This window comes from Ursus arctos, unplaced genomic scaffold (genome assembly GCF_023065955.2).
Source record: "Ursus arctos isolate Adak ecotype North America unplaced genomic scaffold, UrsArc2.0 scaffold_2, whole genome shotgun sequence".
Classification (NCBI taxonomy): domain Eukaryota; kingdom Metazoa; phylum Chordata; class Mammalia; order Carnivora; family Ursidae; genus Ursus; species Ursus arctos.
This window is the reverse complement of record NW_026622874.1, coordinates 100,407,087-100,472,181: the sequence shown is the minus strand read 5'-3', so window position 1 is coordinate 100,472,181 and position 65,095 is coordinate 100,407,087. Positions and strand designations below refer to the sequence as shown.

The 65,095-nt window shown below is 57.4% G+C and overlaps 1 protein-coding gene across 1 annotated transcript; it reads right to left on the bottom strand.

The window, feature by feature from the left end:
• Positions 1–29,291: 29,291 nt before the first annotated feature.
• FBXL18 (F-box and leucine rich repeat protein 18) lies at positions 29,292–64,306 on the bottom strand. The gene is given in 6 exon segments (XM_026516333.4): positions 29,292–30,366; positions 44,774–44,992; positions 53,591–54,066; positions 54,068–55,135; positions 57,829–58,044; positions 64,176–64,306. Coding segments are annotated over 6 exon segments (2,154 nt in total). The 5' UTR covers positions 64,194–64,306; the 3' UTR covers positions 29,292–30,209.
• Positions 64,307–65,095: the final 789 nt, after the last annotated feature.

Here is a 65,095-nt window from a genome sequence, read left to right as displayed (position 1 = left end):
ACAGGGGGGACAGGGAAGGGATACAAGGAAGGTGACCAGGGAACAAATCCCACCTCTGTCCCTTTCCCCTCCATGAGCCTGCTCGGGCTCAGTCTTCCCATATGAAAAATGGGTGTTGACAGGAGTATTTAGTACAGGAGACCAACCACGCTGCCTTCCACCCATGCCCAGCTGTGTGTCGCATGCAGGGGGCCGTCTGTGAGCCCTAAAGAGGGGGGCGGAGATGCTGAAAGAAAAATGAACGCAGAAGGGTTCAGCCTCTGCTCCTCTGGGGCACTATGTGAGAACATGGCCCTAGGAGCCTTTGACACTCCTCCTACTGAAAGGTGGGGTTTCTACCACCCCTTTGAGGCAGTCAGGCCTCCACGACGGCTCGACAGAATGTGACCGAACCAAGGGTGCCATGTCCGAGACAGGCCTCCCCAAACCGGCATCTCCTGCTTCCTGTGTCTTGGGGTGACACTCCTTGAACCCAGCCGCCATGCTGAGAGGAGGCCCAAGCAGTCCCGCGGAGCAGGCCGCACGGAGGGTGACCCCTGTCGCCAGCCTGCATGCACGTTTGGGCCGGGCGCCACCTTGGGACCCGCCCCGGTGGGCGCCTCGTGGCCCGGGCGGAGCTGTCCTTCCCGAGATCCACGCCCACGAGAGTCACAAGCAAGATAAATGACTGTCGTTGGTTTTGAGCCATCGGTACTGGGGTGGTTTAAGTAAAACATGGGTTCAGGTGGAAAGAATGTCCTTTTTTTTTTTTAAAGATTTCATTTATTTATTCATGAGAGACAAAGAGAGGGAGAGAACACAAGCAGGGGGAGCAGCAGAGGCAGAGAGAGAGAGAAGCAGGCTCCCCGCGAAACACGCAACAGGGAGCCCGAGGTGGGGCTCCATCCCAGGATCACGATCTGAGCCAAAGGCAGACGCTTCACCGATGGAGCCACCCAGACGCCCGGTGAAACATTTCTTAGGCTACGTCACATATGCTCCTGTGGGGGCCCGATGCCCCCCGTGTAGCCACTGCCCAGACCTGCCCTGTCTGCCGCCCTGCGGTGGTCAACTCGCAGATGTTCAACGGGCTCTCCACGGTGGCTGGGGGGGAAGCCAGCCTCTGTGGTGTAAATACTCCTAAATCATCATCATCGGCCTCCAGCATCCTGTTCGCCAGCCTCCTCACCAGTCCGAGATCCAGGTGTCGGCAGGGCTGGTGCCTGCTGAGGTCTCTCTCCTCGGGGCATAGCTGGCCGTCTTGTCCCGGCGTCCTCACGTGGCTTTCCATCTGTGTGTGTCTGTGTTCTGATCTCTTCTCACAAAGACGCCAGTCAGACTGAACTAGGGTCCCCCCAAATGACCTCACTTTGCCTTAATTACCCCTCTAAAGGCCCTCCCCAGAGGTCCCAGACACCACCCCCCAGGCAGCTCCGTATTCTGGGGTACGGGGGTTAGGACTCCAACATATGCGTCTTGAGGGACGCTCTTCGGCCCATCACACCCCCTCCACGTGGAGGAACAGCTTGGACAGAGGTCCAGAGGCGTAACCCGCTTGGCCCCGACTGAAGAGCCCTGAAACCGAGGATGCTAGGAGGAAGTGACTTGGCAGGGAAGGAAGGCTGGGCAGGGAGCCCCGTCAGACGCTGCAGAGGTGGGGCTCCTGAAAAGCCTCCAGTCGGGAACCAGGTCAGTCGTCTTCCTGGGGCCATGGTGTGGAGAACGCCTCACCTCCCTCCTGGGTTGAGTAGCTTCTCACCAAAATTCATTTCTGCAGAACTTCAGAATGGGACCTTATTTGGAAACACGGTCTTCGTAGATGTCATTAAGATGATTACCACTGAGGGGCACCTGGGCGGCTCCGTTCGTTGGGCATCTGACTCTTGGTTTGGCTCAGGTCATGAACTCAGGGTTGTGAGATCGAGCCCCACGTCGGGGTCCACACTCATCAAGGAGTCTGCTTGAGATTCTCTCCCTCTCCCTCTGCCCCTCCCTCCCACGCTCTCTCTCTCTCAAATAAATACATACATCTTTTAAAAAAGATTATAGGGGCGCCTGGGTGGCACAGCGGTTAAGCGTCTGCCTTCGGCTCAGGGCGTGATCCTGGCGTTACGGGATCGAGTCCCACATCAGGCTCTTCCACTATGAGCCTGCTTCTTCCTCTCCCACTGCCCCTGCTTGTGTTCCCTCTCTCGCTGGCTGTCTCTCTCTGTCAAATAAATAAATAAATAAATAAATCTTTAAAATAAATAAATAAATAAAAATTAAAAAAAATAAAAAAGATTATAATTGAAATGTAGTTAAGATGCAGTCATACTGGATTTTTTTTTTTTTTTTGGTAAGATTTAGTTTATTTATTTGACACAGAAAAAGAGAGCACAAGTAGACAGAGCGGCACGCAAAGGGAGAAGGAGAAGCAGACTCCCTGCTGAGCAGGGAGCCCAACACGGCGCTGAGTCCCAGGACCCCAGGATCACGACCTGCACGGAAGGCAGGTGCCCAGCCCACTGAGCCACCCAGGTGCCCCTATTTTTATTTTTATCTTTTTATCTTATTTTATTTTATTTTATTTTATTTTATTTTATTTTATTTTACTTACTTACACACTGGACTTTTAGAGCAGGCCCTAATCCGGTGACTACTATTCTTAGAACTGGGAGCTTTGGATACAGACACCCACCCTGAGGAAGGGGGCCATGTGACCAGAGACAGACACCGGGCTGGGGGTGCACGTACCCGCCAACCACCATTGGACGCTGGGAGGGAGGCACGGGGTGGGTTCTCTCCTCGGGCCTGAGGGAGCATGTAATCTAGGACTTTTGGCTTCTGGAATTGTGGGAAAACACATCCCTCAGCCACTAACTTTGTGGTATTAGGGCAGCTCGAGGAACCCAGGCACCCAGGGTCCCCCCCAGGGCTCCAGCCGCGCAAAGAACTGGCAACCAGCGCAAACCACCATCCACACGCTGAGTAGACGTTCTTTCCGGCCATGGACGGTTCTCAAACCTGCCCTCGCCTTCTTGACACACTCCATCAAGAGCGGCACCTTGAGTCCCCGCCCTTTGAGCCGAGGCAGGCTCCTGACCACAAGAACAGGGCAGAACTGGTGCATAGGATATCAGGGCTTGGTGGGGAAAGGCCATCATCCGGTGTAACTTCACTCGGTTCTTGGCGAGCTCGGGGGCAGGCCACCAGGTGAGGGGTCCCAGCGGCCTAGGGCCACCATGCTGCAAGGACGGCACCAGGAGGCGCCCCAGCCAGCAGCCCTGGCTGAGCTCCCCACCCCTGCCAGCGTCACCGCGTCACCTGCCTGTGCCACCCGCCTCCCTGGATCCAGGCCTGCCAAGATCTCAGATGACCGCAGAGCCCGGGGTCATCTGACTGTGACCACGTGACAGACGGCAGGCGGGAACCGTGCTGAGCATCTTCCTGATTTCCTGACCCGCAAAATCCTGAGCTAAAAAAAAAGCTGGTACTAAGTGGCTGCGTGTTGTACTGATTTGTTACACAGCCGTGGTAACTAGAACAGCTACTGGGCCCAGTGTGGATAACGCTCAAAATGGGATGCAGGGCTGCGCAGACGGCCCGACAGAGCACCTCACACCCGCCCCCTGGCTGGGAGAATTCACTCCAGTCGGACCCGGAAGGGAAGGGAGGCCAGCCACAGCACCGACTGCCCTCTGGGAGGGTCTCCCGGGGCTGCCCGGGGCTGCCGTTCCTGGGAGAGAGAGCCCCCGGCAGGGCCTCGATGGGAGCCAGGGGCTGCGTGGCTCTGGGCTCCCTCCTGGCCCCCGCCGAATGCTGCCCTGCCCACAGCATCCCAGACACAGGGCGGAGGGGCTGAGACAGGCTGGCCAGGGGCCCCAGTGACAACACAGCCACCACGCCTTTATTTTGTCTGCCGTGCAGCCCTGCCCGCCTGGCTCCTCTCAGCTGGCCTTGACATTGGTATTTAAACATGGCACAGAGACCCTGGGCCCGCCCAAAAACAGCAGAGACCCATGCACACTCACAAGCGCGCTCACACGCACACACACGCATGCCAACCTGCTTCCCTGAGCAATGTCCACCTCTGAACGATGCAGCCGGCCACGCTCTGCAAGCTGTCCCCGCGAAGGACGGCCAGGGCTGCAGGAGGAGCACTGGGCACGGAGCCCAGCCCGGCCACGGCTCCCCTAGGACTTGACTTTGTCATCTGTAATGGGGCTGAAGATACCACCTCTTGGAAGCAACACCCCATGGTGGGCATGCAGGAAATGTTGCTGACATGGGGTGATTCAGGGGAGCAGGGAGAGCGACTGTCTGCCCTTCCTGCCCTCTCTGCCCCCCAGGCGGCCCCAAGGGGTCAGCTGAGGCTGGCTGCAACAGCTGGCCCCCACGTCAATGCTGCGTACTTTTTGACTACTGAGCTGGCTGGTTCCTCCTTCCCTCTCGCCTGCCCAGCCTCCTCTCTGAGAGCTTCGGGGGGGAAGGGGGGCAGTGAGCATTTAAAAGGGTAGCATGAATCGGGAAGGAAACACACACACATTGAGCACCTCCTGCATGCACGTTCCAGCAGGCTGAGGCCCCAATGAAGTTCATCAAATATCTGCCCCTCTCCCCCCGCCCCAGGCCCTGCCCAGGCCCTACAGCTGGCCAGTTCCTGGATGGGGGACCGAGGCTGGCGGGGAGGGAGGACCTTGCACGGCCAAGCCAGCCCCGGATCTGTGTGGCCTCCCCATCTCCACCGAGACCTGAACGTGCTCGTTAAAGATCCCAAATCCCATGGCTTTTAAAACACAGGCTCCCAAATAAGAAACCAGGGGATTCCAAGGCATTTCTCAGCCTGGGAGACAGGTCTGCAGCCAGAGGAGGGGACAGGGGAGGAGGAGGTGTCTCGCTGAATAAAGGGGGGCCCCAGGGGTGCTGATGACTGCCAGGGCAGGTAGAGGGGCCTGGGCTGCCTTGAGGGGCACCAGGGTCCCCTCTTCCCCCGCCCCTCTTCACCCCGCTCCTCCTTCTTCTCCTTCACCTCCTCCTCCCTCTAAAAATGCCTTTCAGCTGCCCTCTCGTTCCTGAAATTCCACTCGCCACTCCACCCTGGGGCACGGGCTGCACAGGCCTTGCGCTGATGCACGGATTCGCTGAGGCTCTGGGCCTCAGTGTCCCTCTCTGTAAGTGGAGACAAGAAAGGGGACCATCTGGGAGCAAAGAAAATTCTGGGGTCAGTCCCACACTCAGCAAGTATGTGTCAAGCTCCTATTCTGACCCCAGGGGTCGGGGGTGGGGGGAGATGCAGCGGTGGGCAGGACCCTCTTGTCCTTCCGCTCACAGGGCCATGGTCTGCAGGGAGGAGCCGCAGGACACAGGCCTGGGGGCGTGCCCCCTGCCATGCCCGGAGGGCCCACTACAATCACCCACCGCCCAGAGCGGCCTGGGCTTGATGAGAAGCTAGTGTTCTTGTCCGAACGAGGCCCAGTGGAGGGGAGGCTGCTTAAGGTCACACACAGCAGGTGGGCAGCCTTAATCCCGGACCTCACGTCCACTCAGACACCCTGAGGCTCACTGGCCGGTCTCTGGAGCTCTTTGGCCACCCAAGTCCGCCTGGCCTGCCACCTGGTTCTCTGGGGGCTCTGGGGGTCAGGGCTTGGAAGCTTGAGTTGGCTGGGTGGGCCATGGAAGCCACCGGGGGGAGGGGGGCATTGAGAGGAGTGACTACTCTGTTTGGGGACCTGACCCAGTTCATTAAGGGGGGTCCCTGGGGTACTGGCAAGGGGGCAGGGGGAGAAGCCAAGCCAGGCTGAGCCGGTCATGGCTCGGGGCTGCCCCGAGGTGGGGGGATTCTTTCCAGGGATCTGGCTCCAGCTCTGCCACACCCGCGAGGCAGCCACCATGACCCCAAGGCAGGCCTCTGAGAAAGGTGCAGGTGTCAAAAGGATCTAAGGTCAGACTCCAAGTCATAAGTAGGCTGGAGGTGACTGGGGCTAAGGGAGAGGGGTGGGAAGCCTGTGTAATGGGGCCAGAGTTTCGGGCTGGGAAGATGAAAAGAGTTCTTCTGGAGAAGGACGCCGGGGCTGGAGGTACAGCCGTGTGAACTTGCCGAACGCCCCTGGACCGGACCGTTTAGAATGGTTAAAACAGTACATTTTATCTTGTGCCTATTTTACCAGAATTTCTTTAAATGTAAAAAACAAAACCCAAAAGGTGGACTCTAAGGGGGTCGGGTGGGCACCGACGATCTGCCTGACAGCCTCAACAGCACCGCATCACCGGGACACCCCCAGCACCCACAACAGTCCACGCCAAACACCACCAGCACCCACGGCCGAGCCCATCAACATCTGCCACCGCCGCGGTCTCCAGAGACAGCCCCCATCGTCCGCCCCTGCCCGACCCGCCGTCACGGAGCTGTGGCCTGCAGGGCAGAGGAGCTCCGTGGCCGTGGCCGTGGCCATGGGCTATGGGCCGTGGGCCAGCCCCAGCTGGGTGGGGGCGGGGGCAGGCTGTGCTCCTACAGGAATCCGGCTGCCTGGAAAGGGCTCCGTGGGGAGTTTAATTTGGTTCTTCTCCTGGAACCAGGTTGTCCCTGGAGACCTAATCCCTTCTGGGGATTTAAAAGCTTCCAACTTGCCAAGGAAGAGGCCAGCTCCTGGCCCGAGGCGATGCCAGCTTCCCATTTTAATTGGAGCGTGTTAGCCCTGAACGGGAGGTTTCCAAAGTCCCGAGCCTCCCCCACTGTACCCCCGGGGACAAGAGACATGTGCCCGCTCCAGGCTCGGGCTTCCGAGACCCCACGGCCCCATCAGCGGCCCGTTCACGTGGGGTGTGGGGCGCCCACAACCGTGACTGGTGAGTGGCCACCGCTCCTTCCAGGAGGGGCTGCTGGGTGGTCAGGGGCCCAACCACCAACTGTACAAAATCCCCCATCCCAGACCCCCACTCCCTGCCAGTGTCGGCCTGAGACTGTCCCACTTTTATCGCTCAACGTCTTGCGTCCAGGCAGCCCCTCAGCCCAGCCCGCTGGTCGCCCTGCCACCACAACCAAGTGGTGTAGTGGGTTAAGCGCTGTCCCCCCACAAAAGACACGTTCACCAGGAACCTCAGGATATGCCCTTATTTGGAAATAGTCTTTGGGGATACAGTAAAGGTAAGGATTCTCACGTGAAAGATCACCCTGGATTAGGGTGGGCCTAGATTCAATGAGTGTCCTTATAAAGAACCAGAGCACGGGAGCGCGCGCACACGCACACACACAAGGGGTGTGTGCCGGTGGGGGCAGAGGTCGCAGGGAGACCTTCACAAGCCGGGGAGCGCCAACGATCCAGGAGAGCCCCAGCCGCCAGAATGTGAAAGAGGCCTGGAGTGAGTCCCACCTGAGCCTCGGGAAGGAACCTCCGGCCGACACCTGGATCGCAGATTTCTGGCCTCCACGGGGTAGGGAAGAGATTTCTGTTGTTTTCGGCCACTCTGCGCTGGGGGCCCTGGCCAGCCCTGGGGGGTGGACATGAGGAAGGGGCCTCCTCGCTGCCTGCATCCACAGGGCGGCTCCCGGCTCCCAAGGGCTAAGCTCCCGCTGCTCCCGCACTGGGCACAGGATCTGTTTTCCATAAACACTCTTTTGAACCGAATTTCATTTTTCTCACCCAAGGAAAGCGTCTGGAAGAGAATGCCCAGACTCTCAGGGTGGAAAGGAAAGGGGGAGGAGGATATTCTGTGTTTTGTTGAGGGTTTTTCCTTTTTTTTTCCTGGCATTCTCTGTCCTTCCTGATTTTTCTCTAATGAACGTGGGCAAGGGCCTCTGAGAGTGGGCTGCTGCCCCCCGGCGGCTCTGAGACCAGGGAGCCAGGGCAGGGGAGCAGAGAGGGGAGGTAGCAGGTTCCCCAGGGTGGGCAGGACGCTGTGCCCGCACTCGGCTACTGCCCCTGCTGCCCCCCTGTTGAGTGCTGGGTGCTGGGGAGGGGGGCTGCTCCAGGCAGGTAACAGCTGGGAGCCTGCGACCCCAGGCTATCAGCCCTCCGGAGAGGCTGGGGAGGGGAGGGCGTCCTCCTTCCTCCTCCAAGTCTCGGGCTTGGCATTTACAAGTTGATCTACACAGGCTGGGGCCTCCCTGCCCCAGATGGGGCCCCACACAGTCCCCAGAGGCCACAGAGACCACCAGGCCAGAGCACCCACGCTGGAGGGGTGCACGCACTCGGTGGCAGCAGCACCCCCCTCTCCCAAACTCGGCCCCTTTGCAGCATCTTTAATTTGTGCAGAAAATAAGCTAAGGGAGGCAGCGGAGACTTTGTTTAAAAAAGAGCAGGCCTCAGCATTTCCCGGCGCTGGCAGCGTGCCTGGGAGGGGGAGCGGGAGGAGGGAGCGTGTGGATTCGTCTCATTCCTGTGTGGCATCGCTCCCCGGCAGCGGCTCCCTCCATCACCCACCAGAGGCCCAGCCCGCCTCCAGCCCCCCAGCTCTGAGCCACACAGTCTTGGTCCTGTGGCCTGGCTGAGGGCAGGCCCGAGGGGCCCCCTCCAAGGAGACCTGCGCCGCCCCCCCCCACAAGCTCAGAGAGGGGGCACAGCAGGGAGCAGCAAAGCCAGGGCTGCCCCAGGCTCCTGCCTCCCTGGGCCTCAGTGACCATTCTGCACAATGGGATTACAGGGTCACGGACTGCAAAGTGAGGTGTGGACGTGGCCACAGGCGTGTGGGAAGGGGTGTGTGTGCCGAGCATGCACTTGGACTCCCGGGACAAAGTGGCTTCTGACACACAGATGCTTCCAGGTTTGAGGGTTAGGCTAGGGCAGAACCTCTTCATGGGCCGCTGCTCCAGGTCAGCCCCTGACGTCTCTCCGTGGCACAACGCTACAGAGCGGGAGCCGAAGCTCAGAGAGAGCCGGGCCTCACCCCAGAGCCCATGACAGTGGAGCCTGGGTTTTCACTGGCCTATGGAGGGGAGACACTCCTCCCAGGCCCCCCACGGCCCCGCCCCGGGGCCCCACCATCCCTGGCGGTGCACCCCACGGTCGCTGCAGGGCAGCTGCCCAAGGCTCCTGGCAGGGGTAGCTCTGAGCACCCCCCACCCCCAGGGCTGGAGGAAGCCCGGGAGAGGGGCCAAGGTGCCCCGCCTGCAACCCCCCCCCCCCTCCCGCCTGCTCCTCCAGATCCTGCAGGCTCTGCTGACACCTGCTGGCCACGCGTCCCATCACTATAGCAACCCTGGCCGTGCCTCCCGACCCCGGGCAAGGAGTGAATGGGGTGGGGGTGGCCCAGGGCCGATGGGACAGTGTGCACAGACACACAAGGGTGGGGCCCACCAGGAATGGCATGCCAATTCCAGGGGCAGCTTCCCATTATTCCCACAAAATGTTGTGCCCCCACCCTGCCTGGCCTCATCTCTCCTTCCTCCACACCCCTCCGCCCCAGAGACTCCCCAGAGCCAGGGTCTGCACCCAGCCCCCAGTCCTCACCTCAGGACTTGTCCAGGGGTGCAGGCTGCAGGGGTTCCCATGTCGGGCACCATGACCCCTCCCATCCCACTTGGACCACCAGAAGGTAGGCAGGGGGGTCTCCCACCCATCCCAACTCTTCTGGGTTTCCCTCCTCCATACTGCTGGCCTGCATTCACCTCACTCCATCTCCTCTATGCCTGGGCCCGGGCCAGCCACCCCTCACCTGGGCGGCTGTCACCTCTCACCTGGGCTGCAGTCACCCCTCACCTGGGCGGCTGTCACCCCTCACCTGGGCGGCAGTCACCCCTCACCTGGGTGGCTGTCACCCCTCACCTGGGTGCCTGTCACCCCTCACCTAGGTGGCTGTCACCCCTCACCTGGGCGGCTGTCACACCCCAGCCCCGGGCCCTTGCTCTTCCGTGGCCTCCAAAGCCACATGTGTGTGTGCCCCATAGGGAAAGTCCCAGAGCCTCCCTCAGGCCAGCCACACAGGCCTGCTTTTCCCACCTGGGGGCTCTGAGCAGCCTATCCCTCTTCCCAGAATGTTTTCCCCAGTTCCCTCTATTTCTATTCAGCAAAGCCTTCCAGGACATTCCACCAGCTGTGACCTCTCTGGGCCCTGCCGTTACCTGAGGACTGTGTCTCCCCCTCACCATGGTGCCCCAGTGGTGCTGCCATGATTGTGGGGTCCCCATGGTACCTGGGCTGAGCCCAGTGCCGGCACTGGGAAGTGTTTGCTGACTTGGGGGCCTCCTGGCCTCTCCCGCCCCTGCTGGCTATGCCATATGGGATGACACAAGCCTGACACCACATGCACAGCACATCCTACCCGGGGCTGCCTGCCCCCAGGGCCTTGCACTGGACCTCAGTACATAGAAATGGGGAGCTGCAGCGACCCTTCTGGAGGCCTTCTGAGACGGCCGCTCCGTGGTGGGGGCTGGTGATGGACAATGGGCCACCTTCTCTATTGGTCCCTTAGGATGGGGCAGTGGGCCAGAAGGACGAAGATAAAGAGCCCTGGTCTTGCCCCAAGGTGGCCTGGGGTCTTGGGTTGGTTCCCACCTCCAGGTCCTCAGTCTCCCCATCTGTATTCAACAGATTGGGCCCATCTGGTTCTGACAACTTGGTGATGCCTGGGCAGACCGTGGTGGCCGAGGGGGAAACCAGCCCTTCTCAGATGCCCACCATGCCCTGGGTACCGCTCAGACCCTGCGGGCCTGGTCCAGTGCCTGCTCCCAGTCCTGCACCCAGAAAGCTGATGGCAGCCCCTGCACCGGTGCCCAGAAGCTCCCTAAGGCTCAGCTGGGCCTAAAGGGGAGGCTGGGCCCGCCTCGCATGCCCCTCCAACGGCAGCACTGAGTGCCTCCTGGCCCTCCTGACCCAGAAAGACAGCCAGGATGTCAGGGCATCTTGGCCAAGTCTGGCCATAGCCATGGCCATGGTGACCAGAGCCACGTGTCAGGGCCGGGGAGGCCCCACGGACTGCTCAGCAGACCAACCTAGCCTCCTAACACACTGTGGGCCTCTCTTCCTCCTCTCTCCACCCCGTTCATCTGTTTGGTTTGGGTTTGTTTTAAAGATTTTAAGTTCTCTCTCCACCCAACATGGGGCTCAAACTTACAAGCCCAAGATCAAGAGTGGAATGCTCTACTGACTGAGCTGGCCAGGCGCCCTGCCCCTGCTAATCTGTTCGTCTGATTTCTCTCTGCTTCTCTGTCTCTCTCTGTCTCTGGCACCCCAGGCAGAGACAGCAACCTGTGCAAAGGCCCTGTGGTAGACCAAGCACAGCGCAACAGAGGGCTTGAAGGGAGACAGGTGTGGCAGAGGATATACAGAGGCAAGGGTGTGAGATGCGGAAGGGACAGCACTTGATGCTGAGACCTAGAACACGGTCAGCCCCTCTAAGAACACAGACTTGCGACTCAGATCAGATCAGATCAGCTCAGGTCAGATCCACAACAGTCATCATACCTGTGGGTCAGAAAAGGATCTACTGGACACCATGTGCTCCATAAAATCCAATCTGTCCCACCCGCATTCTGTAGTAGCCCCCATGGTTTGGGCGGGCCCTAACTGGTCTAAGCAAATCAGGGTGTTCTCATCTTCCTGGTCATCGTAATTGGTTCAGGGGTAGGAATAAACAAGGAATCCCACAGCCCAGTTGGCCAGTCACCATCCTAAACTGAGTCCTTGGAGACACTATTAAGCTGCTAGATCAATCCTGACCTGAAGTCTACCCATACCGTTTCTTTATTGAAATAAATTCCCTTTATTATGAAGCCATTTTGCACTAGGTTTTCTATTATTTTCTAGTATTTGCTACCAAAATACATCCTGGGAATGTGTCCTCCCAGAGACTCAATGTAGCAATGAGGCCACCTCAGAAGCCAGACAGAACAGTTTCCAGATGGCAATAAAGCAAGGAATGCCTCTCCAGTGTCAAGGAGGACCAAGCTATATTTTAAAAAGCAACAGAAGGTCTGGGAAATTTAACCCTTGGAGAGCAAAGCACTGTAATGCTCGAGTGGGCGGGTGGGAGGGGGGAGGTGGCTGGCTCGGCGATGGGGTCCAGGACCCCGTGCTCAGCGGATCTCCAAGTCATGTCCTGGTGAAATGCCACCCCAGCCACCACGCCTGGCTGGCCTGTGCCCACGGTCCGCCATCCAATTCTCCGGCGACTGTGCCGCCAGCCTCTGCACCACCCGAGCCATGCTGGAAAATTGCCCACAAGTTAAAAGAGATTTCTTTCCAGCAGACATCGCTCTGGCGGATCGGAGCCTTATCTTCCCCTTCCAGAATGAGTGCTGTTCATTTCACTTCCTAAAATAAAATAAAAAAACCCTAAACCACAAACTGAAAAACAGGTGGGTCCGTTTCAGGATTTGGCTGGAGCTTGTCTGGGAGCTGATAAGGAGCAGCCAGTTGCCGGGCAACACGGCAGCGAGCCGAAGGGGAGAAGTGCACGGCATTTCCGGGGCACCCCCACTGCCCCCCACAAAGATAGCTGGGCACGAGCAGGCCCAGGGCTCGGTAGGGCCTTTCTCATTCTAGAGGTTTCATCCCTAAGTATTCGGGAGCCCAGACGGACGAGGACCAGAAGAGAGGAGCCTGCCTGTGTGGAAATGGTGGGAAACAACGTGTTCATGGGACAGAAGGGCCAACAGCGACTGCCCCGGGGGCGGGGCGGGGCACCCTGAAAGCAGTCAGAGGCAAATGCACGTCTGACCTGGGAACCCCGACTGGCTGATGGATCTCCTGGAGGCAGGTCTGCAGAGGTAGGCTACAGGGCTCTGCCTTGACCCAGCTCTGGTCCACAAATTCATCGGTAACTGGCACAAGGTACAGAAATTGCCTGATGAAATGTACAGCCGATCCCAAAAGCCAGGAGAGACAGAAAAATTAAAACATTCGTTTTGCCACCACCCCCAACCCAACCCAACCGAGGAAACCCGCCAGGGCGCTTGGTGTCGGGTGGGGGTCCACCGTCCCTCTGTGGGTTGTGTGACCGCGCAGACTGGGGATCAGCTGGTTAGACTGGGGAATATGACACCACCCACTTCACAGGTCATGTGGTTGTGTTAAACCAGTTCATGGAGAGAGGGCTTCAAACGGCACCCGATTCACAGTGAGGAACCCACAAACACAAGCTACTACTACCAAATTTACGATACCAGCTTCATGAATGTAATAGAATCATAAGAACATTCCTAAAATAAAAAGGCGGAGAGCTGAGGACACACGCGCAATGACATCTGTCCTTTGCACGCCTCTGTCCTCCCCTCTGTCCCCGCCCACCCTCTTCTCCCCTCCCAGTGACCCTGCCGTCCTTGGCTTTAGGGCAGTTAGTGATCTCGCCTCTGTCATGAAGCCTCCCCTGATTCCTGCACGTGGAAATCACCGCCCCTCCTCTCAGATCCTATAAGGACTTCCTTGTCCGTCTCCAGTGGCCTTCATCATTGCCTCCCTGGGGATGGATATTTCCATAGACACCTGCCCGAGTTCCTTGTTAAATTCAGCAGCTCCACACAAGCAGCATCGATGATCTCACACTGTTCCGGTGGGGGGAGGCAGCCAGAAGCCCCTTAACCCAGTGGCCCTCCCACAAGATGGCAGTCGAGTTGTTGGCTGGAGCTTCGGTCATCAAAAGGCTCAACTAGACCGGAGGCTCCCCTTCCAAGAGGGGTCGCTCACATGGCACTCAGTGGAGACGATTTCGGGGAGCCGGACAGCTGGAAGCTGTGAGGAATGAGACTAAGAAAGGATCATCACCCCGACAACAAGACACCTTGATTCAAAAACTGACAAAAACCTTGCATGGACGCTTCTCCAGAGAAACATACCCATGGCCAATAAGCACGTGAAAAGAAGCTCAGCATCGCTCAGCATCAGGGAAATTCAAACTGAATGGGGTAGCACTTCACACCCAAGCGCAGCTAAGGACGCGGAGAAATCGGAACCCCGTGCACTGCTGGGGGAACGCAAATGGTGCATTCGCTGCGGGAGACACTATGGCGGGTCCTCAAAAACTCAACACGCAGGGGCGCCTGGCTGGCTGTCAGTAGAGGATGCCACTCTTGACCTCGAGGTCGTGAGTTCGAGCCCCACGTTAGGTATGGAGCGTACTAAGAAAAATGTTTTTTTTTTTGTGGTTTTTTTTAATTCTTTTTTTTTTAAGATCTTATTTATTTATTAGACAGAGATAGAGATAGCCAGCGAGAGAGGGAACACAAGCAGGGGGAGTGGGAGAGGAAGAAGCAGGCTCCCAGCGGAGGAGCCTGATGTGTGGCTCGATCCCATAACACCGGGATCACGCCCTGAGCCGAAGGCAGACGCTTAACCGCTGTGCCACCCAGGCGCCCCAAGAAAAATGTTTTTCAACATGAAATTACCCTATGATTCAGTAAAGAAGATGCCCAAAGGAATTGAAAGAAAGGACTCAAAGATTTGTACGCTTGTGTTCATAGCAGAGACACACACACACACACACACACACACACACACACACACCAATGGCTAAAACGAACGACGGACCCTACCAAGTGTTGATGAGGATGTGGACAACCTTAGTTTACCCAACATACCCCCCGAGGAGCCTGAGGACGGGCAGCCGACTTTCTGCTCAGGGGGTCAGGGGCGATAACACACCCGGGGGGAATCTGGAAATGTTTGGGGGCTTTGGTTTTCCTGGCAAGTGGTGCATCCCTGGCACTGAGCAGGGGCGGGGGGGCAGGGAAGCTAACGTCCCAAGGGCATAAGATGTCACCCCACGTGGTAAACCGTCCTTCCCAAAAGCCAGTGTGGAAAATTCACCAGGAAGCCATGAAATGAACTTAGTGGGTTCCATCCAACCAAAGTTTAGCTTTTCAGTGAAAGACAAAATAATAGGACAAGAGACGACAAGATAAAACATGAGCGTGCGTCCCTCGTGCTCAGGGTGAGTCCTGCCTCCTGACGATCTAGTTCGGGTTACTAGTCTTCTGCTCTCCGGCCCAGGTTATGGTGTCAAATACAGTCTTACCGGGGATCCGGGAGAAGAAAAGTGTGACAAACACGAGGTGCTCTCACAGGCTCCTGGGGGGGACACCCACAGTGCTGCCCCCCACAACCCCCACGGTGCCGAGTGAGGCCTGAAGGGACAGTCCAGGGGTGCCCAAGTGACCGGGAGCTTGGCTGAGGGGCGCACAAGAGTCCACACGAGGAGGCCGCAGCCCTGGGGCCAGCGAGCCCGTCGTGCCGCGGGGCGGACACATGGGGTGTGGGCTTCGGTCGGCCCAGAGAATGTGTGGTGCACACTAGGGGCCCCATAGGCCCTGCACTGGGACGGACCGTGGGACTGAGCAGGGCAAGAACTCACACACCCACCCCCAGCAAGGCCTTTCATGGGCAGCCTGGAGACCCTCCTCAGTGTGGGGGACCCAGCACTGCCCCCGTCCCCTGAGTCGTCCAGAGGTGCAGGACTGTTTTTGCTGCATGGACTCGGCTTCTGGGAAGAGGGCTCAAGACCCCAGCTGTAGGGCCTGGAGACCCTGAAGTCCACCCTGCCCAGCCCGGGGCTCAGTCATTTTACCTCCCTGAGCCTCGTCTGAAAAGTGGGGGTCACGGGGTGTCCCTGTGGGTCTGCCAGGAGCAGGAGATGAACGTGTGTGACCACACCCCAGGGGGTGTCCCCAGTCCGTCCCCCACAGTTGTCCTGCATCCCTCGGGGCCCGCAGCTGCCCGGCGGTAAAGGAGACCCTAGGCTGGGACTTGAAGGGCACACCTTCGAAGGGACGGTGCCCCTGAGCTCAGTGGAAGTAGTGTCTCCGTTAGGCTCTCCCAGAATCCCGCTGCCTGCCCAGAGGAGGGGGCTGTGGGCTGGGCCAGGCTGGTCCTCACGTGCTGAAGGGGGGCAAGCAGAGGAGCTAAGGCCTGGGCGGTATCCAGCCACTGGCTGAGGACCAAGATGGCAGAGCCCCAGTGAGGACCCAGAGGGAGTGTGCACGGCACCCGGCGGCAGGCAGGTGAACATACCTGATCAGGGGTGTGACCTCTGAGCAGACAGAGGTCAGGACTGGGACCCTCAGACGCTCTGCCTCGGGCTTGCTGAGCCCCCTGCCATCCATCAGACTCTGGGGGCCACATACGCGAATGGAAGGGACGGACACCTGGGAAGAGAGCCCAGACCTACCCGTGTCTCCTCCGGAGCTGGTCCCGTGGGGAGGGAGGGCCTCACCCTGACCCGCCATGCCCAGCCGAGTCACCAGGGGCCACTGCCAGGAACCTGGAGCAGAGAGCAGGGCACACTCAAGTCCCTGCACAGTGGTGGCTGTCCTCACATGCCAGGCACTGTGCCCAGCTTGGGGGATACGGCAGACCCCACCTGTCTTCATGGGGGCGGGGGGGGGGGGACATGTGGGACCAACAGGGCTGCAGCCTGGGGGGGAGCTGACTGGATGGTGAGTGTGGCCAGCGGGGTGCACAGGGCACGTGTGGGGCTCACAAAGGCCTGTGGCACCGTAGCCAACAGGTCAGGGAGGTGACGGGAGGCCAGGCGAGGAGGGGGGCTTTTACTCCTGTGGGTGTGTGTTAGGACGGTTACAGACATAACTCTGCGTGTACACGCATGTGTTATGTGTGTGTGTGTGTGTGTTTCCTAGGTTTTTGTTGGGCGGGTATGTCTGTTTCTGCTTCAAAACAGCCTGTTCCGCCAGAGTGGCAGATGCCGATCAGCATCCCCGGCTGGTCCCCGTCGGCAGATGTGTCTGTGAGGGGCTCGAAGCCCCCGCAGCAGGGCGTGGCCCAGTCTGACGGCAGAGGCAGGGGCCGCAGCCTGCCGTGCCATGCCAGCCCTGCCCTCTGCCCCTGCGCCCCCCTCCCCACAGCCCCCAGCCCCGAAGCAGCCCCAGAACAACTGGTCGGCCACTGAAAGGCTTTTTCTTCTCCCTCGCCTATTTTTTCTTTCTTTATCAGGAGCAGCGATGCTCTGAGCTGTGGCGCGTCTGGAACCAGAGCCGAGAGTCTTGCTGCTGCAAAGAAACTGTCCTTACTCCACACACGAGTGCTGTGTTTATGTGTGAATCGCCCCTCGTGCACGGTCGTCCTCAGCCTACCTCTCTCCCGGTGACCATCCTGTCCCAGCGGGAGTTTGGTCCAGGAAGAGGGAGGTGGGAGAGGTGGGGAAGCCAGACTGGGCTGGGGGCCCAGGAGGGGTCGGGGAAGGGGCCGCTCTGCATGCTCACCAGGGCTGCCGAGGCCCCGGGGGCTAGACATGCAGCCCCAGGCCCCCTCGGCCTGCTCCAGGCCTCGGTTTCATCAGCCCGAAGTGGGGGTCACAGACTTGGTTCGGGAGCTGTTCAGGGGAAACCACACATGTATGGTTACCAGTCCCAGCCTCACGTGGTCACTGACAACCCACCGTGGGGCTGGGCCCCCGGGGCCATAAAAGGAGCTCAGACTGCTTCGGAGGCCAAGGGCAAGTGGAGGAGAGAGGCCTGGGTGGGGGCCTCAGATCCCCACAAGGGTGGGAGCCTGGAAATTATGCTGCCCAGCCCGGCAGCCACACCCGGCCCTGCACCAGCCCTGTCCTTGCTGAGGGGGTCAGCACTGCTGGGTCTGGACCCTTTCTTTTCTCGGCTGCCCCACGGGTCTGTGACTCACAGCTGACCTGGGCGTCTCCACCCAGAAGGACCCACAGCTGTGTCAAGACAGGCGGTCGTGCATAAGGACAACTGCCTTACCGTGTCTAGAGTTCGCTGCTGCTCTTGGTTGTTGGTTGTTTTTTTTTTTAACATTTAGGGCTTTAAACACATTTTAGGAACAAAAATCCTTAGCCTCAGATTTTTTTCCCCCCAGACACAAGTGTTCCACGGAGACCGACTTGAACCAAACCAGAAGGTAGAGTCTCTACCTTCTCTCTCTCTCTGGATTGAATGCACGTCACCAAACATTCAACAGCGGGTCTAAGCCCGCGCCCAGACCGGGTGCTTGCACAGGGCAGACGGGCCAGCATCTTCCCCGGGGAATGTCCTCGCCTATGGAGGGAACACGTGAGCCGCAAGATAGGAAGACACACTCGTATTCGCTACTGGGGGGCCGGTCCCTGTTCCTCCTGCAGCTGTACAGACACTTCAACTTCTAAACACCTCGGACCCTGAAATTTTATTTCTAGGAATGCCTTCTGTTCTAAAAAAAAAAAAAGACATACACATATTCCATTTATAAGAACACTCACTGCAGGTCTGTTTATAAAAACAAAAAATCGGGGCACCTGGGTGGCTCAGTCATTAAGTGTCTGCCTTCGGCTCAGGGCGTGATCCCAGAGTCCTGGGATCGAGCCCCGCATCAGGCTCCTCCGCTGGGAGCCTGGTTCTTCTCCCACTCCCCCTGCTTGTGTTCCCTCTCTCGCTGGCTGTCTCTCTCTCTGTCAAATAAATAAATAAAATCTTTAAAAAATAAAAATAAAAAATAAAAACAAAAAATCTAGAAGCAACCTAACTGCCCAATCATGGGGGAACAGTTAAATAACTCAGGTAAATAAAGCTGTCACGAGTCGTGGTGTAGCAGATTACGGGGGGCAAAAACAGGTGCACCGCATACACGAGAAGCAAAAGGCGCACTGGGCAAGTCGTTTGTGGAATATAATCCCATTTTAACCTCTTCGATACCTATGTCCACATCTCCACAGCCTGAAGACAAAGGCTGAAAATATTGTACTCTGAAATATTAACGTTGGGATTACATTATTGTTCCTTTGTTTATACTGGCTGTTTCTCGAATGAGCTTTATTTTATTAGGAGAGAAAGACTGCTTGCAAAAACGAAGGCAGGACAATAATGGCAATTAACAGGGACATCTGCACAAGATACCAGAGTCACGCAGGACGAGAGGGGGTTGCTTCTGTTTGGAAGGGCCGGGGCCAGGCGGAGAGGGTCCCCCGGGAGGCTAATGTCAAAGGCAGCTGGATGCTGAGGGACACGGGGGAGTCTCCACCGTCACGGGCAGAGCAGGGCTACAGTAGCGGAGGGAACAGCACAGGGACGGGCAGGAGACACCTGGTGGGTCCCTGAGGCTGGCTCATCAGACAGCCGAGGCCCTCAAGAGGGCCCAGGGCCCTGGTCTTGCCCCCAGAGGGCAGGAACTGCTTACGAGTCTATGCTTCCACGGTCTCCAGGTCCCCTGAGAGCAAGACATGGGCACAGTGAGAAGTGGGGCAAAGCACTTCTTTTTTTTTTTTTTTTTTTTGAAGATTTATTTATTTATTTGACAGAGAGAGACAGCCAGCGAGAGAGGGAACACAAGCAGGGGGAGTGGGAGAGGAAGAAGCAGGCTCCCAGCGGAAGAGCCTGATGTGGGGCTCGATCCCAGAACACCGGGAGCACGCCCTGAGCCAAAGGCTGACGCTTAACGACTGCGCCACCCAGGCGCCCCAGGGGCGAAGCACTTCTTAAGGATATAGAGTCTCTCATCTCCCTTATAGACAGGGTGTCTATAAATCAGTAAGAAAAAAATAACGTAGGGGTGACAGGGGGGCACAGTCGGCTGGGCAGCCGACTCTTGGTTTCGGCTCAGGTCATGATCTCAGGGTTGTGGGATCGAGCCCCACGTGGGGCTGCGCGCTCAGCGTGGAGTCTGCTTGAGATTCTCTCTCTCCCTCCGCCCCTCCACCCTTGCTCATGCGAGCGTGCGCTCTCTCTCAAACAAATAAAATCTTTAAAGAAAAAACAACATAGAAAGGAGACTCTCAATGGCCTTTAAAATATATAAAAAGATGCTCAACTTCGCTCATAAAAGAAATACTCGGTGAAATCACACTTAGATGCTATTTTTCACCACCCGATTGGCAAAATTCAAAAGTTAGAGAACACCCTCTATTGGCAAGATGGTGGGAAGCAGAGATTGTTGGACATCGTTAGTGGGAACGTAAATTGGTTTAACCCACCCCTGTGGAGAATAACGTGGGCAGTACCTTTCTAATGACAAGTGCATATGCTCTCTGAGCCTGCGGTTTCTTCCCGGGAATTTGTTACAGACCCCTGCACACGCGTAAAGTGATAGTCAAGCGATATTGTTAACATGCAGCACCGTATGGAAGAGCAGAAGACGGAAAACCATCAAAAATTCAGCCATAGGGGATGGGCTGAAGAAGTCCTAACACGGCAACAGTGGAATATTACCCAGCTGTCAAAAGTGACAGGAGGTGACAGGAGGAATAATGGCCAAGTGGGAACCTTTGAAAACTCACCCCTCACAGAAACCATGGAAAAAACTGGCCAAAAAGATGATCAGAATCCACTTTTTCAGAACTCTGGAAATCAGCCAGAGGCCTGCAGCAATCTGGGGAATGTTTATTCCAGAAAAAGGACTGAATCTCGATAGGAACAGCATTTTGTGGGGTTTTGACTGCCCTGTCCCATCTCTTGCTCGGCAGCTCAGAAGCAGCCTTGAACACCAACGGCCCATGTTCCCAATCCCGGAGGAGCCGGGAGGAGCAGAGGGGCTCCAAAGCCTCGTTCTCCAAGAACCGGCAACCTCGGACACGGCTGCTGGGTCCCTGGAGCCCCCACTGGAGAAATTCTCTTTATTTGACCTGACTCAGAGCTCACTTCCTGCTAAAAGCCTCTCCCTCGGGGGGCATCTGTTGAAAATATTTACGAACAAGTGTTTTAGTGTAGCGGTGGCCTGAGGCGATCAATTCACAGTCAGGGCAAACAATAGACTAACCAAAATTATAGATAAATAAATAGCAGACCAATCCAAAAGGAGAAGCTGGGGGCTGAGAGGTCCATAGGGGCTTTGAAAAGCACCTACAGACTTGGATCTTACATCTTTGCTGGGGAAGGGTCTCTGGGGTCCCTTTACTAGGGCACTAAGGGTTCCTCCCTCAGCTAGTCACCTCCTTGTACCATCACAGTAGGGGGCAGGATTTCCACACGTGAATCTGGGGGGACGCAAACATTTAGACCATCGCACTGAATCATTCCTCTTCTAGGAGGTCCCAGGAGCAGTCAGATTACAGAGACAGAGTAGAAAACCCAGCTGGTGCCTTCGAAGGGTTTCCTCAAAGCCCCACCAAGGCTTTGTGAACGGCTCCCACCTCCTGGACCCAGACAGGGGCTCCTGGGCCCACCCCAAGGGCTGGCTCTGGGCTCCCCTCATCCCATCCTCAGGAGAGCCCATGTCCACCTCAGGCGGGTCTGAAGGGCCCAAACTGCCTCTCACCAGCTCCCAGGACCCTGGACCCGACCTCACGGTGGGTCACCCACTCCCCACCAAGACCCCTCCACCGAAGGCCAGCGTGTACCTGTGTGGGTCCCGGTTTTGCTCTGCACAAACTTATCCTGATCTGGTTATCACAGCTGCGTAGTACCCCGCAACTTGCCTTTGGTTTGGGGTCAATGTTCTGTGAACAACCTTTCGTCCTACCGCACAGGGCTGTGATCTGTTCTTGTTAAGAGCTCCATACTATGTTTCTCATGAAATTATTTTTATTCACTCTGTTTCCCTGTGTGTGTCTTGTTTTGTTTACATATCAGAATTAAGCTCCTCCGTGACCATTGTAGAAAATCTGGAAAAGCACCGAAAAGAATTAAAAGAAACAAAGTCACCAGAAATCCTTCCCTTTGGCGGACATGCCTTGGCCGGCCGCTCTGCGCGCAGGGAGGACGGGTCAGGAGTCGGGGCGGGGGAGAGAGGCAGCGGGGACTTCCTTGCCTATTGCCAACACTGTGGTCAAGGACAGGCGTTAATGTTCGTATGGTTCTGGAGGTCAGGAGTCTGACCCGAATCTCACTGGCTCAATTCCAGGTGTCACCGGGGCTGGCTCGTCCCAGACGCTGTAGGGCAGAACCCGTCTCCCTGGCTTTCCCAGCGACAGGAGGCCACCCGCAGTCCTCGGGTCCTGGTCCCTTCCTCCAGTGACGCCGGAGGCTCTCCCTCTTCCGCTTTCTAGGACCCTCGAGATTACACAGTCTCCCCGTCCCAAAGCCCGCCGATGGGTGAACTTACCTCCCCTTTGCCATGGACCCTAACGTGGTCACAGGATCTGGGGATTTGGGCATAGACACCTTTGGGAGCCCTTATTCTACGTCCACAGATGGCCTGGTGGGACACTGCCAGGCCCCGGGCCCAGCCCTGTGCAGGCGGTCCGTGGGAGGGAGGGACCACACCCCTCAATTTGGGAACGGCCAGCTGGAGGGTACTGCTCCACCGGACACAAAAGCAAACCTGGCGGGTGGGGGGGAACACCACTTGGGAGCACTGACATCCTCTGACATTTATTCATTTCAGTTTATCTGCATTTGCTACTTTATATGCCTTAATAATCATCAACGTCCTGGGTAATTAGTACATTTGGAATCAGGGAACTTGGCATTTGGAGGTGACCTCGGAGTCGGAAGCCAGGGACTGACATGCGAGCCACACCATCCTGTGGAAGGAGGCTCAGCCCGCACCCAAAATACCACTCCACTTCCACAGCCCCCTAAAGGCGCCTCCCAGCCTTAAAAAATTCATATGTAGACCCAGAAATTTCACTAACGAGAGTCTCTCCTAAGGAAAGAATTCTAAATATAGAGAAACACTCCAGCGCAAGGGTATCAGGGCAGCTTTCTGTGGAAGAGTGGCTAATTAGAGACAACCTAATTGTCCAACGACGGGGGACCAGCGTCCATGTGACAGTGAACCGCATCGTTAGACTGACGCGCCTGGAAGGACACAGGATCCTTTCATCGTCGTGAGTGTAAAGCAGGACCCTAAGTCACATGATCGCAGCCAAAGGACATTTTTTAAAAGCACGGAACAAGGACTCCAAGGACATTAGCTAAAATATCAACAGAGGTTCTCTGTGGCTGCCGAGAATGTGGGTCGCTGCTTTTCCCCTTTGTTCTACTTCCCCGAATTCTTCAAATTTTCTGGGATAAACAGAGTAGGAAAGTTTACCTTGAATTGAATTGGTTGTATTAAGTCACTGGGGTGTCAAAGCAGCCCCGCCCTTTGTGCGAGCGTGAGCATACGTGTCCACAATCGTGCGTCAGGGTGTGAACGGGAATGTGTAAGAGTGTGGCTGTGAGCACGACACCGTGAAATACAGTGTGCGTGTGGGCGGGTGTGAGGGTGTGAGCGCTGGTGTGACACGCGGGTGTGATGGCTGGGGGGTGGGCTGTGATGCAGGTATGCGAGAATGTGTGTGTAGGAATGTGCGTACGCGTGTGTGAGCGTGTGAGTGTGAATTACAATGCACGGGGGTATCTGTGCGTGAGTGGCCGTGTGTGTGGATGTCACTGTGACTCTGTGCTTGTGCTCCTCAGGGGGTGGAAGTGTGAGCAGGTGGGGGTGGGGGGAGTGAGGGCAGTGATCTGTGGGCCACGCCCAGCAAGCCCAGGGGGTTCCGAGGCTGCACCCCTCCTGCAGGGCCCCCATCTCCTTCCTCACTGGGGTGGCTGGTCCTCAGGGCTTCGCCGAGGCCCTGCTCCTGGCTTGGCCCACCTCCATATGCGGTGCCGGGTGCGGCCTCTACGGCTGGGGAGAAGGGGCAACTCATTCCCAGCAACTTCACGTGGCTCAGGCGCCAGATGGAACGGGAAAGGTCCAAGGGAAAGCAGCTTCCCTGACACCAGGGACCCCCTGGCCTGGGATCTGCGGCAGGAGACTCACTCACTCACTCACTCGCCACCTGACCGCTGAGGGGGCCCTGGGCGGCCACAGAAGCGCCCAGAAGACCCTCCGCCCTGCAAGGTCAGGGTTCCGCAATGCTTTCCTCCACCGCCAGGAAAGGTAAATGCTGGAGGCTCAGCCTATCGACGCAGTCAATTCCAAGTCAACTCCAAGGGCGCGCCCAGGCCTTTCCAGGGCAGTGCCGAGCCCTTCACATTTCTCTGCGCGCTGATGCTCTTCCCTGACCACAAGGCACTGGCTAGAAACGCCACAATGCCAGTTCCCATTCCGCATGCTCTCCACAATGGGACCTCCCTCAACAGGACCCCCAGCGGGGGCTGGGAGTGGAGGGCGGGCAGGCCTGTGTCCCCTTCCCTTGAACATGGCTGACCTGTGACTGTCTCAATCAACAAAGTATGTGGAGGTGACGCTACGGGATGTTGAAGGCTAGGGCATATCCTCCAGGTTTTCTTGGGACCCCGGCCACCATGCTGTACGGAAACCCAACTAGCCCACGTGGACAGACCACATGGAGAGGCCACATGTAGGCATTCTGGCCACAGGCCCGGCTGAGGTCCTGGTGGAGAGCCAGCACCAACCACCGTTACCTGAGTGAAGATGCTTCCAGAAGATTCCAGGCCCCAGAAGAGGCTCTAGACACCAGGGAGCTGAAGGAAGCCACCACACTTTGCTCTTTCCAAACACCTGCCCCATGGAAGCCAGGAGCATCTTCTAATCGCTCGTCTACACCCTGATGTTGGGGGTGGCTTGTCATACAGCTGCAGTGGTCTCTTCCCTGTGGTTTCCCAGCCCTGGCTCCACCCCCTGCCACTTACCTGTCACCCTGACGACCGGGTCACAAGGGTGTCTGAAGCACAGGCTGCTGGGACTTCTCGCTGCTATGCTCCCACAGTCTAGTCTGGCTCCGGCGGCACAGAGGGTCGGTCCTGTCCCTCCTGGGTAGGTCACTGCTGGCCCCTCGGGCACTGTCTCCTCAGTTTCTCAGTGGTTCTGGGCAGAAGCAGACCATCGTGGGGAGTCCTGTAGGTACGTGTGTGCCAAGCTTGGGTGACTGGCTCGGACAGTCGGGAAGGATGGAGGCCCCTGCCCACTGATCGCCATTTTGCCTCAGGCGACTCTCCTCCGGGGACCAGGCGGGGAGCTCAGGAGCTGCAGCTGAGCCCTCTTCGGCCCCTTGTCCCTCTGTCCCGCAGCCTCCTGGGGCCCTGGCCCCTCCCAAATCCAGGTCCCCGCTCCTACCCGGACGCCTGCCCCCTGCCCTGGTCTCTCTGGCTCAGCTGTCACCTTCTCCCCTCTCCACGCTGCGCCAGAGTGCCTTCCCAGAGCCCAGGTCCGGTGAAGGACGCTTCTGCCTAAAGCAGATGCTGCAGGGGCACCTGGGTGGTTCAGCTGGTGAAGCATCTGCCTTCAGCTCAGGTCGTGATCACAGAGCACCAGGATCAAGCCCCGCATCCAGCTCCCTGCTCAGCGGGGAGTCTGCTTCTCCTTCTGCTCCTCCCCCTGCTCATGTTCTCTCTCTCTCTCCCCCAAATAAATAAAATATAAAAAAAATAAAAGAGATGTTGCAAATAAGCCCGTCCCCGAAGGATGAATCCTACATGAATCCACCCCTTTGAGGCTCCCGGAGTCGTCAGGTGCACAGAGACAGAGAACAGATGGTGGTGCCGGGGACTGGGGAGGGGGTGGGGGTCAGTGTGTCATGGGGACAGAGTCTCAGTGTGGGGGGATGGAAGGTTCTGGATGGTGGTGGCTGTGCAACAGTGTGAATGTGCTCCAGTGGCCCACGGCCTCCCTCCCAGGCCCGCACAGGCTGACCCAGCAGCCGCCTCCTGGGGGTCCCTGGCAGCCTCCGGATCCCCCCCAGGTCTCACGTCTCCAAGCAGGTAATCCCAACGTCAGAACAGCCGTGGGTTATGAGTGTCCCCCCCCCCACCGCCACCACCTTGGCCCACCCCCAGGGCTGGCGAGGGTCACTGGGGAAAGGTCAGGGAGTGTCCCTTCCGGAAGGACTGCATGACCACCTAGTTTTCTAAATCAAGTCCACTTTATTTGAAACTTTCCACATGCCACAAGTTTACATGAAAATACCCATTCAAAGTGTCATTTGAACACAAAATTCAGGAGTGGGTATCACCAGACGGAAAAGGAGGTCTGTGTGGAAAGGCAGGTGACACGTATTTGGTCACTTAGCACCTGGTCACCACATACCGTGACTCACCCCCCCACCCCCTTTAAAAACAAGCTGAGCTCAACTGCTTCTGGTCGGCCGCGTACGGACAGGCAGTGGCCCAAGCGGGCCGCCGCCAGGGCCCGACACGCCACCTGCACCACGGCCGTCGGGTGGCCGCCTCTCCCGCCCCCTCGCCCTCCAGCCCCCCCCCCACCCCGCCCGCTCCGGTGAGCACACAGAGAACCTCCGGCCCGCACCGTTAGGGTTCCACAGAAAACCATCCCCTCGTCAGGTCCAGCCAAGCAGCTGCTTCTGCTGCAGACCAAGCCTCCCAGGCCATGCAAGTGGCTCCCTGACCTCACGGCCACAAGCAGCCCTGGGTCCCCCCCATTCCCTGGCCCGGTGTGGCAGGTCCCCGGACCCCGTGACACGAATGCAACCTCCCCCTCCCACCCCCGCCCGCCCATGGTTTCTGAAGAGTTCTAGAAAGTAATTGAGACATTCAGGAGACACCATCCAGCCCGTGTCAGCGAACTTAGAGACTCCCCGCGAGAATCCCGAGCCCCCGGCGCCAACGAGGCCAGTGAGCACGACGAGGGCACCTGAGCCCCTGCCACACAATCCCATCCCCTCCTGTCGAAGTGTCGGGGAGGAGGCTAAGGACCAAGGCCAAGGAACCGCAGGCGCCTATGTCTCCTTCCACGTCTCCATCGGAAATCTGGGGTCTCCGCTGAAATCTGCCACCACCAGCCACACTGCGTTATCCTTGCCCACTAATTTCTCATTTCTTATTCTTCTTCTTTACGAGGCCCCGGAAATTCTCAAACCCCCCCGGAGCAGATAATGAGGGCCAGAGGGAGCAGGAGACTGCCCGCTGGCCCTGCGCCACTCAGAGGAGGTCGTGACGGTGGGTCCCCGGCGTGTTCCCTTCCTGCAAGGTGGGGGGAAGCTGCGGGATCGTCACCTTCTTGGCACAGACTCCGGGAGGGCCGCTGGCACAACCAGGATGGCACAGGCTGGTTTCAGACCCTCGAGGGCCAACAGACATCCGGCTCCTGCGGCTCCGCTCCCCTGGCCCAGCTCTCTCAGCCAGGTCTCCGCCAACCTTCGTCCTCTCAGCCAGGCAGCCTGCAGCCATGGATCCTGGTACAGGGGTGGTTAAGGGAGCCTCGCCCTCAACAACCAGCCTTGTAGAGCTGCCCGAGGTCTATGTGGCGGGCATCATCCCAGGGCCCTCCAGGCTGGTGTCAGACACAGGCGCCCAGACACGTGAATCCTTGGGTCTTCAGAGGACAGCTGCCAGCAGGGATAAGATCTGTCCCCCGGGGAAACAACAGAGTGAAGTGTCCCTAATCCGGCCTCCTTGGGCTGGGAAGTAAAAATACTTGCACGTGAGAATGAAAAGCCACCGACGGGGAAGGGAGGCGGCAGGCCTCCGCTCTCCTCAGCCTCCAGAGGCTGCCCCCAGGGAAGCACCTTCACACCCTCCGGCCGGCTTGTGTGGCAGCTTGTGTGGCGGCGTGGCAGCCAAGTCAGAGCCCCGGCGGCAGGCACACCCGGCGGACCAGAGTGGAGGGGAGCAAGCCGCAGGGTCAAGGGGCAGGGTGGGCGCAGGCGGGAGGGGCGGCCTCGGGAGGGCAGGGGGCTTCTACTTTAACAAAGGGATAAATGCCCTGATCTCACCTCTCCTCTCCCCTCATCATTCCCACCTCCCCCAGTCTCTCTTCTCCCTCTCCCTCCCTCCCTCCCTCCCTCCCTCCCTCTCTCTCTCTCTCTCTCTCTCTCTCTCTCTCGCATACGCACACACGAGATCACATGCAGAAACGTGCACACACACGCATCTGTACACAGCAGACGGCACTCACATGTGCGCACGCACACGTACACACACGCATGCACACGCACACACACGCAGCCAGCAGTGCTGACCAGGCCCCTCTCAGCAGGCAGCATATGGTCCACACTTAACAGCCCAGTTCTGCCAATTGGGGACCATTAGGGTGGGTTCTTTTCCCAGCATAAAACGTTGCAGAATAGAAATTGCAATTAACACCGCTGCCAAAATAGCACTTAGCGAGAATAAGCACATTATTAGCATCTGGTGCGTCCCGTCTCGGGGGCAGAAGCGGCGGAAGTTCTTACTCTAGTAGCAAGATGGTTACAGGGACGCTAAAAATACAAGGTCTGCTGTGTGGGAGCGGCTCTCCGCAGCAGCTCACACCCCCAGCCCTGGGTGGACGCCTCCCCCCACCCCCAGGCCCTGTTTGTTGGCATAAATGATGCTGCTGGTTAAAACTGCTTGCTCGTGAGAACAGGCCGCCCAGGCAAGTGCGCGAACACACAATCGCAGCCTAGTGGAGAGCTCATTCTCCAGCCTGAGCCCGGGCTGCTCTGGAGGAGACACCCCTCCACCAGTCAGGCTGCAGCCAGCCACACGCTTGCTTTGAGGATAAGAAGTGGTCAGTCCCCATACCACCCCCTCCTGGCCACCCTTGCCTGGGGGGGGGGGGTCTCTGGGCACCACCTGAAAGAAATACTCCAAAATTGGGGAGGAGAGGTGAGCCCACCAACTCTCAGACCCTCATCTACAGCCATGGGGCCCTACAGGGACCTCAGCCTATCTCTCTGGGGCCCAGGGCAACCTGTCCCTAGGCTTACAAGGCCAGGCAGGGCTCTCAGACCACATCAGGCCCTCCAAGGTGAAGGCTGTAGGCATTCACCTGCGGGCAGCTACAGACCAATCCCTCTGTGAAGCCCGAGGCAGGGAGAGGGCATGAAAACCACAGCAAGGAGGGAGGCGACTCACCCCGCGCCACCCATGCAGACCCCCATCCACTCAGGAGGGGGGAGGGCAGAGCAGAGCCGCTGGGATGGGCAGAGGCTGCCAGACTGTGCCTCCCATGGCCCTGACCCCAGGACTGCTTGATTCCTGCAGCTGCTGTCTGGCCTCCTGGACCCCCTCAGCCCTGCGGGGTTGGGCTTGCTGAACTGTCCCTCAAGAACCCAGGGAAGGAAAGGCAAATGAAAAGCCCCAGGGCCATGGACCTAGTCTTTTAGTAGGTAAGCTGCAGGACACACTACACGGAATGAGGGGAGGGGGACCGGCACCACAGACACAAAGTGGGAAGATGGCCGGGCTGGGGGCCCCCGAACAGATGGCAGCCACAATGGGCACCAGCAGCGTGAGCAGGGCCTGGTGGGCTCTGCACCCCCCAACCCAGAGAGAGAGGGAGGCTGGGGATGCCGGGGAGTAGCCTCTGCAGGACTGACGTGCCCCTGGCTGGAAGCCACGCAACGGTGCCCCGCACCCCTGGCAAGCCTCCAGGAGCAACACCGAGAGTGGTCAGCGCCAGACCCGTGGCGGAGGGACCCGATTGCAGCCCCTCGGAAGCCACCAGCCGAGGGGCCACCAGCTCTGGAGAGAGTCTTGCAGTTGAGAAGGCAGCCGGCTCAGCACGGGGAGGGAGGCCCTGGACTCTGGGAGGTCACTCCCCATTTTTGGAATAGCTGCACTGAATTTTTTAAAGTGCTAAATAAAGCTATATGAAACAGGATAGTTTGATCACTACTCTGGCCTTAAATGTCCTTTCTAAGTTTTAATATTTCAAGTTTTCTTGAATGAAGCCAGGTACGTATTTCCCCAGAAACACAGATCTTCACGGAGAACAGGTCCTAAAGCTGAGTGCCGTGCTGGCTGCATGGCGGGCCTGCCCCAGGCCTCGCCCCACAATCCCAGCCCCAGGGGGGTCCCTGCCCAGCCAGTCAGTGGCCCTGAACTTGTCTGATGCCATCTGGCTGGAAACACGCTGGAGACATAACTGGGTTAAAACGTGTGTTACCGGGAAAGAGAGCCCCCAATCCAGAGCTCCCCACTGCGTCGTGCTTCCAGCTGGCCCAAGGGAAGGGGAACTTGGGCACGTGGTCACCAGCGATGCCATCATGTCACTGTGTGAGCACCTCCACCCACACACGCACGGTCACCCCCAGCCCCGGGCCCAAGGCCACCCCTCCAAGAGCCTGATGGCAGGTGGCCAGACACACATGAGACACTCCGGAGGGTTGAAGCAGCAGTGGGGGGCAGCCCCGTGCTGCTCTGGAGACCTGGTCAGGGCCCCAGGGAGTCAGTGCTCTGTGACGGATGTGAGTCTCAGTTTAGAAACACCCACGCCAGGCCCCGCAGGTCACCCAGACAGCCAGCTCTTCCTCCTCATCCTCACGGATGAGACCCACGTTTCACTGAGCGCCGAGAGAAAGCAAGAGGAAGCTTCGGGAGACCCTGGGAGACGATGGGTGTGCGGGATGGCCAGGCAGAGGAGGCATCCTTCCTCCTGGGACCCGACGGGCCACGGTGTCCGGCAGGGGCAGGCAGTGAGCAGCAGCAGCAGGCCACATGCCCATCAGGGCGGTCCTGCTTCCAGGCCCAGGAGACTAACAGGCGACAGTGGCAGGAGGGAGGCTTGGCTGCCGGAAGCAGCTTCGCCCGGTGCTGGCTGTCCCTGTCACCACCACAGGTTCGGCGGCTCCTCAGCCACTCTGCTTTTAAATAAGGTGATCTCATCCAGGTGCACCATGGGGACGTCCCGGATAACATTGGTCAGGCCCTCGTGCAGCAGAGGGAAGATGACGACATTCAGCGCGGGCCGTTCGGCCTGGAAACTGAACCAGAGGCAAGCCGTTAGCGGAGGGGCCCTGGCGGTGCAGAGGGAGGGGCAGCCTGCAGGGTGCAAGGCCAGCCCAGCCCTCCCGCCGGCAGACACGCGCCTCCAGGCCGCACGCTGCGGCTCCAAGAGAGGCGGGCAGAGGGAGATGCGCCTGCTTGGGGGTGGTGCCGCTTCTCGGGGGCACTCGGGAGGCACCCATCGGGAGGCACCCATCCGGAGACACCCATCGGGCGGCCTCAGGAGTTCGCCCGCCCAGGGAGAGAGCAGGAGAGCAGCCTGTCCAAACAGGCCGCCGCGTTCCTGCGTAGCAAGGGCTCCTGGGAGCCACCCAAGCCACGTGAAGCCACACCTCTGTCCACAGCCAGGACAACACCCTCAAGGGGTGGAGGGAAGGGACAGGCAGCCAAACCCGCGTGGGCACAGGCCACCCTCAAGGGGCACGAACTCCCACGGCAGGCGAGGTGGTAACCCTGCCAGATCCTGCTGCTGGGAGCCACGAGCCTCCATCAGAACGCGAGACAAATCCCCACCCTTCACACCCCACAGGGGGACAGTCTCCCCGATGTAGCACAGAAGCGTACAGTGGCCATGGAGTGTCTCAGGTCACCCTCCCCAGAGCCCCCCGTGGAAAGCCGGGGAGGTGACCAGCCCCCTTCCCGCCTGGGAAGGGCATGCCCTGGCCACGGTCCCTCAGGCGCTCAGCGGCAGGTCCCGGTGTGCAGCGGCCAAGAGACGAAACAGAAGTGCCGGCTGCAGGAGTCCAGGAAAAGGGAGACACATGGGTTCCCACAGAGTGCGACAGCAGACGTCCAGACCCCGGAGTAACTTCTGTCCCTCAGGCTCGAAGGGCAAGAGATGGGAAGGTGCCCACAGGGTAGGGAACCTGGGCACTTGCCAAAACTAAGGCAAGTCCCCTCCAGCCCTGCACCCGCTGGAAGGAACAAGGGAGCCGCGGCCCGGCCCGCCCCGTGGCCTGCAGCGGAGGCACTGATGGATTTATGACACATGTAAAGTAAATGCCAAAAAGGTACTCACAGAGCTAGATGTTTTGGCAATAAAGGCGCCCAGGAAATGCCTCCCAGTTCTAAGCTCAGTGCTCTGCTCGCGGGCAGCAGCATCTGTGACCATGAACCTCGCCGGCAAGTCCTTGCCTGCAAACCCGCTGTGTGATTTACTTGAAACAAAATATTCTCGGATGTGAGATGTGCGTGCAAAGACTCCTCCGCCCGCCTGCCCTTCCCGAGGCCAGCAGCACCCCAGAATCTTCACAAGCTGCTGTCAAGATGCTAAAGGGGGATTGATTTCTCACCAAAGCCAGGAATGCAGGCTGCACTGCCTGGCTCCGCTCCCTCCGCACTGCCCCAGGGGCGGCTCCGGGTGGCGGCGGGCCAGGGGGCCAGCCCAACAGCACTTGGGACCTCCCACAGAAGGTCACCGGGGCAACGAATGGAGGTGCCCCCTCCCCAGCACAACCCCACTTCCTGCTTGCTCTCGGTTCACACCTGGATTCACTTGGACTTGGACAGAGCTCCGGAAAGCAGACTCAGTCACTTTCTTTACAAAGCCCCTCCCTGGACCTCAAGGAACCTGTGCACACTCTCCGCTGCAGCCCCCCAGCCCCCACCGGCCCGGATGGCCAGCGACATCGCCAAAGACATCACACAGCTGGGCGGGCCTCGCCCAGAGTGGAGACGAGAAGCGGTGACAAGGGGGAAGACGGCAACCATTCGACTGCAAGTGTAGGGCTGGGACTCCCTTTGGGAGGGAAGGGGCCCCACAGGTGGAGGCGAGTTCTTGGCGGGGTGGGCAGGGGGTGTATCCTGCCTCATAACTTATGAACGTGTCACAATGTTCTTTTGATTTCAAATATAGTTTGAGATTTAAGTAAACAGCCCCAGTGAAATAAAACTTCTGGCTACCCATGTTTAGAAGCCATTGTAGGCTAGTGACTAACGGCAGGACGGGTCACCTCTCAGGACCTCTCCCCTGACCAGGGCCAATGGCATTGCCAAGGCAAAGACTCAAGGCTGCCCTTCTGGCCGTGAGTTCGGAGGACAAGAACGAGGCCTAGGAGGAGGTCAACAGGCTCACCCCCAGACCCCAGACTGAGGCACCCCAAGGAGGTCTCCTGCTATGCTCCTCAGGCAAGGCTACACCCCGTGCTGTCCTGGGCAGCAACGCAGACATGGGACATGCGTCGGGCAGAGCACGAGGCAGGCACCCCGGCCTTCCCGGAACTGCCAGCCAGGGACCTCACCGAGGAGCAGAGGAGCCCCACGCCCAGGGCCCTACTCGCTTGTTCTAAAACCCGGCACCTGTGAGTTGGGCCGCCTGGCTCCCACCAGAGGCAGCAAGAGGTGACAGTAGAGGCGGGGAGGAGACCCCATGAGAAGCAGGTCAACCAGGGGTCTCCGTGGATGGGGCAGAAGGCGTGCCCTTCCCAGGGGGCCTGGGGATAGCATTTAAGAAAAGTTCACCTATGCTTACACTCCGCCATTTGTAACGGCTGGAAGGGAAGCACTGCATCAGAGAAGAATCTCTACCTGGGCCGTCGCAAACCGACCACGGGCATCTAACGTGTGCCTTCAGCTATCCGAAGATCTCAGGACCCCAAATACCTTCTCTGAACGCTCCCGGAAGCAGAAAGGAGGGTTTGTTTGTTTGTAAACTATTGTTTTGTTTAAAGAGAAAAAGACGACAGGGGCTCCTGGGTGCTCAGTCGGTTAACCTTGCCTGCCTCCACTTAAGGGCCACAGTGAGAAGCCGGCTGACCCACCCACCCACCCTAACTGGGTCAAGAAAATATAGTTCTGGAGCAATCAAAAGGGAGAATGGCTAGGAAAAGACCCCCCGATCTCCTAGGGCCCCTTCATCTTCTAAGTCCACTTTGCAGCTGCCTGTAGGCCTTTCAGAGAAGCAGAGAGAACCAGCCTGGGCTCCACGCTCATCACCAGCACAAACAGATGACAAGGGGGCTCAGGAAAGGTACATCCTGCGGTTACCATGCCAGAACCAGTCTAGGCCCGACTCCACAGCGAGGGTGGGACCCCGGGACCTCAAGGCCTGCGGGTGTCACGGAACCGGAAAAGGGTCTTGGGGGGCAGGCCAGGAAGCAGCCCAGAGGCAGAACGGGTTCAATCAGCTTCGAAACACCTGCTGGGTGTGCTTCTTTGCCAGAGAACGAGAAACAACACTGAAGCCCACAGCCTCTTCCCCCCAAGATAAAGGTCTTATAGAAAAGCCAAAGTAGTGAGATAAGTGAGAAGAGCCACTCAGGCACGCCCTAACAACGGGCTTCAAGAAACACAAAGGCAGACGGTGGCCAGGAATAAAACAACCTGGAGGTGATAAGCGGACGTCTGTCAAAGTGCACAGACCTCAGACGCTGCTCTGGGGAGGAGCGCAGGGAGCACCTTCCCAGCTCACCGATAATCCCGCGGATGCCCAGAGCCAACATCAGAGCGGCCTGGAATCAGCCCAGACCCTGCTTCTGTCCACCGATCCTGCCCTCACGGCCTCAGAGGACTCTAGGAGAGACTCCTTGGGGATGGGAAAGGTCTCCAGCCCACCAGCAGATGCAGGCAGCCACAGCCCACCATGGGGCCACTGGACCTCATCCCTCCACTCGGGTGGCCAGACAATCTGGACCACAGATTGCATCACTGAACGTCTTCCACGCCGGTCAGTAGCCGGGGCTACAGTCTGGCTCCTGACGTTCCTCTCCACCCCCACCGGTGGGCGGCCATCATGGCTCCCACAGCACCAGGCCCAAGGCCTATCCGCTCCCAGATCCAGCCCCGTGGGCCTCCCACACAAACCGAGCCAGAACTCACCAGCCTCCAAGCTCTGAGGCGAGGCCGAGGGTCCCCCCCACCCGGAACCTACAGCAAAACCCAGTCGGCCTGGTCCTTTTCCGGGTCACATGCGGCTCGGCATTCCAGGTAGGAATGACGAAGTGCTCCCAGAAACCTGCCACGAAAACGTGGCAAGCCGATGCTATTCATGATGGAGCTCAACTGCCCCTTTAACAGCAATTAAGGCCGTAAAACAGCACTAAGTCTGTATTTTAAAATCCACTTTCCATTCTAGAGCTCCCAGGGTTCCCCAGACTTAAACAATTAATCGCTCCATCTGTAAACTTCACTCATTTCTAAACACGTTTACAAAACACAAACACAGACGGAGCCCTGTGCGTTTTCGGGGCATGAAGCGGCACATCGGAGCAGGAGGGTCGGAGCTGCGGCCCAGGCCCAGGGGCTCAGCCTTGCGCTTGCCAGCACTGAGCAGGGCGGCGGGGCAGGGGCGGGAGCTGGGCACGGCGGCTCGGGCGGCTTGGGACTTGCAGCAAACCGCCTGCTGGCCTCGCAGGCCCACATTCCTCACCAGCACAGCTTAGGCTGAGACACACACTTGGGGACGCCTGGGGGAAGGAATTTCCACAGCGCCTCAGGCTGAGACCTGACCCGGACTGGCGGAATGTCCGACCCAGCCGACCCGAGTCTCGCCTGCTCCCGCCCAGGAACAGGGTTCCTGCCATTCCTGGAAAGGGAGGCTACACTGCTCCAAGCCGCGACCCCCTCAGGGTGACAACCAACAGAGGTCAGTGACAAGTAAACACACGTGGCCTGGAAGGACCAGGAATGGATGTGGCCCCCGAGGCCACTGGCCCCAGGAAGGCCAGCACCTTCTGGAGAGCACTAGGCCAAGGTTCAGAACTGGCACATCCTCATCTCAGACAACTTCAGCAACAGACACGAGTTGCTATCACTCTGCATAGGTGACCACGAAGACTGGAGTGCGGGCACTGGCCTCACCCAACCCCCCCCCCCAACGCCTGCAGGCAGCTTCCAGGAAAGGGCAGCATCAAAGAAAATCAGAGAGGCCACAGCCCTTGGGAAGGGCCCTCCCTACCCAGTGCCAGACCGGGGAATGTGGACAGCAGAGATGTGGCTCGGTGCACAGCTCAGACAGGAAAAATCAAAGGGCAGTCCCACCACAGAGGGCCACGTGCAGCCCAGCTCCTCGCCCGGGACGCTGCCATACTGCAGTCTGACCAGGGCCCAATGGAGGGCAGCCCTGCGGGGCGGCTGTGCGACACTCACTCGGCCAGGACAGGACGACTCTGGGTTTCTAGAGATACAGCAAATGGAACAGATAGAGGCTGGCTCCAGGCAAGGTGTCTGAGGTCACAAGGGAAGGGGGGCAAACACCTGACCCAATGAATTAGGGTGTTTTCACGGTGGGGGTGGGAGCAGGAGGGTGGCAGATGGAAAGCTGCATCTTGCTCCCCTGAGGGGCCCCGAGAGCTTCCAGGCCTACAGGTGTCCCTGCCCCACAGCACTGTCCAACCTCTAGACCCGAAGTGGGGGAACACGCAGAAGAAGCCCCTCCAAACCTAGCGGGGGTGATGCCAGAGAGGGCAGAGAAGGGCCCAAATGTTTAATGCTTCAAACCTGAAAAGGCAAAGAACAGAAAATAAGAGCACGAATGCCTGTCAGGATGCCCTGCCTGGTGCTAGACACACATGGCCGCCACCAACTCCCCTCCCAGCTGAGGAAACTGAGGCAGCCCGCCTAAGGCCAACCACTTCTTGCGAGGCAGGGCTGGGCTGCAAAGCCAGGTCCCAGAAGGGCCAGAGCGGCTGGCACCGCAGCACGACCTCTGACACAAAGCCACTTGGAGGTCAGACACATGAGCCAGCGGGAAGATGCTGGCCCTGGAGAGAGGCGCCAGGACTACAGATGTCACAGCAGCCCCGTGGCTGAGTCACAGCGGAGTCAGGGAGAAACCAGACTTCCACACTCCGGCCAGGGAGTAGCACAACAGCCTGGGGCCAGGCACTCCTCTCGCTCAATAATTTTCTGAGCCTGAGGCAGGGAAGGAGATAAGAAAAAAAGAAAGGCCTCAGAAAAGTGAGAACAGATTCCAGCCTTTCCCTTTTCAAGTTCTCCCCTCGGTGGAATGCAGGCCTCCAGGAGAGAAACCAGTGCTCTCCGCAGGGACACGCTGGTTACTGTGAGCCGCGGCGCCATCTGCTGGGTACGGTGCAGAAAAGCAGCCAGGGCCCCTGCTCGGCAGCAAGACCTGGTTGCAAGGCCCTCAGGTCTCCAGTGCGCAGCCCGAGCTGCCTGGAGCCACCCTGTGCTGCTTCCCAGCCAGGAAAGACCTCTGCAGGCTGTGCTGGACAGCCCAGACCCACAGACAATTCTAGGCAGCAGAGGCCACCAGAAGGATATGTGCACACCAGTGCCTGTCCCGTCGGGCTGCATCTCAGCCCGGCCCCCAGCAGCATGGCTGGAGGAGAAAGGCTTCCAGTAGACCTGGATCGGGATGCAGCCCTGACAAGCACAGAAGATTCTTCAGCCCTGTGCGCCTCCCTCAGGCCTTGGGGGCTCAGGGTAAGATGCCCACATGGCTCTGGAGAGCCCCACACAGCACCCGGCACAGCCCTCTGGAGGGGGCGGGTGCCCTTCTTCCCTCTGGACACAACCTCCCGTTCTGTCCATGCTGGGGTCCAGGCTACACTCCTCAGCTGCACCTCCCAGAGCCTCAGTTTCCCCATCTGTACACTGGAGCTAACAGCATGTATCTCGCAGGAGTTCTGGGAGGCTTGAACAACAGAGGAGTAACAGGGTTCTGGCATGCAAACGGGGTGCTTGCACAGCGCACAGCGTCCAAGATGGGGGCCCAGAGCAGAGACTTGAAGGAGGTGTGCTGGAGGAGCGCACAAGGACAGCCACACGTACAGGGTTCTCAGCACAGTGGGCCGGACCATGCCCTTAACGCCCCGTAGCCAGCGCCAGGCACTCAGTGGGCCCCACCACGGCCAGGGGCTGTGCCAGGTGCTGGGACACGGGAAGAGAGGACTGGTGCAGCTTCTGCCCGGGAAGTCCAATGAACCAAGGCCGACTCCGGGTCTGCTCTCAGGTACCGTGCTCCAGGCGTCAGCCCCGTGACCAGCGCCCCCTGGGGCCACCGGTGAGCCCAAGCCTGCACCTGACTTGCGCTCAGAGCAGAGCACAAAGATACGCTGGGAAAGCAGAGCTATCACACGCCAGTCCCCAAACCTTATTGTCTGATGGGGCTCCAAAACATATAATCGTGTGTGCTACACGGCCTAAGAAAGGGGCCGGTGGGTACAGTCCACGAGGCCAGAGGAGGGAGCTCACAGCCCGGCAGGCGCTGCATGTGAGCAGGCCACCAGCACGGGCTGGGAAGACGCACGCAGGCTCCAGGCAGAGAAGGGGTGCAGACAGGGACCTTGTGAACAGAACCAAGAGGGAGAAAGAGAAGCTCAGAGCAGGGACTGGCATCTCAGCACCAATCTGACCAGCTGACTGGGAGCACTGTGTTGGGGAGGAGTCTGAAGATCGGGAAGACAAAGCAGCTTCACCAGCTAGTGATGCCTACACGGGAGGCAGATGTCCAGATCCTCTCTTGTCACAGCACAATCTCTCAACGGCGTGGTGACCTCAGACATTTATTCTGGGTTTCTGAGAAGGCTCGCGTGTACGTGGTGGGAAAACCCAAAGCTGGTTCCTGTCTCCGCAGGAAGCTGCCCTCCAGGGGTGAGAAGTGGCAGAGCCGCTGGCCAATCCAAGCCCCTTTGGGCAGAACACGTCTAGCAGGGAGGTGTCAGCTCCCCCAAGCTGGAGCCCCCAGGAGTGCGATGACCTAGTGTGAGCCAGTGAGGGTGACAAGAGTACCGACGGCTCTTCCCGGAGGCTAAAAGGGCAGAGCTGGCCCAACATCTTCATCACTGCACCCGAGAAAATCAGCCTTTGCCTCCTACACCAGCCGCCAGCCCAGTGGACAGAGAGCAGGTGGACGGGGAGAGGACCTGCCCTGCACCCCGCTTCCCAGACAGCTATGGTCCATCCCAAAGCCCACGCGCCTGGGTGCTGGACAGCCAGCATCCGATCGAGCCCTCTGAAAACCGAGCACGCGAACAGGCATGGGCTCTATTTTACACAACGAGGATGCTGAGGTGTGCAGACACGACGGTAAGCGTGCCCTGGCCAACACCCGGGCCCCTCCCCGGGTTCCAGAGTCGGAAAACTCAAGGTGTAAAGTGAAGGGAAGTCAATAACACACATAGTTAGCTACGACAGCCGGACCAGAAACCACGATGACACCTGTATAATAGATATGAAACAGAATTAAAAACAATCATTTACAGGGGCGCCTGGGTGGCATAGCGGTTAAGCGTCTGCCTTCGGCTCAGGGCGGGATCCCAGCGTTCTGGGATCGAGCCCCACATCAGGCTCCTCCACTATGAGCCTGCTTCTTCCTCTCCCACTCCCCCTGCTTGTGTTCCCTCTCTCGCTGCCTGTCTCTATCTCTGTCAAATAAATAAAATCTTTTAAAAAAAAAATCATTTACAGATTTATCAACACAAAAACCATCCATGATGTGTTACATTTTTTAAAAATCAGGGTAGGGGCGCCTGGCTGGCTTAGTCGGTAGAGCACGCAGCTCCTGATCCTGTGGCTGTGAGTTCGAGCCCCACACTGGGAGGAGAGATTACTTAAAAATAAAATTTAGGGGCACCTGGGTGGCTCAGTCATTAAGCGTCTGCCATCGGCTCAGGTCATGATCCCAGGTCAAGATCCTGGGACTGAGCCCCACTCCCTGCTCCGCTGGGAGTCTGCCTCTTCCTCTCCCACTCCCCTTGCTTGTGTTCCCTCTCTCGCTGGCTGTCTCTCTCTCTGTCAAATAAATAAAATCTTTTAAGAAAAAATAAAACAAAAAATTAAATTAAATTTAAAAAATCAGAGGGGGTGCCTGGGTGGCTCAGTCAGTTAAGCATCTGCCTTTGGTTCAGGTCATGATCCCAGGGTCCTGGGATCGAGCCCCACACGGGGCTCCCTATTCAGCGGGGAGTCTGCTTCTCCCTCTCCCTCTGCCGCTCCCCTTGCTTGTGCTCTTTCTCACTCTCTCTCCCACGCTCTCACTCTCAAATAAATAAATAAAATCTTTTTTTAAAAAAATCGAGTACCAAACCATATAATAAGGTCTGCCGGCCATGACGACCTCTGCTTGGTGGAGCTATGGGGAGCTTTCACTTAAAAGCAGCTTGATGCATGGTCCAATTTTTAGAAATATTAGAAACACATACTATTTTAACAACCAGAGCCCGAGAAACCTTAGTGAATAAGATTTCTCCTGAGAAGTTCAGCAGCAAACCACGAAGACAACAGACTGACATGAAGCCTGTCCGGCAAGGCCAGCGGAGCCTTAGAATTCAGGAGACCTCCAGGCTCATGGCTCTTCTCAGAATTTTGTGAGCAGCCGGGGCCTCCTCCCTGTCAGCAACTCTGACCGTCAGGACACAAAACCGGGGGAGGAAGCAGCGACCGTCTTGGCCGTGTTGAAACGAGGCACCCACGCTCAGCTCTCGGGAGCACCGCAGTCCCATGGCCAGTGGCGTTTCCTCATGAGAGGTCTCTAAATGGCCACTGCCCAAACAGCCTGCTCAGGTCAAAGTCTCTCCAGGAAGCATTCCTCTCGACTTTTCAAATTGTGCGAGCGTCCCTGTGTTCCAGCTTCACCTCCAGGAATGCCACACTCACTAGGGGACCAGGCGGCCCTGCTCTGCAGAGAGCTGTACGCAAGGGCACGTACGCCTTCTACGGAGGCCCCTAGCGGAGGGCAGGAGGGGAAATGCTACCCCAAGAGGAGCAGGAAGCGTTTTAAATTCACTGCCTTTGCCCACGACCGTCCAAGTAACTGCCGCTTCAAAGTCTAAATGAAGTGCAAAGACAGAATTTAAGGGTTAAAAGATCTTAGCATCAGGGCACTGGGCTGGCTCAGGCGGTGAACATGTGACTCTTGATCTCAGGGTTGTGAGTCCGAGCCCCATGTTGGGTGTAGAGATGACTGAAAAATAAAATCTTAAAAAAAAAAGAAAGAAAGAAAAAGATTTTAGCATCAATTCACAGAAATAGAAAGTGGAATAGAGGCCCCCAGGGGCCGGGAGGGGAGGCACGGGGGTTAGTGTTCCATGGGGACAGTGTCAGTCTGCGAAAATGGAAAAATCCAGAGCTGGATGGTGCTGATGGACACTATACAAACCTACCTCGGAGATACCACGGACCCCGTTCCAGACGCCGCACTACAGCAAGTACCGAGATGCAGCGAGGATCACAACAGAGCCACGTGAGCCGTTCGGTTCCCCAGTGCGCGTAAGTTATGTTAACTCTGTACTGGGGTCCAGTCAGTGTGCAATGGCATCGTTACAAACAATCCACATACCTTAATTTAAAAATACTTTACCGCTGGGGCGCCTGGGTGGCACAGCGGTTAAGCGTCTGCCTTCGGCTCAGGGCGTGATCCCGGCATTATGGGATCGAGCCCCACGTCAGGCTCCTCAGCTATGAGCCTGCTTCTTCCTCTCCCACTCCCCCTGCTTGTGTTCCCTCTCTCGCTGGCTGTCTCTATCTCTATCAAGTAAATAAATAAAATCTTTAAAAAAAAATACTCTACCGCTAAACAATGCTAACCATTACCTGAGCTTCCATGGAGTCATACCCACTGATCACGGGTCACCAGAACAAATGTGACAATGAAAAAGGATGAAATGTTGCAAGAACTGCCAAAATGTGACACAGAGACACACAGCGAGAAAAGGTGTTGGAAAAACAACACTAAACTTCCTCAATGCAGAGTTGTCACAAACATTCAATTTTTAAAAAAAGAAACAAAACAAAACACAAAACAGCATATACGAATAAAGGACAATAAAGTGAGGTATGCCTCTACATTTAAAAACGGTCAAAATGGTAAAGTTTATGTTATACGTATAAAAAATCCTCACGGGGGGGCGCCTGGGTGGCACAGCGGTTAAGCGTCAGCCTTCGGCTCAGGGCGTGATCCCGGCGTTATGGGATCGAGCCCCACGTCAGGCTCCTCCGCTATGAGCCTGCTTCTTCCTCTCCCACTCCCCCTGCTTGTGTTCCCTCTCTCGCTGGCTGTCTCTATCTCTGTCAAATAAATAAATAAAATCTTTAAAAAAAAAAAAATCCTCACGGGGCACCTGGGTGGCTCGGTTATGCATCTGCCTTCGGCTCAGGTCATGATCTTGGGGTCCCAGGGCTGGGCCCCACTCGGGCTCTCTGCTCGGCGGGGAGCCTGCTTCTCCCTCTCCCTCTGCCTGCTGCTCTCCCTGCTTGTCCTCTCTCTCTCTCTCTCTGCTAAATAAATAAATAAAATCTTTTAAAAAATAATAAAAAGTAAAAAAGTCTTCAAAATTAAAAAATATCTTCCTGGGAGGGAGGGAGAATGGAAGGGAGGAAGGGAGGGAGGGAGGGAGGAATGAATCCTTGCACCTCAAAGGGCTTCAGCCCAGAGGAGAAAGGTAGAGACTGACAATTTGGAATTTCTTGTCACGCTGGCTGCAGAGACGGCCACTGCCCGTCGGCCCGCAGGACAGCTCCCACCTGATAAGCTGTCTTAGGTCAAGCTAAGACGGAGGTGAGTAATCTGACAGCGATCATCGGAGCCTTCCATGCAGCCCCTCGCCTGACTTCCCCAGCGTGAGCTGGGAGCGCAGGAATCCCAAGAGCCTGCACGTGATAGTCACCGCCGTCACACAGCCCAGGGGGACCCGGAGGATCCGTGGGGTGCTGCAGACGTGCACACAGGCCACACAGGCCATGGCATCCAGAGCATGCCACCGAAGGGGAGCCTACGAACACCACCGCCCTCAAGTGCTTTGCCACCAACCTGAGCTGACCCACGCTCCCCATCGCCTGCTGGAGGGACAGGAAATACTTACGTGGCCACTTGTTTAGTTAACACAACCCCCAGTGCGATCTGGGTTTACACAGAGTCTTTGAGCTTCCAGCATGAGCAGCAAAGCACTCGGGTTGACATGCAGCGGTCCCTGGGGGCCCTGAAGCTCCTGCTTTTCTCCTCCTGGGAGAACAGGGCAAAGGACAAGTAGCAGGTTTAAACTGAAGCTCTGGGCGGACAGGGGCAGGGAGGAGGTCACTGAACTCATGACATCAATCTGAAGCAACCATGAACACAGCAGGCAGGAAAGACCAGGAGGAGAAAAGCAGGGGCTTTGGGAGCCCCGATACGGTGGGCCCACTGACTAGGAGCAGCAGCCTGACCTCTCACCGCTCAGCACCCCACCCGAGCCACAGCTAAGGCACACTGGTCCCGAGCTCTCCTCTTCCCCTCCCCAGAGAAACCCAACAGAGAAGTAAGGGATCTGCAGAGCTGATCACAGATGAGGATACAGCCTGGCGATAAACACAGCAGACGATGCTCGCTGGGAACAGACGAGACCCAAGCGTGGACAGCAGGAGGGCCATCCGCACCCAGGAGACCGGGAAAATCTGAAAGTCCAGCGATATCAAGGAGTGGGACAAGGACATGGGGCAGGGACTCTCACAGACCGTGAGCAGAAGCATGGCTTAGGAGAGCATTAGGGCAACTTCTCGAACACACCCGAGTGAACACACTCCCTTCTAGAAATCCGCAGACCTGCCCGTGGGGGAGCCTACACAAGGACCCTCCCGGGCACAGAGGAAACACGGGACACAACCCGAATCCCCATCAGCACAACAGACATGTCAAATGTGACGAATCCACGGCACTCAGCAGGAATGAGGCAGCCCCAGTGAAGAGCAACAAGAAATCGAAACTCCACGCCGGAGGAAAAGCATAGGCCGCGTAGCCACGTGCAGGGTTACACGTCTATGGGTGTGACAAATGCACAGAAACAAAGCCCCGTGCCCTTGCATGCCCTTGGGGATTTGAAGAGCAAACTATCCCAGGAGGTTCAGCAAGTCAGAGGAGCTTGACCTCAATCAATACATGATAATCTTGTATTTCTATTTTTTTAAGCTTCTTAAAATATATTCCTAAGGGAATGCAGAAAAAGCCAGAGCTGAGGTTCCACGTCTACGAGGTGCCTGGAGCCGTCAGACTCGCAGAGACAGAAAGTAGACGGTGGGAGCCGGGACTGGACAGGGGCTGGGAGGTTAGCGTTCATGCAGACAGAGCCTCCGTGGGGAAAATGAAGTCTGTGGATGGAGGGGGCGCTGTGCAAGAGCGAGCGTGTGCTCGATGCCCCTGGACTACACACTTACAAATAGTTACAATGGGAAACTGTGTTACGTATATTTTACCACAATGAAGGAAGAATGCAGGACTGTAAGAAGAATGAGCAAGAGCCAGACAAACTGATCTCCAACATACACAACATTAAGCAAAAAAGCAAAGCACATATAAGAAAGAAGGCAGTAGAAGAAAATACTATGTGTTCATTTGCGCAAAAAAAATACGGAAAGAATAACCGAGAGGTACAAGACCAGTTGTCTGCAGGGGCTTGGTGGCGAGGTGGAGGGACGGGGCCATGGGGCACCGCCTCTCCAAGGACGCCACTTGATAGAGCACTGACTCTGAGCCACAGTGAGGCTTCACACACCGACACCGCAGACAAATAAAACCTACCAGCACGTGGTGTGGATGCCAAATGCAATACAGTAGAGTAATAAAGGAACCTGACTGCATTACAAACAAGCGACATGACCACACTGAAGAGGGTGGGAAGCAGAGAACGATCCCGAGCAACTCTGGAGGCAGGATACCACGAGGGTCGGGCAAGAGCGCGAACACACGACCCTCCAGGCGGTGAGCTGGAGATCCCAAAACGGCCTTCTGTGCGCAGGAGGGCGGAATGAACCAGCAAACACACTGCGGATGGTGAGAGCCAGGCTGTTCACCAACAGGGAGGAAAGTCATGGGGAAGGAGGGGAGTCTGCAGGAACCCTGGGACGCTGGGCTGGGATGCGAGACGTCGGTATGAACTCGTTTTTAATGTCAATGCACATGGGTGATATGGAAATACAGGGTGTGTGTGTGTGTGTGTGTCTGTGTGTATCTGTGTTTGTGTGTGTAAGAACATACACAGATGAAACTCCTACTGTCCAAGAGGGGGCCTGGAGGCGATGACACCCCAGCAGCAGTGAGCACACCCAACACCCGACCTTGGTTTCTAATTCTGCCCTCCGATAAACGGAGCCAGGCTCCATGAAGACATGGTTGATTCCAGGGCTGGGGCTGGAACGTGTGGTAGTGAGAGAAAGGAAGCAAGTGCCCAGAAAAGGAAGGGGCATGTTGCAAGGGCACAGGACCCGGTCTGAAAGAACCCCCCCACGGCCAAATCTGGAGCCATGTGTGCAACCACAGGAATAGCATGAGCGTGATGAAAACCCACGGAAGAAGATAAAGGTCCTGAGTCCGTACTGATACAAAGAAATACTAAGTAAATGCGGAGAAGGGACAGGTTCCTCCTCACAGCACAGCTCCCAGTAACAAATCGAGGAGGAACAAAGTAAACAGAAAACCGCCCCCCCTGCCCCCCACCCGGCCCGCCCTCCGCCACTCACCTTCGGAGCAGGGACTGCTGCAGGTTCTTGCAGGTGGCCAGGGACTCCCCGGTGAACATGTGGCACACGACGACATGCAGGCAGCGGGCCATGAAGGCCAGCACGGCCTCGGGCTGGAGCGTGCCGCTGCGGGACACCAGGCACAGGCGCTGCAGCGCGGAGCACTGGCTGAGCGCCTGGAAGAACTGCGCGTTGGCGCTGAAGTAGGGCTGCTCCAGCCTGCGGGGGGAGAGCACAGTGAGCGCCGTGTTGCTGTCGGGCGCGCCGGCCACAGGGGCCTCTCGGTCTAGGCCCCCCCCCAGATGTCTTTGGGAGCTAAAGAGGGCCTACACCAGCTGTCCCCATGCTGGTCTAGGCCACAATCTCCTGGAGCGCTGGGAGGGGACTCCGACCCCAGGGTCTTCGCAGAAGATCCCAAGTTGGGGGGAGACCCCGCAGGCCCAATGCAAGCAGCCAGCCGCTGTACAGACCCCAGCCAAGTCCCTGCTGGGAGCCTAGAGACCACCAGTTTGCTGCCCTGCCCAAGCAGCACCCCACCCACCTCAAACGCTGACCTGCTGGGCAGGGGGCAGGGAGATGTTCTTGAAACGGTCCCTGTCACACATCACTGCTGGTCTCTGACGCACAAAGGAACTCCAAGGGACAGGGAGGGGATCTGGAGGTTGGGGCGGGAGAGGTGCCTGAGCCAGGCGGGGCCGCTTGAGCCATGCAGGGAAGGGTAGGGCGGTACCGGGCAGATTCACAGTCCTCTAGAAGGGAGGGAAGAAGAGCCAAGCTACAAAGCCAGGACTGCAGGTGCAGACAACAAAAGAACGACTGGAGACCCACCCAGGTCAGCCCTGCTTTAGAGAGACAGACAGGAAAAGATGGCAAGAGCCACACCGGCCGCCGGGCAGGGCCTTGGCACGGGCAGGAAGGAGTGCTGGAGTTGGCACTAACACTCTGGCCACAGGGACCAGAGCAGGACCCGGGAATGTGGAGTAGAGGACAACACTCCAAATCCTTCCAGACCTTTCTGCGCACCCAGGCGAAAAGCCTAGAGGACAGAGCAGTTCTGAGGGCAGAGCGATGTGATGGGGACACACCGTTGGAAACGCTGAGGAAAACTGACAGGGCAGCTCAGCACCAGCTGGGAACACGGCTGTGGAACCTGCAGATGTCCCGGTTTGTGGCAGGACACTGGGCCACGGGCCACAGGAGCCCTCCAGAATGAGAGCCGTGGAAGATGGGAGGGTTGGGGGAAGCTAACAGGATTCCAGGAGCCGCCAGGAGGAGGGCCAAGAACTAGAAGGGAGAAGGGAGCTGGTGGGAGTTGTGCCCCCCTCAGATATGTGACAGTCCTGACCCCTGGCACCCATGAATAAGCCTTACTTGGAAACAGGGTCGTGGCAGATGCAATGGCGTTAGGATGAGGTCATGCGAGACTAGGGGCTCTAATCCAGCGGCCCGTTCCTTACAAGAAGGCCACGCAGAGGCACAGCACCATAGGGACATGCAGGGAGAGTACCACGTGACAACGCAGTGCTCATAAAAGGAGAAGTTTCTAGGAGGAGCAAGAAACGCCCACACCCACACCCACAAGGCAGCGGGTCTGCGCTGGGGACAGCCTGTCCCAACCCCCAAGGGGAGAGAGACCGCAAATGCTCTGAATGCAGTAACATCCCGAGAGAGGCTGATCTGACCGGGACTGGGTGTAGGGCAGTGGACGGCCCCCCAGTCCTCAAAGCCAAACAAGACCCAAACGGGCCACGCACTAGATCCCCGGCACCCAAACACCCAGGGACATTAACAAGTCACAGGACAAAGGGAGAGAGGATTTTAAAATGGGGTCTTTGAGGGGCACCTGGGGGGCTCAGTCTAGTTGAGCATCCACTCTTAATTTCGGCTCAGGTCATGATCTCAGGGTCGTGAGCGCGAGCTCCACATCAGGCTCCAGGCTCAGTGCAGCATCTGCTCGAGACTCTCTTCCCCTCTCCTTCTGCCCCTCCCCCTGCTCATGCTCTCTCTAAAAATAAATAAAATATTTAATAAATAGATAAATAAATAAAACGGGATCTTTGAGGAAAAAAGAGCGATGCCAGCCACGTAACAGAGCAGCCACCGGACAGAACGTCACCCAACAATGGAATGTTCCATCCTGAGCTGTCCAGTGGGGGAGCCACCACTCACTGAAATGTGGCTAGTGAGACTGGTTTTTAATTTTATTTTATATATATATGGTTTTTTTTTTAAGTACTCTCTATGCCCAACATGGGGCTCAAACTCACAACCCCAAGATCAAGAGTTACATGGTCTACGGAATGAGCAAGCCTGGTGCCCCTTAATTTTAATTAAATGTAAGTGGAGTGTGATGTCCGGGTCATGAGTTCAAGCCCCACATGGGGTGTAGTGATTACTAAAAAAATAATAATAATAAATGCAAGTAGAAATCCTAGTAAGCTTCTGACACTAATACTGCTGGAGGAACTGTGGGTCCTTCTGGGGTAAGATTTCAAAAAGCCTCACGTTCACCCTCCCACCACCAGTGGAAACTCAGAGCATATGAGGGCTAAGAGCTGCACCCAGCGGCAGGCAGGAGGGAAGCTGCTGGCAGGGCCGTTCTGGGCACCGCTAGGGCAAGAATCCCCCGGGGCGGCCACGGCTGTCAGAGACACGACGCAAGCAGGTGTCCCTCGCCAGAGATGTGGAGCCGGGCCTTACCCCCGGACCCCGCTGAATGAATTCCATCCTCACAGAAAAAGCTCAGAGAGCCAAGAGCAGAGAGCAGCGCCCCTCAGAGACGCGAAGGTGGCTGTGTGCAGTCCTAATGCCCCCCCAAGCAAGGATAGGTGACAACCTAAGCCACGCAGGGCCCAGACAGCAAGTAAATGTCACCCAAGTTAGGAATGTGAATTTTTTGAAAAGTTGCCTTTTCTTGAGAAAATGTTTGCACACACTCTTTGATTCTCCCTTTCAAAAACAAATTATTCTTTTAAAAGTCCTAAGATAAGCATCCCTTTGCAGACCTGAAAGTGGGAAAATGGGAGGGCGGAAGTCCAGAAGCGGGCCTGCGGGCTCTGGCTTGTTCCTGGGGAAGCCAGCAGGAAAGGAAGCACAGGCCTTGGGCGCCCCGGTCACGAGGTGGCGCTGTGGGTCCATGCCAAGGGATGAAGATCTCGGTTACAAACCCAGTAAGCACAGGGTGAGTGTGCTATGTTCACACACACTTTTAAACGGTTTTCAACTAGCCAACCACTTGCAGGCTCTCCCACGCCTGCAACAGGTGTCTGGGGTGGGGGCAGGCCTGTCCACTCCACCGGCTGCCTGGACAGGCGGGGCCCACGTGTCCAAACCTCTCCTCCGCTCCCAGCACGACAGGGCTGGGGATGACGAAAATGATCCATCACAATCACATTTGCCTTGGGGAGCCTGTGGTCCTGCTCCCTCCCAGCCAGTGAGGATCTGGCCTCCAGAGCCTGCTCCCCGAGAGGCAGCCTGGTCTCCCCAAGGTTCTGTGGGCACAGGAAGGTGCTCGGGGAGCACCCCTCATCTGCCCACCCACCTCCAGCAGGGGCTAGGCCTCTAGGCCGGTCTTGGGACAGCCTCCAGGGCCTGGCTCCAAACCAGCCCTCTCGCTTCCGCCCAGACGCTGCCCTGGTTCTGAGGTCATGAGTAGCCCAGGGTGACTCAGGGTAATGCTTTCTCCTCCCTCCCCTGTGAGGCAGGACTTAATTAGTCCTGGGAAAGAAGGTGTCCTTCTCTGTCCAGCTTGTAATCCTGCCGAGGTGCGCCTCTGGAACGACGTGTTCCTGCACCACCTCCCCATAGGAGCGGCCCTGGCTGCACGGACACAGCTCCCGGCCAGGAGTCCTGGTGGGCACAAAGCTCCAATTGATGGGGCTCGCTGATGGGGACAGTGGTGGCAGCAGCTGGCCAGCCAGGGACCCCAAGGGCTGCCGTCTCAGGGACATTTCCACCAGGAAGAGCAGGAGCTGCTCAGGGAGGCAGCCCTAGCAGCAGCATGCCAGCCTCTCCCGGGCTCGGAGCACCACTTCCTCTCTGCGGCTCCTGCCCACGGCAGGCGGGCAAGTACCACCTGCTCCTTTCACTCCAGCCTCCCCGGGCTCGGCTTGCCGCAGAAGGCAGGAATCCAGAGGAACGGGGCCATTTGGCCGCATTTTAGAAAGTGGTGTTTGTTCTGAACAGGCAGTACCCAGCTCTGATCAGACATGGTTCTCAGCAGCCGGCGTGCACAGAGAGTCCATTATGAGCGGCAGTCAAGTTCTCGGGCTGACCTACAAAACCCATTTATCCCAGGTCCTGCAGGCCTCCCCAGCCACAAAACCCACCACGCATGCACGGCCCTGCTCCTGGGGAGGACCTCGCCACAAGGATCACGTTCCGGCCCCAGAAGCCACTTGGTGACCACTAAATGCTGCTGTGTTACGCAGTCCGATGTTCAACGGCCCCGTGAGGCAGGAAGTGTTTCCAGCAGCCCACAGACCAGCTGTATCACCTAGGCAAGCTCCTCAACCCTCTGGGCCTCACTTTCCTCATCTGCAAAATGGGACAATAGCTCCACTCCTGGGGTGATTCAAAACGTCAAAGGAGTCAAACCTGGACGCACAGGAAAAGCACCTGGCAGCCGTGACAAGCACACCAGCAAAATCCAACAGCAGTTGGCACCCCCAGCCCTTCCTGTAGCTCCTGGGACACCTCCCGGCTCCATCTGCCGTCCGCCCGCCCGCTGGCTCCTGCTCGGTCAGCTCTCTGATTCTTCCTCCACCTCGTGACTCTGGCTGAGTGGCCCCAGGCCCAGTCTGTGGTCTGCTCACTTCCGCACACGGCCTGGGGTCCACGGCCTCACACACTCCGGCGTGCAAGTGCGCAGTCGAGCCGCACAGCCTCCCCCTCTCCGCTGATGGCAGCGTGGCAGTTCAACTACTTGGGCCAAAAGCCTTAGCACCATCTGGACTCACCTTGACCCCCACCTGCCCCAAGGACCCGATCGATCAGCAGACTCCGGATCTCTCCCTGAGTGTCGGACACAGCATCCTGACAGTGGCCCTGCTCACGCCCTGGCCCGTCTGTTTCGACACAGCAGTATAACCTGCCCTTCTGCTCCCCTCCAGCTACAAGGGCCCTTGGCTGCTTCTGAAACACCCGGCACAGCCCATCTCAGGGCCCTGGCACGAACTCGGCTCCATCCAACAAAACCCTCCGGGCAGACAGGAACGTTCCACACGTGCGCCCTGTCCACCACGGCAGCCAGGAGCACACGCGCTCACCGAGCACCTGAAACGTGACTTGTACCACTGAGAAACTGCATGCCTGACTGTATTTCACGTTAACTCATTTAAATGTAAGTCGCCTGTGATTCACGGACACTAGCGGCTCCTGCCGCGCCACCTGCCTGGCTGGGAATGTTCCTCCCAGGTTCTACTTTGCTAACTCAACTTCGTGAAGAAATCTTTTCTCACATCTCACCTTCATAACGTCCACCCCCTGCCCTCCAGCATCCCTCAGCCCGCTCTGCTTTTTTCTCCCCAGCATCCTTTGCTCTGTCATAATCCACATTCTTTCCTCCGTGCACTGTTGGCCCACTTTCCCCAATGGAATTTAAGCTCCCCAGGGACAAGGATCTCTCTGCTTAGGACAGAACCTGGAGTAACAGGTGTTCAGGTATTTGCTAGATGGAGAAAGAACCATCACGGGGACCTCAGGTACCAAGCCCTGTTCCACAGGCCTTACAGGTACAAATTCCTTTGGTCTTACCAGCCCCACTTTACAGGTGGAGGACCTGGGAGTGCCGGGGGGGGGGGGTGCAGCTCAGACGCCACGCCTACTCCCCTCTCCCCCAGGCAGAGCGGCCAGGAGCACCTGCGTCTCCAGGGGGCCCTGCAGGCAGCAGACACTGAACGCTCTGGACGTGAGGCAGGTGTTTGCAGGAGAGATTCGACTACTCTGACTTGTTAAATTACGTGACTGTATTACTTTATTTTACCTTCATCAGTTTGCTTTTATCCAACACTCCCCGATGATGACCAAATGGTGAGACCACAGTCCAGTCAGGAAAGGTACAAGGCTTAATGGGCTGGCAGGAAGGCAAAAAAGACTGATGACAAAGATGAGAGACCCAAAAATACTTTGACTCGGAATTTGGTGAAATTCGACCTCAAATGCTCACTTGGCCTCCCCTCGATAAGGAACATTCACTTCCTAGTCACAGACTCTGGTAGGTTAGCAGGGTCGCAGACCGGCAGAGTCTTCTGTTTGTTAATATAGGGAACCGTCTGCACCTTCCAGTGACATGTGGCCTGCTGACCACGCAGCCACCACCACTTCTTCCAGAAAGGCCAGTGACGGACAGCAAAGGCACAGGGAGAAGCAAGGCGGGACAAGGCGCTGGACAGAAAAGAACCAGTGAGGGGCGCCTGGGTGGCACAGTCATTAAGCGTCTGCCTTCGGCTCAGGGCGTGATCCTGGCGTTACGGGATCGAGCCCCACATCAGGCTCTTCTGCTATGAGCCTGCTTCTTCCTCTCCCACTCCCCCTGCCTGTGCTCCCTCTCTCGCTGGCTGTCTGTCTGTCACATAAATAAATAAAATCTTAAAAAAAAAAAAAAAAGAAGAAGAAGAAGAAGAAGAAGAAGAAAGAAAAGAACCAGTGAAAAGAGAGGGTCCGGATTTCTGTTATCACAGACACACAGGGCAGGTGTGGGCATCTCAGAAGTCGGAAAGGCCCGTCCGTGCAGGGAGTGGTGGAGGGGGCTGCCCGCCGTGGTCAGGGCCCCTCCTCCACCCCACCCTGGCAGAAGAGGTGCCCAAGCCGGAGAAAGTAACACAGAGGACCTGATGTGGGCCAGGAGGCAGAGGCGGGCAGGAAAAGGGGCACTGGGTGGGTGGGGGGTGGGGGAGTCAGGAAGCAAAGAGCAGGTCTGCGGTCCTCACTCCCACAAGCCCTGGAAAGCCAGAGCCAGGAGTGCCCAGCCCACCTGGAGCACGAAAGAGGGTCCCAAAGGCCCTGCAACGGGAACAGCAATTCTGCCCACTTCGCGTCCCTAACTGTCTCGTGACCTCTTGTATGACCCGCAGGCAAGCTCCGGAAGTGGCTGGGGAGGCACAGCCGGAGCCCAGCGCACGGGGCTCTGCACACACTACACGGCCTCACGGACACTGGACAACAAAACTCGCGTGAAGTTCACTTTGACTCAGATTTCCAAACCAGGGGCTTCTAAAAACAGCATTACGGATCTCAAAGCAAGTGCAACCGGAACGTACAGGACACAGCATAAATGACTCCCAGATACGGGGCTCTGTGGACACTCAGGACGAGGACCCAGCTGCAAATCCAGGGAGTGTGGACCCAACACGGCAGAAAACACCTGCTCTGCCACACGGAAGGCCGGCCTTAGACGCTGGGCCTCTCACCCCCTGATGAGCAGGGCCTCAGGGAGCCGCACTGTTCGTGTTGTGCTTGGAGGGGAAAGTGGAAGGAGGGCAGACACAGTCAGCAGCGGAGGTCTGGAAGGCTCCAGGGTGTGAGCGGCAAGCACTCTTCCAGCTCCAACTCAAATCTGGTCCGTTTCCTGTCACATGTGGACACTTTCTGACAGGAGAGTGGAGGTCTGCAAAGGACACAGATGTCTCCATTTTGCAAGGCCCCAGGGCCACGGTCAAGCTCAGGAGTTAGACTGAGCTGGGTGACCCTCAGCTCCTCCCTCAAGCTTCCACTGCCTTATCTGTGAAATGGGAACCACGAAGGGCTGTCACCGGGATTAAACCAGACGGTGCCCGAAAGCCCTTGGCTGAGCACCTGGCCCTCACCAAGAGCACAAAGTGCGGGCTGTCGTGGGGACAATGACACGTCTCAGGGCCCCTTGTGCCACCCCCACACCCCACCCCTCAGCTCCAGCCTGACAGAGAGACCAGCTAACGATCTACGCCCCGCCGCCACTTCCTCCCCACCCTGAAGCCCTGCTAGAGCTGGGGTCTGCTGCCGCCATACCTTTCGAGCAGTTTCTGAGAAACTGCAATTTTGTAAGATCAGATTTGTCAAGATTTTCAAACGTGTCTCGAGTCAACAAAGGTCCCCTTTAAATGCTGGGTCCTCACGAGAGCCCCCCTCATTCTATGGTTCGACTCAGGAGTCCATTTCGTGTCTGCGCTCTTACGACAACAGCCTCGGTGGGCTCTGCCCCTCACTCTCTCAGATCAGCCTGCCTCCTGCTCCAGGCCACCGCCACCTCCCAACCACGTGTGGCCCCCGCTTCGGCGCCCCTCTCTCCAGCTCCTCCATCCTGGCCCCTCCTGTCCAGGTGGGGTGCCGGCTGGGGTGGGGGCCTTCCCCAACTGGAAATTGGCCCACTCCGTCCGCCAGCTGAAGGCCTGCAGCACTTGCACCTCACCTGGCTCCCCGCCCCACCTAGCCTGTGCTTTGGGACAGCCGTGTTTTTGTGAGACCACGGGGGCTATAGCACAGGCGGCCTACTCTCCCAGCTCCCGGACTCGTAGCTCCGAGAATCACAGGGTCGGACAGAAAGCCGTGAGTTCGGCTCCGGCTCCCCAGCTTCCCAGGTCTGCTGCATGGGAGCACCGCCCAGCAGCACCTTCCAGCGCATCCCTGCCTCCTGCCTGCCCCCTGGGCTCCACCCACTGCTGCCGCCCCACCCGGACTCTCAGCCACTAGAGGCCAGCCCTCCCCTCGCTCCGCTCAGCTCCGCAGGCAGGCAGTAGGTGCGCAAACATCAGCCGTGCCACGCTACCCACGTTCCCGCGCCGCCTCTAACCCTCCCAGGGGCCCGCAGGGGCCGCAGAGAAGCTGCCAGGGCCCCCTCACCTGAGGTCCTTCAGCCGCTTGCAGTGCTTCAGCATGTCCGAGAGGGCGGACATGTAGACCACCTTCCCCATCATGCCCAGGTTGGCCAGCGAGAGGGACTGCAGCTGCTGGCACTGCAGGCCGATGCTGACCAGCCCAGAGCCCGTCAGGATGCTGGGCAGCTGGGCCAGCGTCAGGTGCCGCAGGAACGCCAGCTGGCCGATGGCGGCCACCTCCGAGTCCCCGACGTTCTGCGCCCGGCCGCAGGGCGGGAGGGAGTTGCGGATGGCGGGCTCATTGCGCGGCATGGCGGAGGAGAAGTTGGACCCGATCAGCTCGAGGCGCTCCAGGAAGGGCACGCTCTTCAGCAGAGACCAGAACACGGAGGAGGGCTGAGGGCCCGCCTGCCCCGAGAAGGGGTTGGGGCAGGATTGCACACCGATGCGCACCTTCTTGCCGAAGCCACGGGGCACGGCGTGCATGGCAGGCTGGGCGGGGCGCGCGGTCGGCCCGCGGCGCCGAGTCGGCGACGGAGCAGACGGGCAGGGACAGGGAGCGCAGGTGGCGCAGCCGGGCCAGCAGCTGGCAGAGGTGGCGGCCCGGGCCCTCGGAGCTGTGGTGGTGGGCGGCCGAGAGGTTGAGGTGGCGCAGGTTGCGGCAGGACGCAACGAGCGTCTCCAGGATGCCGCTGTCGATATCGTCCTCCGCCTTGCGGAGCAGGGAGTCCGGGGACAGGCAGTGCACGCAGCCGCTGAGGTTCAGGCTCGCCAGGCTGCGGAGCTCCTTGCCGCCGTTGATGACCCGCTGGATCAGGTGGCCGCCGGACAGGGTGCAGCGGCTGAAGCTGAAGTAAAAGGGGTCGTTGAACTTCATGTGCTGCAGCAGGGACGAGCCGTTGAGCCAGGACCTGGGCAGCTGCAGGGCGTCCAGCGCCACGTTGCGGGCCATGGAGTCCAGGAGGTTCTTGGTGGCCCCGCTCTCGGCGAAGCTGCCGGGCACAGAGATGAGGAAGGCGTGGAGGTTCTCGGGCGTGCGGTCGCTGAGCACGGCCAGGTAGAGCCGCACCACCTCCTGGTTGATGTAGCCCGGGGCCAGGCGTGCGTAGAACACGCGAAGGTTCTGGTAGTGCGGCACGTTGCTCTGGCCCACCATCAGCTGGCCCGAGAGGATGGCGCCCTCGCGCGTGCGGTCGAGGATCTCGAAGTAGAGCAGCAGCTTCTCCAGGCTGGTGCAGCAGGGCACGACGCCGTAGGACGGCGTGTACAGCGTCTGCTTGAGCTCGCGCACGCGGCTCAGCGTGGCCTTACACTCGCCGCTCAGCTGGCCGGCGTCGAAGCCAGGGCTCACGTCGATGGCCAAGGAGCGCAGGTGCTGCAGGGCCGAGAGCATCTTGGAGAGGCGCAGGGAGGTCAGGTGGCAGCCCGAGAGGTTCACCTTCACCAGGCTGCGGCAGCGGGCCACGTGCTCGATGGTGGCACCCGAGAGCCAGTAGCAGCCGGCCATGTTGAGCTGCTGGATCTCCCGGCCAATCTCCTTCACCAGCTGCTTCACCTTGTCCTCGCTCGCCTGCGGGGGGGGGTGGGGGGCAGTCAAGGAAGGAAAGGGGCTGAAGGCACCCAGCTGACTCCTTCACCTTCATCCTCAGGTCGCACCCTCCCCCACGACAATCAGGGAGCCCCGAGGGGCCCCGCAGGGGCTCACTGCTCCAGCGGAAGAGGGACGCTGGAGGGGAGAGCTGGCCCCTCCTTGCCCGCCCCACATGCTTACCTACCACCAACAGTCAAGAGTCCCCAGCTAGGCAGGAACGTAAAAACGGTACAGCCGGTGTGGAAAAGTGGGGGTGGTTCCTCAAAAAGCTCAACACAGAGTGACCACGGGACCCAGCAATTCCCGTCCTCGGCATGCGCCCGACAGAATGGGAAAAACAGGGACTCGCTCCACACTCCCCGAGGTTCACAGCAGCACTAGTCACAGGAGGTGGAAACAACCCAACGTCCACCAGCAGACGGATGGATAAACACAACGTGGTCTGCACGTACAAGGGAAGGAGCAAAGCTCTGACACACGACACACGTGGGTGAACCCTGAGGACGTCGCACAAGTGGCAAGAAGCCAGTCCTAAAAGATCCATGTTGTGTGGTTCCACTTGTGAATTATCCAGAAGAGGCAAATTCACAAGCAGAAGCAGAACAGAGGTTCCCAGGGGCTGGGGAAAAGGGGAATACGGAGTCACTGCTCGACGGATCCAGAGTTTCTGTTCAGGGTGATGGAAAAGTTCTGGAAACGCCGATGACGGGGGTACAACACCACAAATGGACGTACCGCATAACGTACAGCAGCACGTACTTAAAAATGGTGAAGGTGGTAAATGTTATGTGACGTGGGGTTTTCTGAATCACACAATGGAATCGTGCCCTGGAAACTTGATCCTTTACGTCATCTGCATTTTCACATCACTAAACATTCCTCAAAAACCTGCCGTGGACTGCTTATGTGAGCCACAGGACGTCTAGTGAGTGGACCCGGGGGCCGACGAACGGCTGGACATCCTGGCTGCCGCCAAGGAGGCCTTCAGAAGCAACACTGCCTCGAGCGCCCATACATGTGATGTCCCTGCATCCCGATCATTCTCTGAGGTGGACTCGCGCACACACCGCCGCGCAGGCACAGGACACGCGCAGCAGTGCTCCAGGAGCACGGTGCTGCAGCATCGCGCCGGGGGCACCTGCCCCTCCCTCTCCAGGAAAGAACCCTGCCAGGCAGGAAGCCTGACCTCGGCTCTGGGGACTCAGCTCAGCCTCCCCGCACACCCACACTTCCCCAGCAGAGAGGAGCACAGCACGCTCGCACAGAGAGAACCAAGCTCTGGAGGGGCCTCACTCGGGGTCCAAATGCATAGCTTCACAACCAGTGACAAAGGTTAGGAACCCCTCCCACAGTCTCCTAAAATTTGGGTTCCGGTCAAGACCTCTATTGTTATCTTTAAGATATGTCGTCAGTTGATTTTCAACAAAAGTTGCAAGGCAATCATAAAAAAGAATGAAATCGTGCCATTTGCGACAACACGGATGGAGCTAGAGAGCATAATGTTAAGTGAAATAAGTCAGAGAAAGACAAACACCGTATGATTTCACTCGTATGTGAATTTAAGAAACAAAAGAACAAAGGTAAAAGAGAGAGAGACAAACCAAGAAACAGACTTAACTACAGAGAACAAAGTGATGGTGATCAGAGGGGAGACGCGGGGCAGGGAGAGAGAATAGGTGATGGGGATTGAGGAGTGCACTTGTGGTGAACACCAGGTGATATATACCTAAAACTAATATAGCAGTGTATGTGAACTATACTGGAATTAAAATTAAAAAACATAGTAAAAAAATTCACAAGGCAATTATTGACGAAAGGACAACCTTGTCCATAAGTGATGTTGGAACAACTGAAGAGCCATATGCGAAGAAAGGAACCCTCGATCCTTACCTCACACCACATATAGAGATTAACACAAAGGGATCGTACAACTTGTATAAGACAACGTAGCAGAAAATCTTCACAACCTCAGGTTCAACAGTTTTCTTCAACAGATTACAAAAAACATGAACCCGAAAAAAATCAATCAATTGGATTTCAACTTAAACACCTATTCTCTTCAAAAGATACGGTTAAAAAAAAAAAAAAACAGAAAGGCAAGCCACAGACTCAAAGAAAATACTCACAAAACGGGCATCCAACAAAGGACCCAGAGTACAAGAGAACTCCTGGAACCCCACAAGAAAAACCCCTACGCAGTGGCTTCTGGAAAGAAGATATACGAATGACCCAGGACTGGATGGAAACAGCATCACGGGCACCCCAGCCTCCTACCTAGACCAGGTAAAAGCACAAGGTGACACCTGCCCGGCCCATCAGAAGAGTGGACACTTAGAAGCCTGGCCTGGAGGGTGCAAGGGAGCTGAAGGCCCACACGCACCTGCCGGGGGGTGGGGTAAGAACTTCCAAAAGTTCTGGAACCCACTCCTGGGCATCTGCCGGGAAGTCCGGCTCCCTCCCAGCACAGCAGCCATTGAGCCCACGCCCTCCTGCTGGGTGGCACGCTACCCGCACCTCTCGGCCTCTAGCTTTCGTCACCTCATGTGTCTTGGAAGCTGAGCCGGTCAGGACTCTGAGCGCCCGACCCCCTCGTCACCAGCCGCACGGCGCCCCACTGCCCGGCTGTGCTAGCCCCCAGGTGGGCTGTCCCCAGCCCTGCGACCCGCGCTCACCTCATAGTCCTTCTGCAGCAGCACGGTGTGGGTGAGGCTCTTGTCCAGGCAGAGCACCGCAAGCTTCCGGCAGGTGCGCCGGACGTTCAGGACCAGGTCTGTACTGGGGACGTGGCTCAGGATGTGCAGCAGGATCTCATCCGAGAAGCCGAGAAGGTGGGCGCCCACCGCCACAGCGGCTGCCGCAGGGGGCACGTCGTCATCGTTGGATGTGTCCTGAAAAGAAGGGCAACACCGAATTCCTATGGGATCCCGAGGGTGGCCTTCAGCATGGCCACCTCAGCCAAGGACAGATGTCAAGGGCAGCCCTCGCCATGGTCTGTGGGAAAGAAGGTGCTTTTACCAAAAATCTCAACTGCAGAGCAAGAAGCCATGATAGTCTTCAAAAGCCCCTTCTAGATGCGTGCACTAGGATCTCGCCTCAAAAGTTAAGAGATTCAAAAATGAAACTTGAATTCTCTTCCAAATTTAAGGGGTTTTCCTACGAAAGGTCTCCTATCAAGTCTGGCATGTTTCAGGCTCCACTTAACGACCACCGGCCAGGGCCTTCTGCGTGTGAAAGCTGCTGTCCTCCCGCTGTCCCATCGTCATGCTGTATTCTTAAAACGCTTGGGAGGGAGAATTCTCTCAAGTAACAGTAAGAACCGGGGCTGACATCAGTGACTTCACCTCTCAAGGTTGCTGTGATGGATCTCAAGCCCTCTGCCAGCCGTGGGGCAGCTCTTCCCAGCGCTGGCATGAAGGGCAAGAAAAGCCAGAGAACGAAACCGTCACGTCCTTATGAATAAGAAACAGCACTTACTCATGACATATTTACATCTTAAGATCAGTACGAGCTAAGGGGAAGCGCACAGTGTATCCCCTCCCTTATCACACTTTCTGGCTAGGAACTTGTGTTGGTATCTCCCGCAAGATGTCTACACATTTCAGTTTGTTCTGGTGGCTATCTGCAAAAGGTTTTCTTCCCTACTGTGGGCCTTCTGCCATTCCCGGGTTGATGGGTACAACCAAGAGGGAGGGGGTTCAACCCACGTTGGTGGGACATGAAATCCCCAAATCAAGGACAAAGGAACTGGAGGCTCTCAGGGGAGCCCGTGGTGGGGAGGGATCCCAGCATCTTCCCAGCACTCCCCAGAAGGGATCCCCCCCCCCCCCCCCCCGCTAAACAGTCCTGAGGGGGTGTCTGTCTGACCGCCCCCAGGAGAGAGCACCCAGGATTATTTCTCCTTTCATTTCCAGCGATTCTGTCTGCAAGCTTCGGCTGACTTTTCTTCTGCACATACTTGCATGGATGGAAGAGCTGAGGCCTGGAAAGCCCTGCTGCTGCCATGGCAACCGTGAACCCCGGGGGCGGGAGAACCTGTGCGCAAGCCCCGCCCCACGGCCTCCAGGGGTTTCCCTGGGCCCTCAGACTGCAGCACCCCTCTACTCCGTCCTGACAAGCTCCACAGCCTGCAAGCCCTCCCCAGGCCTGAGAAAGGGTCTCCACAAATATTTCCCACCTGTTTAACAGCACTGGCCCTTCCCACATTCCCTTCTCCGTAAGAGGCAGCAGCCAGACGTGCCCTCACTGCTCCCCTTTCCATCTGAGGTGCCTTCAGTCCTGTCTCCCTACTCCCAAGGTCTGCGAGGGCACCCAAGTCCGCAGTGCTCTGGAGCTCGATATTCTGGGGTTAGTGTTCTCAACCATTAGTGACTTCCCTTAGCTCAGTGCTTCCCAGAGCCAGTCATGGGGATCAGATTCCCAGACCCCACCCCAGACCTAGGGACTCCATCTGCAGGGAGAGGCTCAAACCAGAGGGATCCTTATCAGGCAAGGTTGGCAATGGGGCTCCAGGGCTCAGGCAGGGAGAGGGCCTGTGGGCAGGAGGGGAGGGACAACTTAAATCCGCTGAGCAGCCTGAGGCAAACCGCTCATCCCCTATCTGCAGATTTATCAAAGTAAGAATGCCTTCTGGGATGGGGCGCCTGGGTGGCACAGCGGTTAAGTGTCTGCCTTCGGCTCAGGGCGTGATCCCGGCGTTGTGGGATTGAGCCCTACATCAGGCTCCTCCGCTATGAGCCTGCTTCTTCCTCTCCCACTCCCCCTGCTTGTGTTCCCTCTCTCGCTGGCTGTCTCTATCTCTGTCGAATAAATAAATAAAATCTTTAAAAAAAAAAAAAAAAAGAATGCCTTCTGGGGGCCGCCTGGGTGGCTCTGCCTTTGGCTCAGGGCGGGATCCCGGGTCCCTGGGATCCAGACCCTCGTCGAGCCCCGCATCGGGCTCCTCCGCTGGGAGCCTGCTTCTTCCTCTCCCACTCCCCCTGCTTGTGTTCCCTCTCTTGCTGGCTGTCTCTCTGTCAAATAAATGGATAAAATCTTTATAAAAAAAAAAAAAAAAAGAATGCCTTCTGGGAGCAATGAGAACTTAGGGCAAAACACTGTATGAAGCTCCAGCATCCTATAAAGTCCACATTATACTATTAATACTGAATTTCTCTTAAAACCACCCAGAAGTTACAGGGGCACCTGGCTGGCTCAGACAGTAGAGCATGTGGCTCCTTACCTCAGGGTTATGAGTTCGAGCCCCACATTGGGCATGGAACTCGCATTTTTTTTTTAAAAAGACACCATTAAAACCACCTAGAAGTTACATTAAAAAGAAGGAAAAAAAAGCAGGAACTCAGTTCCGGCCCCCTCTGTCCAGTCTCAGCATACCCCGCAAGATGATTTTCCCACATTCTGTGCTCCCAAACGTTGCCCCGAGGCCAGCTCCCTGCAGGCACTCGCCCGGGTCTCCAGTGGCAGATCCTGGGAGGGGGCTGCCCAGTTTGCAGCAGTCAAGTCTTTTGCCTGGAGCCCAAACTTTCCAAGCCAAGGTCCTGTGGTTTCTGAGTCCATACACACCTTTTCCCCGGGAAAGGCAGAAGCTCTGCAGAGGTCAGCAGCAAAGAAGGCATGCTCCCTGGGAGGGAGTGAAACAAAACCGTGGCCCGGAGAATGCCCACCCCCCCACACACCCGTATATACTGGCACTTGCTTCCCTCTGCCTCTCAGAACGATGTGTTCTCAGCCTCGGGGGAACTAAGCAGACCCAGTCTCCATCTCCAAACCGCTAGGCAAGGGGCTCCCGGCTACTCGGTTGGTAGGTAGAGCACGTGACTCTCAATCTTGGGGTCATGAATTCAAGCTCCACACTGGGCGCAGAGCTTACTTCAAAAATAAGAAATTAGGGCAACCCTCCTGGGTTCCCTCCCTCTTTGGGAGCTTTGTACTATCGCTCAATAACCTTTACTATCACTCAATCCATCACTCAATAAACTGCTTTGCTGCCCACCCAAAAAAAAACAAAAACAAAAAAAAATTCGGTAAGGAGCCTGAGGTCAGACTCAAGCTGGACCTGATCAGCCGAAACTGACTCTCCACAAGAAAAGGGCCGCTGGGGCTTCCTGACAGGTCCAGCACAGGCATCCCCTGCGGTCTGCGCAAGAGCAATCCAGGGACGAGGACGGACACGTGCTCTTCCTCAGACGCATCTGGGAACCGTATGGCTAGAACCAGAAGACGACCACTTCTGAGTGGTTTGAAGCGTAAGGGTTAAAGAGTTTAACGCACTTTTCAGAATGTAACATTTCACAGTTTTTTTTAAGAACTGAAGCAAAAAAAAAAAAAAAAAAGAAAAGCGACATTAAGTAACTGCCCAAAAAAATCCCCCCTCCCAGAGGTTTACCAATCAGGCACCCAAAGAAATCACAGGATTCACAAACCAACTGATGAGATGTCTGGAATGATGTAAATAAGCCAAAGGGAGAGACAGACGAAACAAGATTGGTCATGTGTTAACTATGAAAACCGGGCACTGGTGGGGGGGGTGCTGGCTGGCTCAGGCAGTGGGGCAGGTGACTCCTGATGTCAGGGTTCTAAGTTCAGGCCCCATGTTTGGCATAAAGCGTACTGAAAAAAAAAACAAACAAAAAAGAATAAACACTAAAGGGAAAAATAATATCTGTTAAACAACTGGGCAGTGGGTACAACAGAAAGGCTCCTCACATGTCATGACATGAAACTGTTATACATAGCATATTTTGCATTATAAAACCTTTGTGAAATCACAGGGTCAGTTGGAAGAGGCGCACGATGGTCTGGGTTTCCACTCTGCACTCTGCCCCACTTCCTAGGACTCCGCTTCTCCAGGCGGCAATGTCTGGAACGTGCCGTGCGTCATGCCACAAGCCGCTGCCTCCACCAGACATGCCACCACACAGGAAAACTGCTACTTTCAGAACTTGGGCTCAAAGACTCAAACACAGTGAAGGCCTCCCAGCATCTGCCAGACAGGCCTAACCCACCCCCCATCCTGCCCCGCCCCTGCCCTACCACGTACCCTGCGCCCCCTCCAGCCTCCTCTGATGAACTTGCTTATCTCCTCACTTGGCCAAGAATGGCTCCTCCAGAACAGGGATCGCTTTTTCATTTCCAAGAGAAAGAAGCACAGAACCAGGTGAGTCAACAGACCACCGCTTCAGAATGATCTGAAGCATTACAAGAAACAGACCCTAGAGGCACCCGGGTGGCTCAGTTGGTTGAGCGTCTGCCTTCGGCTCAGGTCATGATCCCAGGGTCCTGGGTTCGAGCCCCACGTCATGTTCCCTCCTCAGCAGGGAGCCTGCTTCTCCCTCTCCCTCTGCTGCTCCCCCTGCTTGAGCTCTCACTCTCTCTCTGTCAAATAAATAAATAAAATGTTAAAAGAAAGAAAGAAACACAGACCCGACTCCCAGAAACTCCAGGAGTAATCCTGGGCATTTACCTTTTAAAACCAGTAATGACTATCAAAATCAGACCACCTCATTCTGGAATCCTACAGTGGGGACAGTTGTACAACCTTGTGAATATATTCTTTAAAACTGCTCTGGGGCACCTGGCTGCCTCAGTCAATGGAGCATGCAACTCTTGATCTCAGGGTTGTGAGTTCAAGCCCCATGTAGGGGGTAAAGCTTACTTTAAACACACATACACTTTAAAACTGTGAATTTTATGGTGTGCAAAGTATGTATCAATAAATAATAAATTGAACATCCCAGAACGGACCTTGATCTCCACATCCACGGTAGAACGAGAAGTCCACAAAGTTACAAGAGGCCTCACTGGCCAGGTCGCTCATATGTGCTTCAAGGAACAAAGGGCCCTTTAGCAGGGGTACCAGGACCCCCTAAGACCCCGTAAGACCAAGGTACCAGCCGTACACACAACTACCTGGAATCAGCTAACACAGCCAGGCTACCCCACAACTATTCCTCGAAGAGCTGTGGTTTTCTGGCCCTTCAATCCTACCACCAGTCTACAGGTGTGTCCCACACGCTCCCCCTCAATCAAGGGGCCCCTTCTAAGCCAAACTCACTTCAAATGAAGAGGAGCTGCCAGCAACCCCAGCCCCATCCATTTCAAAGAAAACATTTGAACCTCTGACTCCTATTCCCCAGAGCACAGGTTAGCCCCTAAGACTGGAAGTGCACTCAAGGGTCCAAGTCCCAGATGATAAATAGACACACAGGTGTGCACAAGTACACATAAAGATAGGGAGGAAGCAACAAATGACAAGACACCAGTCAGAGTCCAGATTCCCCATACCCTGGTCTACAGATAAAATACCTTGCACCACATTACAGGGTCTCAGACCCAGACTTGTGGAGAACTGGGGAAAGGAATTCCAGGGTAAGCCAGAAGTCTCCCAGGTAAAATGGCTTTTCCTCCATTACCCCCCAAGACATACAACAAGCAGGCGCAGAGAAAAGTGGCCTAAAACTGAGCATTCAGAGATAGTGGATGGGGTGCAGAGTGGACATGGAAGACGAACGTCTCATAGCTCCAAGGGCTGAGCCCAGGTACAGGGGCATGGGAAAAGGGCCTGGGAGGCCTACTGGAGCATGGAAACTGTGGGGGCGGAGAGGCGGGGAACAACTCTGGCGAGCACGACTGTGAGAATGGGAAAGGGATGGAAAACCCAAGGGGGAGAGAGCTTGTGCCTTCGCAACAGGGTGAGGGCCTGAGGGGCGGCGCAAGGCAAGGATGGGGCAGGGGGCAAGGCCAGGATAGGGATGGGAAGGACCGGGCGAGGCCAGGGTCGGGGCAGGAAGGACCAAACCCGGACGACGCCAGGGCTGGGGTGGAAAGGGCCAAGCGCGACCGGGGTAGGGGTCGAGGTCAGGGTGGGAAGCACAGAGCCGGGCCGCAGTTGGGACGGGAAGGATGGAGCGGGTTAGGGGGCTGGATGGAAAGGACGCAAAGGAGACCGGGACGGGATGGGAAGGCCCGAGGGGAGCCAAGGCCGCGAGGCAGCAAGGAGAGCGGAGAGAGGCGCCGGCCGTACCTCTCCGGAGCTGGCCATGTCGAAGGCGGGCGGGGCCGCGGCCGCCGGAGCCGCAGCCCCAGGGCCTCCCCCTGGCCCGCCAGGGATGCTCAAAGCCGGCGCGTCCGCGGCTTCACAGAGACCCCGGTAGGGGGCGGGGCCTCCAGCCACTTCCGGCGCCTGTCTAACGCACTTCCGCTCGCCAGCCGGCGTGCCCCGCGCGGCCGCCATGTTGGGTGCGGCGCTGCCGCCTGGGGCCCTACTAGGGCGCGGGGTGAGCCTTTGAGGACCCCGTCCCCCGCAGCTGCCTCTCTGACCTGGGCTCCCCGTCCTCTGCTCCTGCCTCCTCCTTTCCAGGCACACTGGTCTCCCCCTGCCGGCCCAGTCCTCTCCTGCCTCCAGGCCTTGGCATTTGCATCCCCTTGCCGGCAAGTGTGCAAGAGCTACATGTCGGACCACCCCGCAGCAAACGGTGTCGGCTCCTCCCTGCCGTCCTTACCCACCCTAAACTTGCCCGTTGTCTTGTATTTTTCTCCATAGCTCTTTGCACTATCTGACCCACTGTGTCTTTTCTTTTTTCTTTATTTCTGTTTTGTTTTGTTCTCTCCCTGTACTCAGCGGCAGAATTGCGGGGACCTAGGATGCTCCCTGACGTGTGCTCGGCACTGAATAAATACTTGCTGGGTAGCTGAACGTGTGGATGATGTGCCCTCACCCCCAACGCTTTGTATGTAAAAACCATTTACGAATAAAAATCCGTGGGGAACACTCTCCCGAGTGACCCCTAGCATGTATATGTGTCCTGCGGTTGCTGGAACAAAGCGCCACCACCGTGCGGGGGGGGGGGGGGGGGTCTTAGACCACAGAAATGTATTCTCTCACAGTTGTGGAGGCCAGAAGGAGGAAACGAACTGTCGACTGGGCCGTGCTCCAACAGCTCT